The sequence below is a fragment of the Microtus pennsylvanicus genome, chromosome 1 (assembly GCF_037038515.1).
Source record: "Microtus pennsylvanicus isolate mMicPen1 chromosome 1, mMicPen1.hap1, whole genome shotgun sequence".
Taxonomy (NCBI): Eukaryota; Metazoa; Chordata; class Mammalia; order Rodentia; family Cricetidae; genus Microtus; species Microtus pennsylvanicus.
The window spans coordinates 189189132-189260554 of record NC_134579.1 but is presented as its reverse complement, the minus strand read 5'-3'; the positions used below and the strand labels follow the sequence as shown (position 1 = coordinate 189260554).

Below are 71423 nucleotides of genomic sequence, written 5' to 3'. Positions count from 1 at the left end.
CTCTGCCTATGCCACCATGTTGGATGTCAGCTCCTACTTTTTAAAGTTAATATATTCTATCTTTTTTTATAGAAAGTACTTATTAAAGATTTATTTATTTATTTATTTATCTTATATATAGGTATTTTGCATGCATGTGTGCGATACCCTTGGAGGGCATCAGATCCCCTGAGACTGGAGTTGCAAACAGTTCTGAGTCACCATATCGGTGCTGGGAATTGAACCCTGGTCCTGGGTAAGGGTAGCCAGTACCCTAACCTCTGAGCCACTTCTCTAGCCCAACTCTTAATTTTGAATATTTAGTTGGGATATGCTGGGCATTTATTCTTTATTAAAGTGTTTTGTAACTGGGTGTGATGAAGCACAGCTGTAATCTCAGCACTGGGGAGACTAAGGCTGGAAAATCCTGAGTTCATAGCCAGACTGGGCTACATAGTGAATTGGAAGCTAGTTTGGATTATATAGACAGACGCTGTCTTAAAACAACAAACAAACAAACAAAACCCAATAAATAAAGAATAATAAAGACCCAAATAGAACACGCCTTCATTTGGCAGATTTATTCACTATTTTTCAGTTTGAATATTTATTTAATATTATTCAACATTCATCCTTTAAATGTTTTTATTGTCATGTTCTATGTATGAATTTCCTCTTGTGTTTGTTCCCAGTCATCATATATTACAGAAATGAATGAAGTATATTTCTCAGATAGGGTAAAATGATGAGTTGCAGGTAGAAGTGACAAACACAAAGTGTCCTTATTTTCCTGTTTTCAACCGTATTTCCAGGAAGTGGCATCTATGCACCAGATTCCCCAAGGGCCTTTCACTATGACAGGAAAACCGACGAGGGCAAACTCCTTCTCGCGCAGCTGGAGTCCCACCCACGCCACTCTGCCGTGAACTGGACCGCGTATGCCAGCAGTGTAGATGCACCCGCAACGGGAAACCAGGAATTTCAGAGCGTTGCTTTCTTTGATGAGTTTACCTTTGTGGAGCTAAAAGGAATCGCAGGGAATTACACGGTTTGCCAGAATGATCTCTGCTGTCATCTAAGCTACCGGATGACTGAGAAGCGAAGTGATGAAGTCTATGCCCTTGGGGCCTTTGATGGACTGCATACCGTGGAAGGGCAGTATCATCTGCAGGTAAGGCCACTGTCGGGAAAGTTCCTGGATCAAATGCACACAGCTGGATAAAACTGAATGTCAGATTATCAGCAGAAGATTGTTTTTCTTAGGGTACACAAAAAGGAAATATTTTAGTCTGGGTTTCTATTCCTGTGATGAAATACCATGATCAAAAGCAAGTTGAGAAGTGTCTTGGTCACTGCTCTGTCACTGCTGAGAGACTCCATGACCAAGGCAAACCTTAAAAAAGAAAGCATTTAATTGGGTCTTGTGTACAGTTTCAGAGGTTTAGTCCATTATCATCATGGCCAAGAGAATGTTGCACAAAGTCAACCATGGTGCTGGGGAAGTAGCTAAGAGCTCTCTACACCCAGATCTGGAAGCATCAGAAAGAAACACTGGATGTGGTTTGGGATTTTGAAACATCAAAGTCCAACCCCCAGTGACACACTTCCTTCAAAAGGGTCACACCTCCTAATCCTTTCAAATAGTGTCACTCCCTGGTGACCAAGCATTCAAATCCTTGAGCCTATGGGGGCCACTTTTATTCGATTCATCACAAGGAATAAAGGGTTTATTTTGCTTACACTTCCACAATCACTAAAGAAGTCCAGGTAGGAAGCTGAAGAGAGGAGCTGATACAGAGGCAGTGGAGAGCGGCAACGCCAATACTAAAATTATTCAAATTACAGATCAAGGATGATGTAGTACCTAGGATATATGTCCTGCATGTTTAGGCATTCTCTGAGTGCTCATCAATGCCTGCCTTGCTTTATAAAGGATTTAACACCAAGCATGCACTCAGTGCTCAGTATAGAGAGAGTTGTCCCCTGAGATTGTTTCCAGAGTAGTTTACTACTGAGATTCAGGCATCTCCCAGTCCTCAGGAGGAAGGATGTGGGCATCTCTCAGTCAGTCCTCAGCAAGAATGGTGCAGGCATCTCCCAGTCCTCAACAGGAAGGATACAGGCATCTTCCAGCCCTTAACAGGAAAAGGGGCCTATTACGGAATGCTGAGATAGTCTGCATTTTGATTCCTTGGTCTGGCTATCAGCTTATCTCATTTGAAATATTGCAGTGCTCTCCTACTAGGACTATTTGTTAACAGTTTCTGCTCTATCTAATCTATTCTGTATACTATTACAAAATAAATTACAGTGCCTTTTTGGATTATGTGACCTTCTTGCTGAAAATTCCTCACTAAACTACTAATTGAAAAATCAAATGCTTGAATATAGGAAACCCAGAAAGTCTTGTATGTAGTCCCTGTATCCTCTACTTACACATGCTCTGGGATTCTGTATATCAAGATGCTGCTAGCATTTATCCCAAACTTTCAGCATCTATGGAATCTCTACATGCTGATAAAATTTTATTTCTTTATCAATGGTGGCTCCCACCTGTTCATCTTTCATAGCATTTTCCAGCTGTTATCCTTGCCATAAAGGACGCTTGCCACATCTGTAGGACCTTCGTCACTCCTCAGCTAGGTTATTAGCTTCATTTATATGTTTCCAGGACATCCTCTGTTTGGTTTCATCAAAATCATAACAAGTCACATTCATCACATACTTGAGACCTACAGCCCTGGAAAGATGGAACTGTGCCTACTGGGTGACATTTTGCTTACTGTGCAAATGCTCCAGCTATGTTTCTCATTTCCACAACATTTGAGTGCTCAGGGTGTACTAGATGCATAACAGTGTTAGTGATGGAAGACTGAGTGCGAGCCATCCACCGGAGGAGTACAGTGCCTAGGGGAGCAGAAAGCCACGCGAGCATGCAGTTCCTCAGGGATTGACCTGTGATAGAGCGTAGTCTGCGCATTTGGCTGAAAGAGGATCAACTGGCTGGAGTTGATCTAATCTGGAGATCCAGGGACATTTCTAGAGCTGCTGCTTGTGAGAAGAATGGGAGTGTGAAGGTATCCTTCACAGACTTAAATATCTATGTTAGGTCCCTTTGGTGGTGCATTACAGGAAGCACTCAGGACTGACATAGTTTATAACTAAGTATACTAGTTGGTCAGCAATAAACCAAATGACTCTAATGAGGAAGAAACATTTTACTAGCTAAAGATGCAGAGGCAGTTTTCTAGAACAGGGCATGTCAATTGTCTTTCTTCCTTCCTTCCTTCCTTCCTTCCTTCCTTCCTTCCTTCCTTCCTTCCTTCCTTTTTCCTTTCCTTTCCTTCCTTCCTTCCTTCCTTCCTTCCTTCCTTCCTTCCTTCCTTCCTTCCTCCCCCCCCTTTTTTTTGTTTTAGAGTCTGTCCTGGAACTAGCTCTTGTAGATCAGGCTGGCCTCGAACTCACAGAGATCTGCCTGCCTCTGCCTCCCAAGTGCTGGGATTAAAGGCATGCACCACCACCGCCTAGCCCTTTCCCTTCTTTTTATTATTGTTATAAAAATGGGTACCTATTATGTGTCCCTGAGTATGTAGTTCAGATTAGTCATGAATACTTGGTTCTGCCTCAGTCTCTAGAGAACTCAGATTACAGGCCTATGTCACCACATTCAGCCTATCTGTGACTTCAATTTTTAAAGAGTAGAGAGCATCAAACTATTGAGTGAATGAAAACATCTTCACCCAGCTCTAAGGTAAAATTAACAAGTAAACATACAGGGTATAGCATGGCCCTTCGATGCATGACCGCACTGTCGAGTGACCAGATGAAACTAATGACACACCCATCTTGACTCTGACGTCTCCCTTTGTGCTTCTCATCCAGATCTGTACTCTGCTGAAGTGTAAGACCACCAGTTTACACACCTGTGGGAGTTCGGTGGACACGGCCTCTACCACATTTGAAATGTTCTCCCTCAGCGGCACTTTCGGGACCCAGTATGTCTTCCCTGAGGTGTTGCTGAGTGAAGTCAAGCTTGCACCTGGGGAGTTTCAGGTATTGATCTTTGCTTGATGTAGTCAGCTAACTGAGTAGAAGAGTGTAACAGTGAGGGCCGGCTTGTTGGGGTTTCTGTCTCACCCAGTACCCCACAGCCAGCAAGCCCCAAAGAAAATCACACAGAGATATCCATAAGTTATAAAACTGATTGGCCCATTAGCTCAGTCTTCTTATTAGTTCTTGTAGCTTATATTAACCCATTATTCTTATCTATGTTAGCTACATGGCTTGGTACCTTTCAGCTGGGTAGGTTACATCTTGCTTCTCGGTGGTCTGGGCTGGAATGGGAGCGGGAGCTTCCGGCTTCCCAGAATACTCCTGTTCTCTTTTTCCACCTCTACTTCCTGTCTGGTTTTCCCGCCTATACTTCCTGCCTGGTCAATCAGTGTTTTATTAAAATACATGATTGACAGAATACAGATAATTCTCCCGCACCAGAAGAGGAAGCATTTTGACATCAAAATTTACTCCCAAATCTTCCAAGGTAACATTGTCTTTGGGGATCATCATAAAAGACCCTGTGCAGATGGGATTTCTTGCCCAAAGATTAGTATAATCTGCATGTCCTTTTTGTCCTTATATGGAGGAATCTGGGCTTTTCAAGGTCTGCTGAGTAGGAAAACGATTCAGTGATAGTTGAATACTTCATGACCCTTCTCAAAAGAGAAGCTGCTTAGAATCACTGGCTGGCCTAGGGCTTAATGCCCAGTAAGATTACAGGAAAAAAGGAGGGAAGGAAAAAGTGAAGGAGAGAGAATTCTACAGTGGTTGTTGTCTGTAAGAAGGAGAAGCTCCAAAGCCCAGAAAGAATGGCTTGCTCCATAACCTAATATGGCCTCTGAGTCACATTGTTCACTACTGGGCAGGTCTCACTCACATCTCTTCCTTACAGGAGTGATTGTAGGGGTGAGGGCTCACTGTGGGAGCTTAGGGGCTATGGGGAGCCAGTGACAGTAATGGACGCAGTCCAAACCCCACCTTGCCCCACTGCTCCTGACTTTTTGCCATGTCTTCATGGCTCTGGAAGGACCAAATTAGAAGCTCCTACCTCCAATTTGTCATGCTAACTAATTCATGGCATGTTTCCCAGACAAGCACATTGTCAGGCATCAGTTACATGCATTAAATAATAAATGAGCCAGTGTCAATTCTGCACTTTAAATTTTCTTACCCCCTGCAACATTTTAAATCTTGCAAAACCACAATCAGGCCATCATTTTAAGCTGTTTCTTATGAAAAGTACTGTGGGATGAGTGTAGCTTCAATAGACCTTATCTACTTTTCTGTGTTTTAACCAGGTGTCAAGTGATGGGCGTTTGTTTAGCCTGAAGCCAACATCTGGACCTGTGTTGACAGTCACTCTGTTTGGGAGGTTGTATGGGAAGGACTGGGCATCGAATGCTTCCTCAGACCTCATAACACACTCACTGATGCTGCTAATGCTCATTATGATACCTATTATACATTACTTATGCTAGTAGAATTTTTATGTTCTTTATTTTATTTGGAATAATTTAAAACTAGTGGATGAAGGAAAGACCTGTTTGTCCACAGTGGTCTCTGTGGACCATGAATAGAGGGACTTTTCTTCCTTTCTTTCTTTCTTTCTTTCTTTCTTTCTTTCTTTCTTTCTTTCTTTCTTTCTTTCTTTCTTTCTTTCTTTCTTTTCTTTCTTGAGAAGCATATGAACCCTGGATGTATTTCAGGACAATTAATAGAACTTTGAGCCTTGGTCTGCCTTGGAACTGAACTGTTAGACCAAATGAGAGTCACACATGTTTTATTCAGAAGAAATAAAAGTTACAATTAAAAGACATGTCAGAATATAACAGATATTTACAAGAGGTTTGAATATTGTTGCCTCATTATGATATATATTCTACTCAATTAAGCTTAAGATTTCCAATGAGTTTGTTCATTTATTCTGTTAATAGACCAAATACAAATCCTGTCCCTTTAATTATTAGTTTTTGTTTGTTTTCAAAATGCCCTGGCTGTCCTGGGACTCGCTTTGTAGACCAGGCTGGCCTGAAACTCACAGAGAACTATTTGTCTCCGCCTCTTGAGTGCTGGGATTAAAGATGTGTGTCGCTTCTGCTCTGCTGGCCCTTTAATTCTTCAATTGAAGCCCCAATTCCTGTGACCTCAGAATGTGACTGTTTGGGGAAATGGCGAATTTAAAAGAGGTACCATGGAGACATCAGCATGAACTTTAGTCCAATATGACTGACGTCCTCAGAAGAGATTTAGAACAAAACAGCATTGCGGGAGGCTGGTGTGAACACAGAAAAGGATAGCCATCTACAACAAGGAAAGGGACCTCATAAGAAAGTGAACTTGCTAATATATTGAACTTCCAGGCCCTCAGAATCACGAGACAATAAATTTCTCTTTAAGTGCTCCAGTCTTCGACTCTCTGTTACAGCAGTTAAAACAAACAACAACAAAACCAACAAAGTTCTCTCCTTGGCCTCATTTTCAAATCTAAAGATTTGGACAAAATGATAGCTAGGTCCTATCACTGAGACTCTAACAAAAAAATTCCCAAGAAGATGGCTCACACTTTGACAGTACAGCCACCAGATCACTGAGTAGCTGCTAGAACTAGGAAACCAGACAGTCTCATTTTGGAAACTATGTTTAATATAAAACTAAATGTTCTCTTTCAGTAACAGCAAAATAGTTAGATATTATACCACTTAAAGAAACAAAGGCTAACTTTTAAATAAACAAAAGGAAATCTCTGGAGGATAGTCCAGACAGCACTATTATATTATCAGTGTCTTCTAAAACAAAATGTGCCCTTCTGGAAAGGAGAGCAGGAACTCACAGTCCTGATTCAGTATGGTGTTGCTCTGTGTGTGTATGTATGTGTGTATACACATAAGTGAATATATGTGTGTGTGCCTATTCTTGTTTTTGAGTATGGTTGTGTGTGTATGTAGAGGTCATAGGACAACCTTGGGATGTCATTCTTCCACCTTGTTTGAGACAGGTCATTCTGGTAATCACTGTTTGTATGCAAGGCTGGCTAACCACCAAGCTTCTGGAGATTCTCCCATCTCCATCCCCCATCTAACCAGAGGAGAACTGGTGTTGTGGGATTCTTCTTTGCATGCTATGTTTTATTACCATTGGTTATTAAAGAAGCTGTTTCAGCCAATGGCTTAGTGGAGGAAAGCCAGGCAGGAAATCCAAACAGAGGTAATAGAGAAAAGTAGTCGAAGTCAGGGAGACACCAGGGAGACTCTTTGGCTGCTAAAGGAGACAGATGCAAAATCCTTACTACTATGCCACAGTCTCATGCAAATACATAGATTAATAAAAATGGATTAATTTAAGATATAAGAGCTAGCTAAAAAGACGCCTAAGCTATTGGCCAAACAGTGTTGCAATTAATATAGTTTCTGTGTAATTATTCATGCCCAGGTGGCCGGGTAATGGTCAAGTAGTCTCCACCTACAAACTGGTATTACAGGACACATGATGTAATTTCTGGCTCTTCTGTGGGTTCTGGAATTCTGAATATAGGTCATGAGGCTTGCATAGCAGGTGCTATATCCTCTGAGCTAAAAGATACTAATTTCTTGCTTAGTGGTGCTTAATGCAACACCACAGTTGCATCTTGACCTTTTCAAGAGGTTAGTTATATTCTTCAACAACAGTTTTGCAGCTACAGAGTATGGGAGAATGCAGACTAAGGGCTAAGGAGGAAGTACATGATTAAGATTAACCCATGTGTGTGTCCTGGAAGAAGCATCAAAGTGAGTTGTTCATGTCTGTTGGTGTGTCACAGCGAATAAAATCTTAACATGAAGAATGGAAATGTCTCAGGTCTGGAAGGTAAGTTTGCAATCCATGAACAAAACAATGAACACGTGTGTGTGTTTATGTGTGTATGTGTGTGTTCAGTACCCATGTGCATGCTTGTGTGCAGTCAGAGATCAGTGTTAAGTGTCATCCTCAATCATTCTCTACCTTGTAACTTAGATGGTATCCTTTCACAAGGAGCTTGCTGAATCTGTCAGCCTGGCCAGATAGCAAGCCTTGGGGTTTTGCCTGTCTCTGCCTCAGTGGTAGCACTGTAGGCATGCACAGCCATGCCTGGCTTTTTATGTGAGTGTAGTGTCTTAAGCACCAAGCTGTTTACTCACAGAGCTGTCTCCCCAACCGTAGAAGTGCATTCTTTTGATGTTCTGTTTTGAAATTGCTCTTTCTGGTGAAGGGACCACAGAGTTAGCAAACACTTTTATCATCTAGAGCAGCTAGTTAGACATCAGTGTGTTCCATAGGCTTTGACATCATGCTAAGGCAAAGAGGATCCACCTATCACTATAGCAATAAATTATCTGATAAATAGTTGCTGTTTTGGCAAGTGCATTGAAGACATGCCAATTAGATAAACTTTAAACTGAGTTATGAAAATAGCAGTATCACCAATTATGGTGTTGATTTAATGAAATTTGTGGTAAACCAGTTGACTTCTTTCCATCTATGGTAAAGTTTTTATCTTGTTTTACCTAAACAATTAATTGAGGGCTTATTTGCTGATAGGATATGAGTGAAAATGAGCCAAAGTCCTGTGTGCTTAGTACTAGGAAAGTAGGTATTGTAAAGTTTAATTATCAAAACACTGTAGTGAGAAAGTAAAATCTGATAGCCTCGGATTATCCTCCCAAGCATACATGTAACTTAACTAAAGATATAAAAACAGACTTCAGGGATGGCCACTAACATATTACAATACATTTAGTGATTAGGAGAGCTTTAAAAACTATTTTGGAAATGCTTGAAAACTTCAATTACCAATTATATCTCGTCTGCTGTTAGCATCTCATTAATAAGTCTTTTCTACTCAAATAAGTACAGAGACCCATACCTGGACAATGGGAAAAGAGTGAGACACCTTGACACACGCAGTCCTAAAGGAGATATAATCTCTTCATCAAATCCCTCATATCATGGCTCAAGGAACTCTGCTATAGAAGAGGAGGCAGAAAGATTATAAGAGTCAGAGGGGATGGCAGACACCAAAAAACCACAAAGTCTTCAAAACATAGGAGGATCAATATACATGAGCTCTCATAGACTGCGGCAGCATGCAAAGGGCCTAAGTGGGACTATACCAGATGGAGTCATAGAGAGGAAGTAGACACAAGCCCCCATCCCTAACCCAGAAGCTATCTCTAATTGACAGTCACTTGCAAAGGAAAATTTAGTTTTCTCCAAGGAAGTCCAAACCACATTTAAGGGTAGGCCCCATGCCCATCAATAAACGGTCAACCCAATACTAACTCAATGGTACTTTTGGAGGGATTTTGTCTCATAATGCTTTGTCTGGGTATTTTTTTAACCTTACAGTTGTTTTCTCATATATTATAGTTTCTGATTTTGTGTTTCTGCAGGATTTCTGTTTGTGCTCGTGTGGGAGGATGGAGGGACTCCCCTATTCACCTACCCCTCGATGGGTGTGGGGTCAAGTTCTTGTGAATGGAGTAAGGTTTGGTTACTCTTCAGGTGTTTAAAGGACACGTGAGAGAAAGCTATAGAAAGGGTTAAATCATCTTTTATTTGATATTTTTCTTCCAGTTTCTTGGTGGCTAGGAACTGGAAATTGGAAATTGGACAAATCCAGAACGGAATTCCTTTACTGACCCATTGTAATAATTTATCAGATTCTTGGATCTTTGCCTTGTAAATAGTTGGTGAAATTCTTTAAAGTCTTGGAAATGCACCTGCGACTTTGTGCAATGTTCCTGGCTCAGGAACTGGTTGAAGGTCAATAAAGGTCTTCATGTTCTCTGTGTCTTCTGTTTCCCACAATTCCTCCTCCTCCCCTCTGTCCTCTCCTTGACTGTCCCCTCCCCCTTCCTGCTTCTCTGCATCATTACTGTCAGCAGCTGCACAGGCAGTCTGTCCACCTCAGCTTTCAGGATGCAAGAAAGAGATGCAGATGGCACACTGTGGGAAACCCACACCTCTTGATTGGCACCTAAGTTTTTTTTTCTAACTTTTCTCATTCTACAGAGAAAAAAAATGCAAAATGTCTAGCTCCGCTCTTACTGACTCAGTTCATTATGGGCTTTTGGAGTCAAGACACCCAATATAACCAGGCTTCCGAAATCTGTGCAAGGCTGCCCTCTGCAGGTCTCCATGAAACAAATAACTTTACTCGAGTCTAGTAGGAGAAGAAATCCACGTTTTGGCTGAAGGTTCAGGACAGCAATTCCAGAACCCAGGAAATGGAGGCAGGAAAAAGACTTCAGCGTCAACCTTGGCTACATAAGAAACTCAGGGTCAGACTGGGCTGCAGGTGACCCTGTCTCAAAGCAAGGAAAGAGACTAACAATAACAACAAAAATAAATCAACGGGCAAGGTGCATTTTTTTTTTTTTTACTGTTTTGAGACAGAGTGTTACTATGCAGCTGAAGTGAGTTTTGAACTCATCATACATCCTCCTGCCTCAGCCTCTCAAGGGCTGAAGTAACAGGTATACACCACCACACACAGTCTCAAGGTGTCATTTCTTTCAGAAAGGTAACACACTGCCTACAATAAACATGCAAACAGAATCCTTGTTTAGACACATCCTCCTCTTCTTGCTTTTTTTGAGATAAGATTTCTATGTGTAAAAGCACTGGCTGTTCTGGAACTTGTTTTGTAGAACAGGCTTGCCTCAAACTCACAGAAATCCCCCTGCCTCTGCCTCATGAGTGCTTGGATTAAAGGTGTGCACTACTACCACCCAGCTGTTCTTCTTTTTAAAGTTATTTATTTTTATGTTTTGCCTGAATGCCTGGTGTCTGCAGAGGCCAGAAGCCCCTGGAATTGGAGTTACAGGGGATTGCGGGCTGCCATGTGGCTGCAGGGAACCAAATGCTGGTCTTCTGAAGGAGTTCTTAATTGCTGGACCATTTCTCTGACATGCTATTCTATTTATATGAATGAAGAAGTGACAGATAACCCTCTAAAGCTCTACCTTGTAATGTTCATGGAAAGTCTCTGATTCAGTAGCATCATGATGGCTTTAGTCAGACAATCTATTCCCTGGAAGGAGTTTTAGGAGATTGACAAGATCTTGCAGCATTTAGTGGTACATCTCTGGGACTCTAAATTTAATACACACACACATGCACATATACAAACACATGCACACATTCACACAAAGGCACACATACAGACATACATTATTTTCACTTTTGTTTCAGCCTCCAAATTGTTATTGATTTTTCATAACTGTTACTAAGACTTTAACAAATTCCAGGAGTTGTATCACACCCTGTACCTATAAAGATTCCACACATGCTAAGGTGCTTGGATATAAATGCTTTAGACATGCAATTAGATCTAATTGCCCATAATGTAACATTTTTGTTCTAGTTGAGGAAATCATATAAAATATCTAAAAAGCGAATGGATTCAAGGGCTGTTAGATTCCAACCTATGGATGGCTCCACATATTTTTCATGGTCAGGCCCGAATGCAAACCAAATGTCAGGTTCTACACCTAAATATTCTAGTAATCAGAATGGCTATTTGTGTTGAACTACATTATAGTTCAATCTTTAAGGAAATAAACAGCTTATTACAGCTGATCAAGAAGCAGAGAGACTGCAGCATTGCCTTCCATAGGAGATCTTTTACTCATAATGAAGTAAGAACCTATGTTAAGACCCTATGGTGCTGGGAGTAAAAGTCAGTCTGTCCTAGCATCCTTTGTAAGGTAACAGGCTCAAATGAGTAAGAAACCCACTTCCAGGTGTTCATTTAGCTACAGTCAAGGAGCTTTGTGTGAGGAAAGGACCAGTTTAGAAATTTTATATGTAGGAATGGAAATAAGGGGATAGGTAAGTAATTGTGATTATACACACATACACACACACACACACGTATATCTTTAAGAAAAAGATTTCTAAATATGGCTTATAAATTACTTTAAAAAAATAGTAAAATAGCAAACACCAGAGATGATTGAACGAAGTAGGAACATTTTTCTAGTGGAAGTCCTTGCCCCTTGCTTTTTGCTTTCCATCATTATCTGTACTGGATCAGGATATAAAACATTTCCCTTCTAAGCTTTAAAGCCAATGCTTTCAAAGAATTGTTATTGCTATTATTATTATTATCATCATTAATTTGTAATTGATTCATGAGAATTGTACTTTTGTAGTAAAAGATTTTCTAGCTGTAAAATATTTTAGGTTTCAGTACATGCAAACTTAAAAAAGAAATCCACCTGGTCGGTATCTAGCATCTGCTTCTGTAATGAATACGTTTCTAAGGACTAGCTGTTTCCTTTGTATGTGTGTCTAATAGAGGAGCCCTTTGCTTTCAGATCAATCAACAATTAAGGCAGGCAAAATGGTTATGTGATTTCATTTATATTCTGTTAATGCTGATAGCTGTGATTATGGATGGCCCGTCCTTGGGTTTATTTTTAAAGTCATGGTAATATTTACCCTGCAAGCTTCCGGGTGCCGGCTTAGAATTCTAGCACCTTCCTGCTGTATTGATAGCTCACAGGTAGCTTGTTTTAGAAAGATTTATTATCCGCTTATCTGCTTCGTATTTTAATATGCGTGCCGTTCTGCGTGTGCTAGCTATCCATCATCATAAACCGGAAGCGGGCTCTCTCCAGGAGCACATGGACAAGAGGCAGACAAAGGCAACCTGGCCCCAAAGGCAGGATTTCTGCTCTTGGTTCCAGCTTGAGTTCTGTTCTTTTTTCCCCCCAGAGAAGATAGATCTGTGGACACTCAACATCTGGAGCAGACCTTAAAGACCTACCCTCCTGAGGTGTGGAGCAGTCTTTTCTTTGGAGAGAAAGCCAAAGGTAATGAGATCTATCAATTGCTTGGTACTTACTCAGAAACTAGAGTTTAGAATTATCATCTACAATGTTGTATAACTGCTGCTTTAGTAAAAGAAATATGCTTTAAAATTATTTTTTAACAATGTGCTTCACACATGACTTTTCATCTGCAGAAACCTGAGGATTGAAACAGTTTGTTGCGCAGCTCCTGTAAAATCAATACGGTCCAAGTTACAGGCTATGATAGTTTAAATTGGTTAGGATAACATCACAGATTATTTTAGAAGTTTTGAAATTAAAGTATATCTTACTGTCACCTTATACTAAACTACAGAACTAAATTATTAAAAAGTTAATTGAGGTGTTTATAGTATTAATATTATTTTGTGAGGAAATGTTTGCATATTTCCATATTACTTCAAGTGTGCATAATATGTATATAATGTGCAAGTGTGTGAGTGTGTATGTGTGTGTGTGTGTCTGTGTGCACACATGCTCATTATCAGGTCAACTATGTCTTGAATCTTTTCCCCCATTGAAGTATCAGTTAAACCCCATTCACATACCTCACGTATGCTAAGCAGCAGAAACCCATTCACTATAAACTATGGGGAATCGTTTTTATCTTTTTTTTGTTGGTCTGTGTTGATGTGTCAAAGAGCTGGTGGGTTTTGCCACCTGTCCTGCTCGGCGTTAGGGGACTGGTTTGCTTCTGGTGTTGTTCCTTTTCAACCATGATGAAATCAACATTTGGAAAGGCTGCATGCCTGCCCCTTGCTTATTTCCTCCTCTAAAAATAAGAATTTGTCAAAAATACTTTCAGTATAAATAAAGGATACAGGATGAGACACAGGGTTTTAAAGTAAAAAATACTTTAGAATAGAACTATTATTAAATTCATATCTAGTTTTATTTCCAAATTTGCATGGTAGAAAACAAGACATGAGTTTTCAGAAACTTAGCAAAAGTGTGATTTCAATATAAAGGTAAAAGGAAAAATATTTCAAGAAGAGATGTATACACGCAAGATAAACAAATTATTTAAATTTGTTAATAATTATTCACCAAGTCATAGATAACTCATTTAAGATTACTAAACACATTTTATTTGCTATGGTAGTAAAGCATTCATAGAAAGAACTACGGAATAGATAAAGAAGAAAGAGTAACTGATTGTCTAGGGAAATTGATTGCTAAATTTGTTGTTATTTTCTGTTTTTGTTATGTATTTATTTGCTCAGTTTCAGTTTCACCATGCTTGAGAAAACAGTATGGAGAACTCAATGACTATTTTCATGCTTATGTAAATTTATATTAATTATGTCTATAGATAAACATATACTAAATATATGTTTAAAATAAACATAGATAGATCTATATTTAATATTAAGTATAAATATAAAATGCATAAATGAACTTGGCATATGGCTTTTTAAAAAACTGTAATACCTAACACTGAGAAAAAATGTTGCAATGCTTTTGTTTATATTAAAAGATATCATTTCATCTTTCTATGCTTTTAGATAAAAAATCAGCCTATTATATGTAACATTTTATTGGATGTCCATTATATATCTAATAATACATAATTGAAATAAAATCAGCCTATTTCAGTAGTTTTTGTTGTAATAGAAATTACACTGAACATTTACTGAGTCTACAATATGAACATTTTAAACTTTAACATAATGCTAATAAAACCGGGTGTTTGGGTGCATTCCCACAAGCCAAGTTCTTAGGAGGTCAAAGCAGGAGAATGACAAATTCAAGACCAGACTGGGCACAGTGAAACCTGTCACAAACAACATCTCATAGACCAATGTGGTAAAATCAAATTGCAGTTTCTTGAATCCAGTGATGTGTGAATTGCCCCTTCTTTGTGGCATCCCAATTTTAATTTCTTCACTACCATTTGCCCCTCTTCTTTTCTTGGAGATATCAAGATAGTTCAAAAAGGAAGCTCCAGGTTAACTGAAGATTTCCTGGTATTAATTAACTGACTTACTCATTCTGTCATTTACTGAGAAAGAGTATCATGTAGCCCAGGTTGGTTTCAACCTTACCCTGTGTGAGCTAACCTCCAGCCTTTGGCCTTACTCACCAAGCACTTCAATCACAGGCATCACTAGACTAAAAGAAATAGCTAAATTTTAAACTTGTCGGTGCTCAAACTGAATTAGACGTTCACGCGTGCTAGGGAAGTGCTCTAAACCTAAACTCCATCAATAGCTCCAAAGTTAATTCTTTTTCAGTTTAAAAAAAACCTTATGCTATGCAAATATAATTCCTTTTAAATTAAAAAACTGTGTAGTCTTTGTGTGCATTTACTGTGATGCTGGTTTGGAGGTCAGAGGACAGTTTTGCAGCATCTCTTCCCCGTTCTCCTTCCACATTCAAGTGAGTTCTAGGGGTTGAACTCAGGTCAGCATGGCGAGAGCTTTACCTACTGAACCATCACTTCAGTCTTGTGGTTCTTTTAATTATTATTATTATCAGCATTATCATTGTTGTTATTGTTGAAACGGGGTCTTAGGATATAGCCGTGGCTGGCCTGGAGGTTGCTATGCAGACCAGGCTGGCCTGGACTCACAGAGCTCCACTTGCTTCTGCTTCCTGATTAAAGGCATGCCCGACCACATACAGCAATTTTTATTTAAAATCAAATGAGAAAATATTACTCTTACCATTGAACTTATTCTTCATGACTTGACATTTAAATGCTTCTATAAAATTGATTTTTTTATATATGTTTAGTTTCCTAGAGTCTTTTAGAAGGTGGTTGTTTTCTTTTCCCCAGACATACAGACACTGTTATGGCCGAATATGAGTCTGTTAAATTGCCATTTTATTTTCTTTGGTTTTAAAATTATTCCTAGCCCTTTGGCTTCCCAGCGATAAAAGAGCAGATCTGTTAGCCACTGATGTAGGTGGGTCTTCTTTCTATGTGTTGCTTTCATTGGTTAATTAATAAACAGCTTGATATTCTTACTCTCATTTCCTCCATCCCCCACGTTTCCTCTCTGCCTGCTTTCTCCTGTCCCCTCCCTCCCAGGGCCTTACAGATGCTAGGCATGGCCCTGTCACTCAGGTGAGGCCTAAGCTCTAGTGCTAGAAAAGGAGAAGGACACAGGAGGCTGGGCGGTTGAAAAGAGTGCCCGTAGTTGGAGGGCAATAAGACACTTCATTTACAGGCACACAGGCTGCCAGGCAGGATGGAGAAGGTGCAGATAAAACTAAAGACCTCTGATGTGGGGTATCCACCAGAGAAGACTGCTCAGACAAGGGTTTAAGCCAAAGGTTTATTAGTGGGCCATTGACTACACTGGATGTTCAGGATCCCAAAGTAGCCCCAAACCTTTCTTTGAGATTTTTATAAAGCACAAAAACCATGTTCAGGGTGGGCATTCAGTTAACAAGAATAGTTAGCCAGAAGCAGAACTGTAGAAGTCAAGAAGCAAGGTCAGCACATTCAGAGACTTTCCCAGGCTTTGATGGATTAGGTCTTTGTTTTCATTTTGGCAGGTGGTACTGTCTACATGCGGAGTTTTGCATTCTGAATGGTGCTTCTGTCATGAAGTCAGTGGTGCTAGGTCTGAAGGCCTATTAAGATCTGGGGACCTGCTACAAGGCCATATTTAGATAAAACCTACACAAATGCAGCATTCTAGCCGGGCGGTGGTGGCGCACGCCTTTAATCCCAGCACTTGGGAGGCAGAGGCAGGCAGATCTCTGTGAGTTCTAGACCAGCCTGGTCTACAAGAGCTAGTTCCAGGACAGGCTCCAAAACCACAGAGAAACCCTGTCTCGAAAAAAACAAAAACAAAAACAAAAAACAAATGCAGCATTCTCTAAGATGGTTCCACAGCAGATATGTCACTGTTTACTTGTGGGTTCCCTAGTATTTGGTGTCAGTTACTTTTGCAGCACAGCTGCTCCCACCTCGCATCCAGTATTAGTTATTTTGATCCATGCCAGATATTCATATCAGCACAGTGTTCTTTGAGTGGCTGTCCCTAACAGGCACTCAGCAGTCTTCATTGCTGTGGGTTTGTAAACCCGTGCATAAATGATCTCTTGAAGTTGCCTTTTCTATTATTGTTAGTATGCTTGTGAGAGTTTTTCCACTCTATCCGCTAGATCAGTTTGGTATTTAGTTATGGTTTCCTTATTCTCTTTTGTGCTTTACTGGGGAGCTTAAAATGCCACCCATCACTTCTTATGCCATTCACATTTATCATCTCGTTTTTTAAAAATTTTATTTAAAAATAAACCTTCTTTTTTTCATTTTACATGCCAAATCCAGCTCCCACTCCTTCCCCTCCTCCTGTTCCCTCTACTTCCCTCCATCCCACCACCCATTCACTCCTCAGAGAGAGTAAGGCTTCCCATGGGGAGTCAAGAAAGTCTAGCACATTGCTTTGGTATAGGACTAAGACCCCCTGCCTTCTATATCTAGGCTGACCAAAGTACCCCTTCAAAGAGAATGGATTCCCATAAACCAGTACAAGCGTTAGGGATAAATCCTGGTCTCACTGCCAGTGGCCCACAGTCTGCACCAGTCATACAACTGTCACTCACATTCAGAGGGCCTAGTTTGGTCCTATGCTCAAATTCATATGGAGAAACACAAAACCCAGGATAGCCCAAACAATCCTGTATAATAAAGGAACGTCCAGAGGCATCACCACCTTGTCATCAAACTCTATTACAGAGCTACAGTAATGAAAATATCTTGGTATTGACATAAAAACAGAGAGGTTGACTAATGGAATTGAATCAAAGACCTGGATATTAGTCAACACACCTATGAACACTGATTTTTGACATAAAAGCTAAAATTATACATTGGAAAAAAGAAAGCATCTTCAACAAATGGTGCTGGCATAACTGGTTGTCAGCATGGAGAAGAATGCAAATAGATCCTTATCTATCATCATGCACAAAACTCAAGTCCAAATGGATTAAAGACCTCAATATAAATTTGACCCACACTGAACCAGATAGAAGAGAAAGTGGGAAGTAGACTGCAACACAGGGGCACAGGAGACTTCTTCCTCAGTGTAACACCAGTAGCACAGACACTGAGAGCAATCGGGTTTTTAAACTCATTTTTGTTTTGGACTTTTATTTCTCTGCTCCCACAACAGCCTTCTTGATGGCTTGGCTTCTGTCTGTGCTGCCATTCCACATTTTTGATGTCCTAGTGTTTCTGGGTGGTGTATCTTAGGGGCATGGAATTTGGAGCATCTCCGAGACTCTGCTTTCGGCATCTTGTCAGCAGATTTTCTTTCATTATCAGCACTTGAATGCTGTGACTCTTCACACTTGAATTTTAAAATGTGCACCTCTCCTTGAATTACATTTATATTTAAAAGCAGAATTTGTTGAAACTATTGAAACACAATTCTGATTGTTTTGCATAGAGCTAAGTATTAGTCTTTTAAGGACCTACCTCTTTTTTGTTTCATTTTTTGGTCTTTGTTTGTTTGTTTGTTTTTTTCTTTGAGTCGTATCAGTCCTAGCTGTCTTGGAACTAGCTTTGTAGATCAGGCTGGTCTCCGGCTCACAGGGATCTGCCTGCTTCTGCCTCCTGAGTGCTGGGGTTAAAGGTGTGTGCCACCATGCCTGTCACGGACTAAGTTCTTGTCATCTTAATTTTCATGACTTCTTCAAGTAATAAAGGATGTACAAATATTGCGTCTTATGAACCATTAAATCTGAGAGATCATTTTTGATATTCATACAAAGTCATAGTCTTGCATTTAATATTCTCTGGTTTTAAATCATTGTCTTGTTTCTCGCTATGGTGCTTCTCATTAAACGAAAGGCTTCTGTATACCTGAGAAATGTAAGGTTATGTGATCTGGGGAAAGCACATTAATTAGGGACGCAAATTTGTGAGGAAATGTCAAACAGCATCTACTCTATTAGAAAATCCAATTCAAGATTGCTTGAGCTGCTAATGTGAGCCCCTACAAGTCATCCGTCCTAGTTAGGGTTTCCATTGCTGTGATGAAACACCATGGCTAAAAACAACTTGTGGAGAAAGGGGTTTCATTGGCTTATGCTTCTATATTATAGTCCATCACTGAAAAAACAGGAATTCAAACAGGGCAGGAATCTGGAGGCAGGAGTTGATGCAGAGGCCATGGAGGCGTGCTGGTTTGTTCCCCATGGCTTGCTCAGCCTGCTTTCTTATAGAACCCAGGTCCACAAGCCTAGGGATGGCCCCACATACAATGGTCTGGGCCTTCCTTCATTATTCAATAATTAAAAAAATACTTCACAGGCTTGCCTACAGCCCCATCTTATGGAGGCATTTTCTCGACTGAGGTTCCTTCCTTTCAGATGACGTTAGCTTGTGTTACATTCATCTAAAGCAGAGCAACACACATCTTGAAGAAAGAGAGCGAGAGAGGCACAGAGAAGGAGAAGTCAGGAAAATCCAGCTGCAGTGTGGTTCATGCCACAGCTGGCAGCACTCTCCTACGAGATGAGATCCTGCAACACTTCAAAGTTCAACGGTTAAGGAGCAGGTATCCATGAACAAATATTGTGTGTATTTTGTCAGGTGTGTATGACTTTCTAGTTTGTCTTTTGGTCTCTTTTGAACATCAAATATTTGCTGTTTTCAATAAGCTCATTAGAATTAACTGAATGTCAGCACTTCTTGGTTCAAATGGGCACACCACTAGCTGTTCTTGGTCTTCCCCACCCCTCCATTCCTCCCACACACACCTCACCCACGACTCTGACTCAGTGATTTTCTTTTTCCGGGGAAGCTTTCATTTCACCTCATGATAGATTCTTCTTGCTATTTAGTTTCCTACTTTTCATGGATGGGTTGTGTGGTGAAGCATACACACGCTTGTAGAAGCCCACGACTGATGACTGAAACCACTGTCAATTGCTCTTCCATCTTGTTCATTGAGGCAGGATCTCTTAATCAAACACTGAGCTCACTAATATGTCTAGTCTTCCTAGGCAACTTGTTTTGGGGGTTCCCTGTCTGTACCCTACTCACCGGTATTCATGTGAATTCTGGGGATCTGAACTTCAGATTCATTCATGTGCTCTAACCACTAAGAAATCTCCCAGGTGAGCAATCTTCCAGGTATAATTTATAATGGATTTCCCCCCTGATTACTAAACAGCAATGCTCTCCTCAGCTCCATATCATCCATTAAATATACATATGTCCTCTATAGAATTTCTTCATAATCTTCACCTTTAGTGAAGAAACCGGGAACCAATTCATTCTTTCTTAGCTTAGATGCTAATGCTCATGTCAGGACTCTAAAACAAACCAAATGCAAATTCAGTTTGAAAAATATACACCTTTGGAAAAAGCTTTCCTTTTAGCCTCTGATGTCTCAAGTACAAGTAGAGTTGTCTTCCCCAAAATGATTGTAGCTGGATTTTGAAAGTTTTAGTTATACCCTGATAAGTGAAAACTTGCACAAATCTGTCACTGCTTCCTTAGTTTTCACCTAGAAAGCTGGAAAACTTCACTAAATTCACAGAACCTCTGCCTTGACTAGTGATGAAAAAAGTCACCCAGTTTGCATTAAATCACAGAAGTCCGTGTTTGTAACCCTCTCTGCTGCCCTCTCTCTAAGGGCAAGACAGAAGTAATAGCCTAGTCACATGAAAATCAGACTGGGAATTGGAAGAATGAGATGCTCAATGACTCTATAAGAGGGCTTCCTATCAATAGAATGCACACACACATACATTCCTCAGGAACATTTCACCGGAAACATGGTCTTAATACAAAACAGGGGCAAGCATGGTCACAGAACTTGTAAGGGATGGTGACTCAGGAACCTCAGGGAGGATCGACTTGAAGAAGTGACTAAGATACAGGGCAGATACTGGAATTTGGTAATCTAGTAGTAGGTTGGCTAAGAAGACTTTGATAGCATATTAATGGAAAGTGTCTATTGGGGGCATACTCAAATGCTATTTTAAATTTATCCTCTGCCAACTGTAGAGTGTAAGCCTTCCAACTCTGACTTTCTTCAGACAAGGACTATTTGCATTGATTGAAACAAAATAATTATCATTTGATTTCCTCTGGCTTTTAAATGTAGAGGTTTAATGTGCTGATATTTTTTCATTCCAAGTTTTATATTTTAGCACAATGTCCAGCTCTAACTGGATATTAAATATGTTTTGAATTCAAGTATTAAAGTAACCTTGTAAATAAAACTCCCAAAGCAGATATTTTTCAGCAAGAACATGCAAATGTGATATAAAAGGAATGAGTTAGTTGTTGATCAGATAATCATTTTTCTTCTTTTTGCTCCACCCAGGTTACCAGGACAAGTATGTGCCCGTAAAAAAACCAAAAGGAGAAGGACCTCTAACCAGATTATGGATTCTGGAGAAAGATTGCTCAACAGCCTATGGAAAAAGCCATGTCTGTAGTGATGCATCTTTGCCACGATATTAATATTTCCCACACGAACAGCAACTGGTCAAAGGGTGTTCGTGCTTCCCTGTATAGCGTAATGTCACTCATAATTCTGGCCACTCTAGTTGGCAATTTAATGGTAATAATTTCTATATCCCATTTCAAGCAACTTCATACACCCACAAATTGGCTCCTTCATTCCATGGCCACAGTGGACTTTCTGCTGGGCTGCCTGGCGATGCCTTATAGCATGGTGAGAACAGTTGAGCACTGTTGGTATTTTGGAGAAACTTTCTGTAAAGTTCACACCAGCACAGATATTATGCTCAGCACGGCATCCATTTTCCACCTATCCTTTATTTCCATCGACCACTACTATGCTGTGTGCCACCCATTGAGATACAAAGCCAAGATGAATATCTTGACTATTTTTGTGATGATCCTCATTAGTTGGAGCATTCCTGCTGTGTTTGCATTTGGGATGATCTTCCTGGATTTGAACTTCAAAGGAGTTGAAGAACTGTATCACAGACAGGTTTGCTGTCTGGGTGGGTGTTTTGCCTTCTTTAGCAAAGTATCTGGGGTACTGGTCTTCATGATGTCTTTCTATATACCTGGATCTGTAATGTTATTTGTTTACTCTAGAATATATTCCATAGCTAAAGGACAAGCAAAGTCAATTAATGGCACAAATCTGCAAATTGGATCAGAAGAGAAAAACAGAATGCCACAAAACAAAGAAACTAAAGCTGCAAAGACCTTAGGGATTGTGATGGGTGCTTTTCTCATATGTTGGTGTCCTTTCTTTATCTGCATGGTCCTGGACCCTTTTCTGGGCTATGTTATTCCACCCACTTTGAATGATGTACTGAGTTGGTTTGGATACCTGAATTCTGCCTTCAACCCAATGGTTTATGCCTTTTTCTATCCTTGGTTCAGAAGAGCACTAAAGATGATTCTCTTTGGCAAAATTTTCCAAAAAGATTCATCTAGGTTTAAGTTATTTTTATAATGCAATCCATGAAACCATTATATTTTACTGTTTTGTAAAAACAGTTGGTGATTAGATTTATGATAATTGTGAACCAACATTAGGCACATGGGCTTTTAAAATTATTTATTTGAGTATATATATGATGAGTTAAACTTTAATGTTTGTATATAATCTGATATTTGGCACCAAATAGATGTGGTCTCTGACATTATTGTTATGCAGTATTAAAGACTTACATGTCAAAGAATTGTCCCTGACCTTAGATGACCTTCTGTGAATTGACAGGAGTAATTTATTCATTCAGCAACTGAATCACACAGCTGAATTCAGAGTACAAATTAGAAGAAATATATTTATATTATATTACATATATATGTATAGTATATTACAATACAAGTTGCCTCTATTCAGTCTAAAACACTACTTTGAATTCCTTACCTGTTGACAGAGGCTGCTTATTCATTTCCCAGCTGCCCAGAACCAAAATAATCACACAGAAACTACTAATTACAACACTGCTTGGCCAATTATTTTGCATGCATATTTCTAACTAACTCTTACATCTTTAATTAACCCATTTCTATTAATCTATGTATCACCACGAGGCTCGTGGTTTACCAATAAGGTTCTCCAGCGTCTGTCTTCTTCAGTAGCTACACAGCGCCTCTTTGACGCCACCTATATTTTCTCTATATCTCTTTCAGTCTGGCTATATTCTGCCCTGCTATTGGCCAAAACAGCTTCATTCATTAACCAATAAAAGCAGCATGTATACAGAAGACATCCCCCATCACTTTCCCTATGAGCCCAGTTTGTTAAATTTCAAAAGGAAAGCAGATATTTTTGAAGATTTTTCTGTACTTTACAGTGGGGTTTCTGTTGTTTTTCTTATTTATCCTAAGATGTCCCTCAAAGATTATTTCTAGATATTGAATAAATCATTAAAAAAATTGTTATTTTGATTTACATGAAGAGAAAGGTTCTAGAAATGAAGCCCAAGGATCCAGAAATAACTGTCTGGATTTATGTGCAGTCACGTAGATGTGTGATTAGAAGACAAAAAGATAGAATCTAATACTAATAAACTGGGTAAAATTGAAAAAAGATGTATTTTATTGTAACCATCGTTGTTAGTATATAATAAAGTTTATATTTATTTTCATTTGATTTGTTTGTGTTTTCATAATAGATAAGCACACCATCCTTAAATTTGCTTTAACTTCTTTTTAGAGAATTACTGTTCTTTTTATTGTTGTTGAAACAGGGCCCCACTAAGTAGTTTGACTAGCCTAGCACTTGAGATGTAAACCAGGCTAGCCTCAAACTCACAGAGATCTGCCTGCCTTTGCCTCCTAAGAGCTGGGATTTAAGGTGTATGCCACTGCATCCAGCCATTAAGACTTTACATTACACCCGCCACTAACATTTGTATATATATTACATCCAACTATTAAGGTTTTTGTATACACTACATCCCGCTATTAAGGATTTTTATGTACATATTCCTTATTGTGCTCTATTAGTCAGATTTTCTAAAAGAATATTGATGTCAATGAATCATTACTACTCAGGTTTTTATTAAACCTGTATCAACCTTTATTTTTCTTCAAACAAGTTTACGACTCACATAATTCTGCATTTTTACTTAGTATCAAACCCCTTAGCACATCTCTTTCTTTGTAGGCGCTGGTTTAATATTCATAAGAAATAGTCATGCAGGAGGAAAGGACAGCTGTGGGTTTCCACATTCCCAGCTTCATGTAACCTGCATCTTTTGATGGAGAAGGTATTTTTGTGTCTTGGTTGCCCAGTACCCAGCTATAAACCAGTTAGCTTACAGGACCCATTTTCATGGTTTTATTTATTTATTTATTTATTTTGAGACAGGGTTTCTCTGTGGCTTTGGAGCCTGTCCTGGAACTAGCTCTTATAGACCAGGCTGGCCTCGAACTCACAGAGATCCGCCTTCCTCTGTCTCCCAAGTTCTGGGATTAAAGGCATGGCCCGACATTTTCCATTTCAACTGGACAGAATCTTCTCTGACTGCTGTGTGGCTCTGAGGCTCCTAGCCTCTAGCCTCTCCTCTTAACTAAACAGATGAGGGTATGACCTAAGATAAAATTTTCAGAAGATTTTGCTCCAGAATTGGAATCTCTACAAATGTGAGTAGGCAGTGGCACTTGACATGATGATTAGCAAGAGAGAGCCAAAGGATGTGGAGTTCCAGTTTGTGCAAGTGGTAAGGTCATGGTCAGACTTCTCTCCATTTGCCCATTTCCAAAGTGAGTAGCCTTTTATGACCCACGAGTCCCAGAGAAGCTTCCATGAAAAGTTTTTAGTTATATTGATGGGAGGCCTCTCACTTGTAGAAGAATATAATTGTTCCAAGAAAACAGTTACAACAACATGAATAGTTCTTTCTAAGCCAATTTATTATAAGATATACTTTTATTTTCCATATTCCACTAAAATCTTCATATAAATTTTTATTCCAGATCAGGTAGTAATATGTTAGCAAGGACATTGGTTGGAAATGAATGGTTCTGTTTTAGGAGGTAAGTTTTAGGAGCTAGGAGGTTTCATCATGATTTTTAACTATATCTGGAAATCAACTATCTAGTCTTTGCAAAGTCACACATACTTGCTAGAAAGTAGAACAAACTGGGAGAACTAATCCACTGAAGATTTTGACAAGCCAGACTTTCTGTTTAATTGTGCCAACGTCACTAACCAGGAACTTGAATATTGAATATAAAAGATGCATGAAGAATGATTTGTTTTTTTCTAAAGCAGTTGTTTTTATTATTTATTTTAGTTATTTTAAAATTATGTATCTGTGTGTGTGTGTATGTGTGTGTGTTTGTGTGTACCCACAAGTACAGGTACCAGAAGAGGGATTTCGATACCCTGCAGCTAGAATTAAAGGCAAACTTGAGTTGCCCAACATTTTAGGAACCCAATCTGGCCCTCTGCAAGGGCCTCACATTTTCTTAAACATTGAACTCTCTCTCCATCACAAACAGTTGGGTCTACAGCAGTATTTTGAAAATATTTGTGTGTGTATGTCATGGTGTGTGGTGTCTGAGCTCATGGGTGAGAGACACAGATGCACAGGGGGAGGGCAGAGGAGGACATCAGGTGTCCTACCTTATCATTCTCCCCTCGCCCCATTCCCTCAAGACAGGATTTCTCACTGAACCTAGAACTAGACTGGTGACCAGGAAACCATAACAGTCCTGTTCTGTAGCACTGAACAACACCACAGCCATTCTTGCCTTTTAAAGAATCAAAAGCGCACATGCAATTTTCAGAACATTTAACCATAGCTTGCTGGATATGTGCACACTCTTAAAGAACAGGCAAAGACTGCAAAATCCACTCTTGACAGATCCTTGCTATTCTTTGGCCTCATCTCTTCTTTCCTTAAAATTCCTTCCATAAGACTGTAAGTTGCTGGCGAATTTATGATTCTCTCCCATTCTGTATCATTTTATTGAGTCTGACTCTATGGTGGTTCATATCAGCTCTATGTCTGGTTTGTATCCGTCTTTGGGTTTTCCTAAGAGAAGAATATCAATGTCTCATGAAAATGATGCAGTTCTGGTGATATGTAAAAAGGAGAGTGAAGTAGTAATGTCAAGTTAGTTCACTCACAATGACGCACTAACATTGGGAAGTCCTCTCAATAGATGTGTAAGTCAGGTATGCAGCAACTTGGTGTGGGAGGTTCTTCTGTCTATGTGTTGCTTTTATTGATTAAAATGAATAAGAACTGGTTTGACCTATAGCACAGGAGAAGAAAGGCAGAGTTAAAGAGCTGCCACCAGAGTAAGACATGCCGAAACTTTGCTGGTAAGCCACTGCCATGTGGCGATACATGGATTAATAGAAATGAGTTAAATTAATATGTAAGAGTTACCCAATAAGAAACTAGAGCTAATCATCCAAGTAGTGATTTAAATAATACAGTTTCTGCGTGATTATTTCAGTTCTGGGCAGCCAGAACAAACAATTGGTCTCCTTTCAATAGTAACTGGGATGATCCTTTCTACATTTTGCTTATTGGTCAATGGTTTTACAATTAGGTGTGAATAAGTAATGCTTTTTAACACTGGCTACCATAGGAGCCCTTTATAATAGTGTGGGCACTCAGTCTCATGTCAAGAAGATGATCTACCAAATGACTTCCCTTCCTTCCTTGGAGCTGTGACACAGCAAAGACAGCTATTAGTTATCTACTTCTGTAAGGACCTGGACTGGAAATTGGGTGAATTCTTGAGCACATTAACATAAAGCAAAACACAGAAGTGCATGAGGGAAACATCTGTAGACTTTGAAAACAGACAAGTGAGGATTCAAATCCTTTCCTTAATGGTCCTATTTTTCTCCTCTTGTGCCTTTGTTTCAGCAGGTATATTTGTCTGAAAAATCTCTTCCCCATACTCACTTTGTAACTGGGTAACATCTGAACACTTGCCAGGGAAGTCACCTATATATAGATTCTCCAAATGAGTAAGCCTCTTTCTCTGAACTCGGAACACACTTCACACAGTACTTGTCGGTGGACTCCCTGGTTATGCTATGATGCTCTTTGCCCCCGTAGACATCACAGTTTTATTCTTTTTTACATTCTTATGATCTTGGCTGTCAAGACTCAGAAGACATTTCCAGAGGTGTTCTAGGACTTTTATTTTAGAAGAAAGAATTGATCAGTCTCTTAGTCACTGTTCTATTGCTGTGAAGAGACACCATGACCAAGGCAACTCTTATGAAAGAAAGCATTTAATTGGGGGTTCACTGACAGTTTCAGAGGTTTAGTCCATTATCATCATGGTGGGGAGCATGGGAATATGCAGGAAGGCACTGGAGCAGCAGTTGAGAGCTACATCATAATCCAGAGAGAGAGAGAGAGAGAGAGAGAGAGAGAGAGAGAGAGAGAGAGAGAGAGAGAGCTTTTGAAATCTCCAAATCTACCTCTAGTGAAACTTTCAACAAGGCCACAACTCCTAATCCTTATAATCCATTCAAATAGTACCAGTCCCTAATGACTAAGCATTCAATATACAAACATATAGGGGGGATTGTTTTGAAACTACCACAACCAGGAACACATAGCTGCACCGGAAATAAGAGTTTATCAAAAAAAAAAAAAGATACCCTTTGAAAGGTGAAGAGAGAGGGAATAAGAGCAAAGGAAGTTTAGTAGCTCTAAGGCACAGTGGCTCCAAGGTCAGGGCTTTCCCAAGGCCTTGTGGGTGGGTTTCAAGGTTTGTTTGCCTAGCTGGCTTTTCTGAGCATACTTCCTGTTACATGTAGCTTTGCATGTAATTTCATGCATTGTGGATCTCATTAGCACCTTGAGGCTCTACACAGGGATGTGTAGTTTCTACTGTAATGAGCCGTAGGCTATTTTGAGAAACTCAGGAAATCACTGAATCTGCTTCATTGATGGAAGCCAGTTTTTGTCCATCTCAGGAAGAGGTGTCGGGAATGTAGGGTATGGCCCAGCTTTCCTCTTTGCCAACTTGCTTTTCCTTACATTTTGTAAGATTTGCATCTGGCCTTTGGGACCTCACTGACTGTTCTCTTTCCTGCCTCGCTTTGAGAGAAGTCACTAGATGAACATTGTTCAGGTGAACAAGCAAGTAAAGAGTAGCAGGATGCAGGAGGGGACATAACTAATAGAAGTTAGAAACAGAGGGGAGGCCAAGTGTGCCAGGTTACCAACTCCACTGTCTTCAGTGTTTCAGAAATGGGGTAAACTGTGGGACCACCAAAGGGTGTATGTAGCTTTGTTCCTATCAAGGTGGATCCGCGTGAGCTTAATTTTGGTATTAATTTGAATTTTTTATTATCAGAAAAACTTTAAAAGCTAAATTATTAAAACATGTTTTGGGGTTATGGATGCAACTCAGTGGCAGAGCATTCATTATTAACCTGCATGACTCCCTGGGTTTAATACGCAGCACCACAAAAAGCCCCCATGCATTCTGAAGTTTAGCTAGATTTGGCTTGTGTCCTGCTCTCTAGGTCTGTGTTTGAAGCTGTGCCTGTGGCGATAATATTTAGAATAACTGGGTTGACACACTCTGAAACCTACAGTTTTAAACAGTGATGTAAGTCCTTGGGCATGCACACACAGCTCTTCTAGGGACCATACATATCAGGCAAACTTATTAGAGCAGAAGGAATTCTACCTTAGTACTCAGCAGGTAAAAAAGGAGGTTTGTGACTTAAAGGTTAGCCTCAATTACAAAGCCAGTTCTGAGCTATTGTATGGGGTATCTAGTGAGATTTGGGAGTGGGAGGGATGAGGGAAAAGGAGGGAGAAAGTGAAAGCGAAAGTGAAAATGAAAGAGAAGAAATTCTAGAATATTCGGTGTGTGTAGCAAGGTGAAATGTCAGTGGGATAATAACGCCTGCAGCATACTTGGACATGAACTTGGGCGACCTGGATGTGACCCTCTGTGGGGAGGTCCTTCTTACAAAGCTTGCTGTGTAGTTTCTCATGAGCATTTGCTCAAGCCATGGAAATGGATAGAACAGCTTAACAGAATGCAATATCTCTAAATCAGCATGAGAAAAAAATTATTTCTGAAGTTATTTCTTGAAATATCAAAAATTTCTAAGTTCAATGGTCCCTTAGCAGTCTAGCTTAAGATTCCCAGTTCTGCCCAGGCTGAGGATTGTGTTGACTGTGAAAGCCATTTTGTAGTTCAATATAGAATAACACAAAATAATGTAGTGACTTTTCCATACTGTAAAAATTATTCAGTGGAATAAACTTCTGTCTAAGATTATGTTCCCCCTGAGTTTCAGGATTACAATGTTCTTCTCTTTTATGAAAACATTTTAAAAATAAGGAAAAAGCTTTTCAATTTTAATTTTTATTTTCATTATTTTTAATTGTGTGTGTGTCTCTGAGTACAGTTGCCTGCAGAAGCCAGAGGGTCAACTCTCCCTGGAGCTGGAGATAGAGATGGTGGTGAGCTGCTTGATGTGGATGTTGAGCTCAAATTTAGGTCCTCCGGGAGAGCAATATGTATTCTTAACCAATAACCCATCTTCCCATCCCCAGCAGAAAGGGGTTCCTGAAATGATTTTATTACACAGACCTGTTTGTCTTTCAATTAAAAACTTTATGACCTCTCTCAGTCTACTTCTGTAACCCATTAATTACATTGGAATGAAAAATGAGTATGGCATATACCTGGGAGCAATGTGGTTTGCAGGCACCTAAAGTCACAAAGAATGGCAAAAACTCCCAGTGACACCTGGGAAGACTGTTATAAAGACAACAGCTGAACACAATCAAAACAGTTCCTAAAACTTGCTTGTATTATACCAACGCTCTTTTTGAAGGAAAAGTTTGCTGTATTTAGTGCATGCAATTTAGTTAGACATTTTATGAGCAAACAAAGCAAATATTTAGTTGAGAGTTTTCTTATGGCAGTCAATTAAGACTGAGGTGTGCTTGATGCCAACTGAGCGTTTTTCAGACTTTTCAAACTGCCTGCATGGGTGGCCCTAGCTTTGCTCACAAAGCCAGCTCCCTGAGAACCTTTGCATCAGAAAAGGCAGGCGAGGGGCAGTCATGGTTTTGCCATTTTTGCATCAGCTGAAGTTTTCTTTCTCATTTTCACCCTTGAACTTCACTTAATAGTTTGAGAACTCCCCTAAGCATTGAGGTTCTCAAATGAAGTTCTGTGAGGAATGTCTCTCCATCCCCATTAAGGACAACTACTTCCCCAGGGATGTAGAAGATGAAAATGTTTTCTGCTAAGATGACACCCAACTTAACTGTTAATGACACCCTCTGGTCTCTATTTACTCAGAAGTTTGTCAAATGAGAAGGAAGTGCCACTTAGACTTGTCTCTTTGGACTAAACTGCAACTTTAGGCTGTGAACCTGTAGATAAAGAGCACTGGGCATTAGTAAATAGCCAATCAACACATTTAATTGCTCTTATTAGGAATTCTCTAGGCGACTTTAAATAAGCAGGAGGTTTTGCAGATAATGACATCATATGCTTGAAAAGTGAGAATAGCCTCATTTTCAAATTGTAAAAGTTTATTAGTCTGTTGATTCTCCTGAGTAAGGAAAAGCATGTAGATTGTAAATTGGCTATTCGTCCATGGTTCATATGACTAGAAATACTAAAATAAAAACAATAAAACAAAAGTGAAGAAAATACCCCACTAGTACTTTTTTTTATCTCTCTGTGTGTGGTGTCTGTGTGTGGGCACATGTATGTGTAGGTACTCATGTGTGTTTAGGTACTCATGTGTGTGTACATGTCTGGAAGCCAGGTGTTAGTATCAGGTACCTCTCTCTCTCCTCTTTTGGTTTTTTGAGACAGGGTTTTTCTGTAGCCTTGTAGCCTATTCTGGAACTTGCTCTGTAGACCAGGCTGGCCTTGAACTCACTGAGATCCATCCGCCTCTGCCTCCCACGTTTATTAAAGGCATGCACCACTACCCGGCCCCAGTACATTTCTCTATTGTTTTCCAGCTTATTTTTGAGACAAGGTCTCTCACTGAACCCAGAACTGACTTTTTCTATCTATCTATCTATCTATCTATCTATCTATCTATCTATCTATCTATCTATCTATCTATCTATCTATCTATCTATCCATCTATCTATGTCTAGAGTAGTTGCTAGAGGCAACCCTGGGGTTATAGGCATGCATGCCATAACTCTTTCCTATCTGACCATTTCCCCAACTCCACAACTTATGTAATACATTCCAGTTCTTTTTTTTTTTCATGTGTTGAGTGGATACTGCATTGTTTTCAGGTTTCGCACAAAGATTTATTCATCATCTATTCATTCACAAGGCATGTATTCATTGGACATTTATGCCAGCCATTGTGTTAGCTGTGTACTAGAAATATAGAAGCAAGACTACTATGTTTACTACATCTCCAAAACTTTTGTGGAAATAAAGCAGACTGTTCTGGATGTGCAATGAGGCCAGATTAATCAGATGTTTGAACAGTGTACAGGAGCACATGGTTCGTAGTGTATGGCCAACAGTTCAGATTTAACATTCTTGCCCGAATTCTAATTCTTCTCGGAGCAAATTTACCATCATCAATCTGGGTCATAGTTGCAGAGACAAAGTTTTAAAATGTATCCCTATCGTGTTTAAGTAAAGCTCACAGCATCCACATTGTCCTTTCTCTTTGAATGGCTGATCTTAGGAGGTCATTGTGATGCAAATCTTTATTCTCTTCTTTTGTGTGTGTCCAGTATAAGTGTAAATATTTATAAATATAAAATAGATATAAAATAAGCCAGCATTTTTCTTTGTTTTTGCCTATTGGGTTTAGCCTATTGGTAGATCTTTAAGTTTTTGGTATACACAACAATGAAGTCAACCAGGTTGCCCGCTTTGGTACTTTGTTGACCACTTCCACTCTCCTGCAATTGCTCCACCTAGAGATTTGGAGTTGTTACTTCTTCCCCCAGCACACAGTCTATCACAGTAGGGCCATGTGTGGTAGTCCAAGTGTACCCTCCTACAGACTCTGCATAAATTCAACAACTGGCTTGTGTTGTAGCTCTTGGTCACTCTGGTTTGTTCTGCATCATGAAGTCAGAGATTTATCTGGAATACAATGTGGCTGTTTGCTGTTGATCCTCCTCTAGCTGTGCTTTTCTCTCTGTTTTATGCCATAATCTCCACATTCCCTGGCTAACATGAAAGTCCTTCAGTTACCCTGCCCGCTTTCTGTCGGAACCCCCTGCTCTTCTTCATATCCTGTTTCAGACATCCCAGGTTACCTAAATTGTCTAAAAACATGGCTTTTTTGTTTTTCAGGACTCCTGGACTGTGAACAAGCTACTCCTAATCTTTAGCAAGCTTTTCATCAAATTCATTTGCTTATTCTAGAAGCTTTGCCTTAAGCATAACAATTTTTTTAGCTAAGAGCTTAATTCTCATATTTTTCTTTATTTTATTTTTTAATTATTGATTTTATCGAGTTATACATTTTTCTCTGCTCTATTCCCTGACTCTCCCCTCCCCTTAAACCTCCTCCCATGGTCTCCATCCTTCCAATTTACTCAGGAGAACTTGTCTTTTCTACTTCCCATGTACATTAGATTCATGTGTGTCTCTCTTAGGGTCCTCATTGTTGTCTAGGTTCTCTGGGATTGCGACTTATGTATTGTGATTTATTTATATTGTGTGCTTTTTTTTGCTTTATGTTTAAAAACCACTTATGAGTGAGTACATGTGATAATTGTCTTTCTGGGTCTGGGTTACCTCACTCAATATAATGTTTTCTAGCTCTATCCATTTTCCTTCAAAATTCAAGATGATATTATTTTTTTTCGGCTGTGTAGTACTCCATTGTGTAAATGTACCACATTTTCCTTATCCATTCTTTGGTCAAGGGGTATTTAGGTTGTTTCCAGGTTCTGGCTATGATAAATAATGCTGCTATGAACATAGTTGAGCACATGTCCTTGTGGCATGATTGAGCATCCTTTGGATATATACCCACAAGTGGTATTACTGGGTCTTGAGGAAGGTTGTTTCCTAATTTTCTGAGAAATCTCCACACTGACATCCAAAGGGGCTGTACCAGCTTGCATTCCCACCAGCAATACAGAAGTGTTCCCTTTTTTCACAGCCTCTCCAGCATAAGTTGACATCAGTGTTTTTTTTTTTGTTTGTTTTTTAATCTTGGCCATTCTTACAGGTATAAGATGGAATCTCAGAGTTGTTGTGATTTGCATTTCTCTGATGACTAAGGATGTTGAGCATTTCCTTAAACGTCTTTCAGCCATTTTAGATTCTTCTGTTGAGAGTTCTCTGTTTAGGTCTGTACTCCATTTTTTAAATTGGATTGTTTGTTCTTTTGATGACAAATTTCTTGAGTTATTTACATATTTTGGAGATCAGACCTCTGTGTAATGTGATGTTAGTGAAGATCTTATCCCATTCTGTAGGCTGTTGTTTTGTCTTGTTGACCATGTCCTTTGCTTTACAGAAACTTTTCAGTTTCAGGAGGTCCCATTTATTAATTGTTTCTCTCAGTGTCTATGCTACTGGGGTTATATTTAGGAAGTGATCTCCTATGCCAATGCATTAAAGTGTACTTCCCACTTTCTCTTCTATGAGGTTCAGTGTGGCTGGCTTTATGATGAGGTCTTTGATCCATTTGGACTTGTGTATTATGCATGGTGATAGATATGGGTCTATTTTCATTCTTCTATATGTTGATATCCAGTTATGCCAGCACTATTTGTTAAATATGCTTTCTTTTTTTTCATTTGATTTTTTTTTGCTTCTTTGTTAAAACTCAGGTGATTGAAGGTGTGTGGATTAAAATCTGGTCCTCAATTTGGTTCCCTTAGTCCTCCTGTATGTTTTTATGCCAATACCAGGCTGTTTTCAGTACTGTGGCTGAATAAAGCTACAGTAATAGAGTTTGAAGTCAGGGATTGTAATGCCTCCAGAAGTTCTTTTATTGTAGAGGATTGTTTTTGCTATTCTGAGTTTTTTGCTTTTTCATGAAGTTGAGTACTGTTCTTTCAAGGTCTGTGAAGAATTTTGCTGGGAATTTGATGGGAATTCCATTGAACTTGGAGATTGCCATTTTTACTATGTTACATCTACCTATCCAAGAACATGGGAGATCTTTCCTTTTTCTGGTATCTTCTTCAATTTCTTTTTTCAAAGATTTAAAGTTCTTTTTATACAAGTCTTGCCCTTGTTTGGTGAGACTTACTCAGAGATATTTAATGCTGTTTGTGGCTATTTGAAGGATGATGTTTCTCTGATTTCTTTTTCAGCCCATTTATTATCTGTGTAAAGGAGGGCTATAGATTTTTTTTGATCTTGTATTCTGCTACATTACTGAAAGTGTTTATGAGTTGTAGAAGTTCTTTGGCAGAATATTTGTGGTCTTAAACAAAACTCTTTCTTGTACTTGCCAGAAGCTTCTCTGCTCAGATCATTTGTATTCACCTTCCAGGCTAATTTTAGTCCAGACATATGATTGAGCATTATGAGTGACATTGTAATAATTTATCTTTATAGAAGAAGTAGTTGTTTCCTGCTTAAATCTTTTGTTTTTGTTTTTAATTGGAATATTTGCTTTCTTGTTATTCTGTTTCTTATGTATTTTGAACATACTTCACTTATTGGATGGGTAGATTTTTCTCACTTCTGTTGACTATTTTCCACTCTATTGATTGCCTCTCTTGACATATGCATTTTACCTTGGTATAATCTCATTTGTATATTTTTGCTTTTGCATGTGGTCTTGAGGTCATGTTAAAAAATTGCCCGTTTTAAAGACATAAGCCTTCCTCATTGTATTTTCTTATTTGCTTTTATAAATGTTTTTTAATCTTGTTATATAAGCTGCCTCTTCTTTTAGTTTGCTAAGAGGTTTTATTTAGCAATATAAATCTATTTTAATTTTACAATGTTTTATTGAAAAAATCAAATTATTGTTCTTCCTTAATCTGATATTCTGATGTTAAATTATATCCTATTATCAAACTATGACATGATGCTTCCGTCCTTGGGCTAAATCAGCCAACATCTTTTTATTTTTCTACAAATGATTCATAATTTTAGACACCTTTGCATTTACGTTTCTGAGTAAAATTGAACTTTAATTTTCCTATTCTGTTGATTTTTGTCAGGCTTCATATTGAGGAATTTATGTTAGCTTCATAACGTTAATTGGAAAATGAACCATTTTCTGTCTCTGGAATAGTTTGTCATTACATATTCTGTAGAAATTTCTATTTATATCATCTATAAATGACCTGGAGTTTTCATTACATAAAAACATTTGTAAGATAATAAAAATAAAAAAGAAAATAAAAAGATACAAATAATGATTATAAGAAACATAAGAATAAAGCTGTTAAAAGTTGTACAGGAGGGAGATGGCTCAGTTAGTAAAGTGTCTGCAGTGTAAACATGAGTTTGGAACTCTGGATGTACATATGGACATGGTCATGCATGCCTGCAATCCCAGTGTTGGAGGTAGAGGCAGGCTGATTTCCAGTTTGCTGGTCAGTCAGTCTAGTCAACTGGTGAGTCCTGAGTTAGTGGGAGACCCTATTTCAGAAAATAAGGTGGAGAGCAATAGTAGAAGACAGACAGCCAACATCAAATTCTGGCCTCCATGAACATGCACACATACATCTAACTGCACACATGCACATATATACTACATGCACACACACAAACATACACAAAAATGTACAAGTAATGGAGATGAACTTCTAAAACTGAATAAATATACTTTAAAATACATATGAGACACTTTTCTTTTTCTCTTCCTGGGATGGTGCTTAGAGACCCTCAGAATGATCCAGTGTTTGACATATGGCTGTCGACTTCCCTACAATTAATCCGCTAATAAAACTAGGCTTCTTGAACCCCTGGCAACAGGATTGTTTATCTTTACACTAAGAAGGTTGGGAAAACACCTGAATCTGCATGTGGTGTGTGCCCAGGTAGACTTTGAGTGGTTCATGCTATGAGACCTAAAGTCCTTATGAGATTATCTAAGACAAAGAACCATGTCAGCTGGGTCTACAGTAGTTCCAGGTGTTCCAAATATGTCTGTGACAGGGTCAAATCAGCTTTCCTTATTGAGGAGCTGAAAATTGGTGGGAAAGTATTGAAGGCACAAGTTTAGAGTCAAAAATGAAATAAATATGTAGTTTTTAAGGTAATAAAAGTCAAGGCTTGGTTTTTGAAAAAAATATGTATAAGACATATTTGCTACAATATGTACAAGACATATATGTTGCAGAGTTTATGGGAAGAGAATTATGGGAGAAATAAAGAACTCAGCTGTGTTATTGAAGAGGGAGATTTGATGTTATACAGATATCATTGTTATTCACTCAATATCCAACACAGCTTTTGCAGAACTTGGAGAAGGGGTGAATGATTAAAAGACCAGAAATATCTAGGTCATTTTAGGAGGAGGAGGAGAAGGAAGAGGAGGAGGAGGAGGAAGAGGAAGAGGAGGAGGAGGAGAAGGAGGAGGAGGAGGAGGAGGAGGAGGAGGAGAAGGAGAAGAAGGAGAAGAAGGAGAAGAAGGAGAAGAAGGAGAAGGAGAAGGAGAAGAAGAAGAAGAAGAAGAAGAAGAAGAAGAAGAAGAAGAAGAAGAAGAAGAAGAAGAAGAAGAAGAAGAAGAAGAAGTCATCACTCTGCTAAGTGTGATGACAGTGTGAAGGTGTGGTAGCAAGGCAACATGGTATTTGTCCATTATTAAATAGGATGACAAATAAAGTTAGAGAGCCCAGAGACAAATACATGTGAGCTTTGATACACTGCATATCTGCATGTAGGATCTGTGCAGGCAAGACAGGTCTATTCAATAGACAGAAATGGATAAAGATGTTTATAAGAAGAAAAATTGAATTGCTGCCTTACTTTACAGATATTACACTTAATTTCATGTGTACAAAGTAGAATTCTACATACTGGCTGTTAGAATATAAATTAGTATAGCCATTTGGAACACCGTCCTAATTTAGCTTCAGCTCTCTACTTGATACTGTCCAGAGTCATGTGAGGTAGTGTTAGTGAGGGTGGGGCTGGGATTGCCCAGGCCAGGTTGGTCAGTGAGCATGTCTGTAGAGAATTGTCTTGACTATTCATTGGTGTTGGATGGCCCAGCCCACTCTAGATTGAGTATAGGGCCTCCTGCACACTAGGCAGGCATTTTGCCACTGAACTATAGCCTGGCCTCTAATGATACTTTCATAATTCTTTACAGAGCCAGGAAAGATACTGGAAAATCTTGAGTAGTAATATCTTATGCAAATGATTAAAGATAAATTCTTAGGAACCTAACTTCTTTGCCATCATTTCAGTTGATATTTATAAATGTTTCTTTTTTTTATTAATTTATTTTTTTATTAAAGATTTCTGTCTCCTCCCAGCCACCGCCTCCCATTTTTCTCCCCCTCCCCCAGTCAACTTCCCCTCCATCATCAGCCCGAAGAGCAGTTAGGGTTCCCTGCCCTGTGGGGAGTCCAAGGACTTCCTACCTCCTTCCAGGTCTAGTAAGGTGAGCATCCAAACTGCCTAGGCTCCCACAAAGCCAGTACGTGCAGTAGGATCAAAACCCAGTGCCATTTTTCTTGACTTCTCAGCAGTCCTCATTGTCTGCTATGTTCAGTGAGTCCGGTTTTATTCCATGCTTTTTCAGACCCAGTTCAGATGGCCTTGGTGAGTCCCCTCGCCATATAATAATCAAAGCACAAAACATACAGATTAAAGAAAGAATATTAAGAGCTGCAAAGGAAAAAGGTCAAGAAACTTACATTTCTTTAAAAACATAAAAGTTCATTTTATGTTGCAATATAATTGAATTGTTGTGAATTACAAAATGGGTGTTTTTTGCTGCTGTTCTTTCTTCCTTATGAAAAGCTATTAGGAGAGGTCAAATCAAAAATCATTTATGTATTTCATAGGAATCAAACAGGATGAAAATGCGGAGTTTATTTCTAAAATGTCAGTAAGAACTTCCAGGAGACAGATCAGTGAACCCTTTAAAACCATTCAAAGCTCCATTTTCCACATATCTATTCAAGTTTACTACACCCATAGCAGCTGCCAAAACAGCTGAGGTCACTGACAACCAGCATTGTTTCAACTCAAGCAGGTACCTGATGTCCCCCTTCCCCATGCCGTCCCCAGCATTTGAAGTGTATTTCTTTCCAAAGTTATCCAAACAGTGGGAAAGTGGGAAATGAGCTATCGTAAGTGAAAAGAAGATATACAAAACTATGGGTAACTGTGATTAAGTGAGGAGATTTAAACAAAGGGTGTCTGAGAAGATATGAATGCAGTCCTGGGAGTTACTAAAAGAAATGACAATGGAGTCAAGCTTGTCTGGTCTTAAGAGCACTGAGCTGCATCCCCAGACTAAGAGAGGAAAACAATGGATGGGTAAACCTCTGTGAGTATAAAATGTGATATGAGATATGGACTCTGACCATTCTGGTCATCCTAAAGGGAGAGGGGACACTTATCTTTTCTCCTTGGATCACTTGTCCCATCCATACCTAGTTGGAATTGAGAACAGCCAATAACTAAAGTAGTTCAACTTGACTATTGCAGCCTTTGTGTGATAGCTGCCTTTGAATGTTCATAGTGCTGTAGGTGATGAAAACATAGGAAAGCAGAGCCTCCTAAGAGGATGCAGGCACAGGTCGGGGTCACTTAAGCTGCTCAAGTTTCAAAATAACATGATTCTCCCCTGCCTAACACATATCCAATGCCCTCGAGACAGATTGTTAAACTATAAAGAAGCACAATTCATAGTTCCTGTCTTGTAGTTCAACAACAGCACTCGGAGTCAGGAGAGAAGAGACAACATTTCTCCCACAGAGCAGCTACAATGGCATCTTTTGAAGCCCAGCAGGTATGTGGAGAAGGGATGTGAAGGGGAAGATCTGTGTTTTTTCTTCTTTTAGTGCTTGCGAAGAAGTGAAATGTCTGCACTGTAATGCCGTAGCATTGTTCATGCATTTATTTCCCTTTGTGTCATTGTTCCCTTTCTCCTCTGTTTCCACGCAGAGACGAGATGTAAGAGTCTAGATTACTGAAGACGCAGGGCTTGCTGTGGATTTGCACTGAAAGGCAGATCAGCTTGAAACAAGACAATGTGCTGCCTTTTTGCAATCTATCTTGTCTCCCAAGAAGAATATTTAGAACCTTGAAAAAGAGCGGGAGTTCCTTGTAAGGATCAACCGATTTGTTTAGTACAGGTGTTTCCCTAAATGAAGCAGAGGTAGCTCAGGAGTAGAATGTGTGCTCACTGTGAACAAGGCATGGGGTTGAATCCCCACTTTGAATAAAAAAGAGGGAGGAGCATAGGGTAGCGAAAGAAAATCTCATTATTATTATATTAAAACCACTTCGCTTTGAAAGTAAAAAGTTATCTGCGTAGAGTATCTGTCTGTTATTTGTCTATCCCATCTGCATCTCAATCCCTTCATATGTTATGTTTTACTTTAATTACTGGATTAAGAAATATACTATAAACACTGATATCTTTGATGCTAAAAATAAGTATAGTTTGAGAACTGATTGCATACACAATAGAAAAGTGTGGGGAAAGGATTCTAGTGAAATTATTCCAAGGCTCAGGGATTAGCATGGAAGAAGAGGATGCAGAAAGGTTTTAAGAGTCAAAGGCAGTGAATGGCTGCAGTGAAACAGTGTTTTCCAGGTCCTGAGGCACACACTCTATTTCTTCTCTGCAGAGGGACCTGGTGTCCCAGGGTAGGAAGGAAAAGAGGAGTAAAACTACCTTGGATCCACTCCTTGATGGCAGCTGTTCCATTCCCTATAGCTGCTTTAGTTACTGCAATTAAGAGTATTCACTGCTAAGTCTGATGTTTGCAGTTCCAGCGCCAGGACCCTCGCAGTGGAAGGAGAGAACCAGCTCCTGAAATGTGTCCTCTGACCTCCACCCTTTGATTAACTGTTCAGGTGGTGTGATGCTTGTTGTACTTGGAGATTTCCTAAAGAGACGGCTCTCCCAGATAATTAAGGGTACTTTGATAATTTTTCCACTTTAAAAACAACTTTAGTAAAAAAAAATCAAAGAGTAGAGGAAATAATAGAACATGTGAATGAAACTGTATTTACACAATAGCCTAGATTTATGAGGCAACACACACACAGCAAATCAAGACTGATGGTGGATTCCAGGTTCATATGAAGATGAGTGTATGGATTTTTCTAGCAGTTATCTGTTCTTTCTATACACGCAAGGAAGCTCAGTCAGAGTGAAGTGACTAATAAATTTATTACATTATCTCTCCTCCTCTTTTCTGTCTCCTTTCCTCTTCATCCTTTCTCCCCATCTTCTTCAACTTCTTGATTACAGATCCTATTAGAACAAAGTAGGAATGGATGGAAAAACTTGAGTCACCAAAAGTGTAAAGTAAATCATTTTAATCTCTTCTATTAGAATTCTATAAATCATAAAGTTAATGAGAAAGACATGCCCTATATTTCGGTATAATTGTCTTCCTTGAGTCTGCTGTATTTTTTCTTGAATTGGTCTGTGAAAGCAGACCTAAGAATAAAGTGCTTGTCTAGTCTCTGATAAAATTCCCATGTGCTCCCTCTTTTATGTAGGAAGCGCTTGATTGTTCAGAATATGGGAATGGATCGTGCCCAGAAAATGAAAGGTCTCTAGGGGTCCGAGTTGCCATGTATTCATTTATGACAGGAGCCATATTCATCACAGTCTTCGGTAATCTGGCCATGATCGTTTCAATTTCTTACTTCAAGCAGCTTCACACGCCTACTAACTTCCTCATCCTCTCCATGGCGGTCACCGACTTCCTGTTGGGATTTACCATTATGCCGTACAGCATGGTCAGGTCCGTGGAAAACTGCTGGTATTTTGGACTTATGTTTTGCAAGATCCATTATAGTTTTGACCTGATGCTTAGCATAACCTCCATCTTCCATCTTTGTTCCGTGGCCGTCGATAGGTTTTATGCCATCTGTCACCCTTTACATTACTGCTCCAAAATGACCATTCCGGTCGTTAAGCGACTGCTGCTTGTATGCTGGTCACTTCCTGGAGCCTTCGCCTTCGGGGTAGTCTTCTCGGAGGCCTATGCTGATGGTATCGAAGGCTATGACATCTTGGTGGCATGTTCCAGCTCCTGTCCAGTCATGTTCAACAAGCTGTGGGGGACTACTTTGTTTGTGGCAGGCTTTTTTACTCCCAGCTCTATGATGGTGGGGCTTTACGGCAAAATTTTCGCGGTATCCAAAAAACATGCTCGTGCGATTGATAACTTGCCAGAAAACCAAAACAGTCAAATGAGGAAAGACAAAAAGGCCGCCAAAACTTTAGGAATAGTGATGGGCGTTTTCTTACTGTGTTGGTTTCCCTGTTTTTTTACCATCCTGCTAGACCCCTTTCTGAGTTTCTCTACACCTGCAGTTCTATTTGACGCCCTAACGTGGTTTGGGTATTTTAATTCCACTTGTAATCCCTTAATTTACGGTTTCTTCTATCCCTGGTTTCGCAGAGCACTAAAGTACATTTTGCTGGGTAAAATTTTCAGCTCACATTTCCATACTACTAATCTGTTTACTCATAAAGAAACAGAATAGACTTGATCTGTGCTAGTGTACCACAGACTGCGACTCAGAGAATGAGGCTGCTTCAAGAAGCTTAACAAGGGGCAGAAGATCAGCAAGAGAGGTCAAGAAAATGGCCAGGGCACTGCGAGAGGGGAATGAGTAAGAACAAAGTAAAAAAAAAAGTATATATACATGTATACATATATATGCGAATACATATGTGTGAAAATGTATAGTATATAACAAATATTAATAACAAAGGCATAACAAAATGCATGTAGGAACATCAAGACTCTGTATGAGTTTATGGTAACTTTAAAATTAATAATAAAGGGTACAGTAATTATTTCTAATTCTTAGCACAGCAGGGTAACTATTGTTTAAAACATACATAATAAATTTCAGAATACAAAAAGAATGAAATTACCAATACTTGTAAATGATCCATGGCTGAAGTGGTGGAGCTGATTATTACTCTGATTTTAGAATACTGTGTTCACATCCTGAATTACTACAATGTGTTCCACAAGAAGGACAGATCGAGAAAAGAAAACTAAAGAAGAAATGAAGTTGCCCAAAGTGTGTGTGTCTGTGTGTGTATGAGGGGGAGGAGGTGTGGAAGAGATTTTGACTAGCATAAAGGCTCTTAGTTTCTAATATTTAAGGGGAAAAAAGGGAAATTCTCTGTGTACCCAAATTTTGTCTAACCCTTTGTAACGCACTACTAGGGAGAAAAAAGAAAAAAAATAGCAAAGGAAATAGAAAATGAGTAAAAATTCATGAGTAAAAAGACTATGCAAACATTTTTGAAAAAAAGGATTTTATTTTAAGTGTACAAGGTGCTATGTCTACATGTATGTCTGTGTATCATGTGTATGCAGTACCTGTGGAGCCCAGAAGGGGATGAGACATCCTCTGAGACTGGAGTTACAGATGGTTGTGAGATCCATGTGGGTGCTGGGAACCAAACTCAGGTCCTCCGGAAGAGCAGTTACTGTTCTTGACCTCTGAGCCATCTCTAGCCCCACCTCCTTTTTTCTATTCATGAGGATCAGAATGCAGTTGAACTTGAGAAGCACTCTTTCCTGACACCGCCATACATTTTGTGCAGCATCTTCATTTACTGTTGCTTTCTCAATGCCTAAGTGATCAGATTTTTGGAATATGAACAAGAAAAAATTATTGGCAACTAAATAATATCAAAATCTCACATACTGGCAGGAAGTGTCAATTAGCTGAAGGTTAGACTTCTGCTAGATACTCTGGTGACAGTAAATTTGTCTTTTAAATAAAGAACTGGAGGGCTGCCAAGATGACTCAGTACATGAAGGCGCTCCCTTCAAGGCCTGAGTTTAATCCCAGGGACCCACATGGGGAAAGGAGAGAACCAGTGCTTGCATAAAATTGTCTTTTGACCTCCATGCACTAGCCATTGGATGTGCACATACATGTTCACACACACACACACACACACACAAATACATAAATAAAACAAAGAGGAAAGAAAGAGCAGAAAAACCACAACAGAGGCACAGATCCCTTCAAAGTCCTCATCAGTGCATCATCTTGATCATGGCAATGGCCTGTTCTCTACTTAGAGCAGAGCTCTATTCAGTGTCCTCTATTCCTCTTAGGCTTATGAAGAGCTTGTATTGGATTGGATGTGATGATTAATAAATGCAATACCAAATATGTTGTGTTTTGAATCCATCATTGTTTGATCAATATCTATATTTATTGAGTACTAGAGTGGAAAAAGAAAAGGAAAAAAGAAAGAAAAAAATCTCAGTATTTCAAGGGAAGATCTGGTATTCATGACTGGTGTTGACTACCTTTTGTTGACTTCATGTTTGTATGACACATAAAGTGTCAAATTTTACATTTCATTTTTCCTCCTGAGGAGGGGAAACACTTGCCTGCACATCTAGCTGACACAACACATAGTCACTTTCTGTATCATACAAAAAATAGCCCCCTACTAGCCTTCTGTCTAAGTTTAAAATATGAATGTAATGCCAATATTCCTTACAAGTTAATCATCTGTTCTTTAAAGTGAGCACCAGTGATCTTAGTATAAGCTGTAAGCAACATTCTCAATGAAAAACCAATTAGAGGACAATAGATACTAGAATCCCTGACTGAGTTTTTAAAATACTGTCTTACAAAATTTTAATTTCAGACATGTCTGTGTTCACATGGGTTTTAATATATGTGTGTGAAGTCTGTCATATTAAATATTTTTACTTAATTTTTAAATTTTTACCATAGCAACAAAAATTAACATTATAAATAATAGTCAAAGTTTGCTTTGACCTTAGCTCACAGCAGAGTTAAAAGTAACCAGATTAAATATTAGTCCTGCTCAAACGCAGTTGGGAGATGGCCCTGTCACTTTTCTGTAGACCCAAAGCTGCCTCCCTGTTCACACTGTCCTCCTGCTAAGTCGGCTCCTCACAGCCTGAAGAAGTGGAATGGTTACAAAGACTAAAAGCATAAAATAAAAAAGATAGAAAAATTCCAAAAAAGAAACTGTATAAGCCAGGTAGAGAGATGGGAACTAATCTAGCATATTAGAGCCTAAGAGATTTAGTCATTTTGTTTTCATTTTTATTATTCTTTGACAACTTCATATACAAATATATATTTGGTTATTTCATCCCTTATTACTTTTATTCCTTCCCACTCCCCATGAAGCTCTCTTCTTTTCAGCAAGTGTTCCTCTATTTTACAATTTTTTTATTTGTTAATTTGCTCTGTGTGTGTTTGTGTGTGTGTGTGTGTGGTATATGTGTGGTGTGTGTGTGTGTGTGTGTGTGTAGTGTGTGTGTAGTGTGTGGTGTATGTGTGTGGTGTGTGTGTGCGTGTGGTGTGTGGTGTATGTGTGTGGTATATATGTGGTGTGTATGTGCATGGTGTGTACATGGTGTGTGTAATATGTGTATGGTATGTGTGATGTGTGCGTGTGGTGTTTGTGTGGTGTGTGTCATATGTGTATGGTATGTGTGGTGTGTGTGTGTGTGCGGTGTGTATGGTGTGTGCATGTGGTGTGTACCTACCTACTGGGTTTAAACAGTCACTTGTAAATGCATGGCTGTGGGTTTATGTACTGGAGCCTGAATAACTTAATAGTTTCTACAACATTAAAGAATGCTTCCCACCTCTCCCAGGAACCTTCAGCTGTTCTTATCTCCTCAAGGATGAGTGAGTGGGACCTCATGAACACTTCTCCCATCTCTTGATTAGTTTCTAAGATGAAATGATTTGATACATTCTCCTCCTCTCTTTCCCTTTATCCCCTGCACCTCAACCAAGCACTGTAGTCAAACTATACAAATCATTGAAGTAAAAACAAATACGTCCTTTCCATACCAACATCTTCTCACTCAGAGTGGAAACGAAAACCTTTCAGGACTAAGACAATTATTCTCTGGTTTTATCCTAGGTGCCTGGGCTGTCCAGCCTCTGGGTCCTGCCCCTCCAGGCAGTGTCAAAGATGTGCTTCTCTCTGGATGTGGGTTTCCAGCTGGTCCAGTCATTGGCCACTTCCATAATTTCTGTGTCACCTTAACCCAAAGTATCTTCTAGGCAGAGTAAATTGTAGGTCAAAGGTTATGTGCTCGGTTGGGGTCCCATTCTCTCCACTGGATATAGTGCCTGGTCACAGTAGATGACTGGTTAAGGCCCTGCATTTCCTGTTGCCGGGAGTCTTAGGTCTGGTCACTCTCAGAGATGCCTGGGAGTTTCCATTGCACTAGGTTTCTAGCTCATTCCAGAGATGCCCCAAGATTCCAGTTGTCTTTCCCAGTATTCTCTCCCTCTATCCTCCTCCAACCTGATCCCTCCTGTTTCCATGCCCGCCCCCATCCAACTCCCCCTTCCCTGTCTACCTGTGATGTTTATTCTATTTCTCCTTCCCAGTGAGATCCATGTGGCTCCCCTTGAGCCTTCCTTGTTCCTTAGCTTCTTTGTATCTGTGGATTAAAGTACAATTTTCCTTTCTTTATTATAACCCATATCCACTTATAAGTGACTATACACCATGTTGGTCTTTCTGGGTCTGGGTGTCCTTACTCAGGATGTCATTTTCTAGTTCCATCCATTTTCTGGCAAACTTCATGATGTCATTGTTTTTAACAGATGAGTAATAAATAAATACTCCACTGTATAAATGCGCCACATTTTCTTTATCGATTCTTTGGTTGATAGATATCTAGGTTGCTTCCAGTTTCTGGCTATTATGACTAAAGCTGCTGTGAGCATTGTTGAGCAAGTGTCCTTGTGGTATGGTAGATATATCCAGGAGTAATAGAACTGGGTCTTGAGGTAGATTGGTTCCCAGTTTCCCATCATACTGATTTCTAAAATGTAAAGAAAAAAACCCCACTAATGATAGTCATAAAATTATTGCCAGAGAGGCTTCACCCAGCAACTGATGGAAACAGTTGTAGAGATCCACAGTAGAACATTAGAAGAGAAGGGTGAAGGAATATGGGAGCCAGAGAAACCAAGAACAACTTAAGAAAACTCACAGAATTAACTAACGTGGGCTCCTAGGGACTCACAGAAACTCAAGCGCCAACCAGAGATCTTGCAGGACTGACCTAGGCCCTCTGCACCTATGTCACAGTTGTGTAGCTTGGTCTTCTGGTGAGTCTCCTAACAGTGTGAACAGGGCCTGTCTCTGACTCTTGTTACCTGCTTTTGGGAATCTTCCCTCCTACTGGGTTGCCTCATCCAGCCTCATTAGGTGAGGAGGTGCTTAGTCTTACTGCAACTTGATACGACATGGCCCGCTGATATAGATGGGAAGCCTGCCCTTTTCTGAAGAGAAAGGAGGAGGAGTGGATGGGGAGGAGGAGAGAGGAGGCTTGGGGTAGGGATTGGGAGGAGAAACTGTGATTGGGCTGGGAAAAATAAATAAATAATAAAAAGACAATTATTCTTTGCTTGGATATCATCAGTCAATATTTAGTTTAGTTTCATATGTCAATATAATTTTAGTATATCCAAGACATCAGGCCTGAAATTATTGTCCTTCATTTGGAAAAAAGAAACTGACATTCACCGGGACACTGAAATACACAGACTATTATGATATCCTCCCGGGAAGAAAGTTAAATAGTAATTACGTCGGGGATCTGTCGTGAAGACTTCTCCTAGCATCCTGGACCTGCCCTCTTCACTGCAGCCCTCTTGAGAGCAGAGACAAACCTACATAAGCAGGTGTGTTAATTCTCTGCACTGGACTTTCCAGAACTTCTTGCATCACACCTGCCAAGCCACCAGAAGAGACTCAATGAAGTGAAAGGAACACAAGAAACAAAAGGTACCACATCATAAAAAGAATTGGAAACATACTGACCATTTTTCCCTAATACAAATGTTTGGGAATTAGAATGTGTTATACATGGGTTATAACAGAAAAAGGTAGAGTTTCGTTTCCCTAACTTGGAAATAATTATTACAGTATTCCTGTGAAAGGCTTTAATATTTCCATCAAAATTTGTTCAGTAGCGTTTACAAATTTCCATGTGACATATAAAATGCTTTTGCTTACTTCAAAATTATATGAGGCATGACTCAATAATTGCAAGGTATTTTGGTAATGCTAAGACACATTTTCTTCTTTGGCATCTTATCTTCACAAAAATAACATGTACTATTCAAATTACTTCCAGATGTTGTGTATTATTTTAATATCTTCCCCTGCAAGCATCATTTACTAAAGATTTTCTGTCACTCCTTGCTTGTCAAAACTGCTCCCTCGTTCCACACAGAATGCCCACACCTGAAATGTCAGATCTCTATGATCTGAAAGAGTTCTTGTCAATTCAATGAGTGTACAGATAGTATAGAAACATTGTGAAGATGCGTCTTTTGGGGAATGGCCTGATTTTTTTGTCCCAAGTCCATTCCCAGGAAATGAGAACAGGACTGGCCTACAGATTATTTTATTTGGACAGACTGAGGTCATAAATACTTTTGCTGCCCAGATAAAACAGTAACGAATCACATACAGAAAGTGATGAAGGGGGTTCACTGGAAAAGGGACCAGGAGAGCTAGATTATAATACTGGTTCTCCTGTGCAGCTGCAGTGGCTACTTCAAGATCTGAGATATTTCATACGTGTGGAGCAGTTGGGATAGTGCAATGAACCAAACGGAGGCTTGGCATAACAGCTGTAATAGTTTTTGTCTGTAAGTCCAGCATCAGGGAGGCTGAAGAAGGAGGGCTTCTGTGGGTATCAAACCAGCTCTGGTTACAGAGTAAGACCCTGTCCCCAAAGCAAAATAGAACAACATAAAAGAAGGATTTGGGGTAAGTAGTTTTGAAACTTTCAGATGGCCAAAATTTTTGCATTTATCTGAGATTTGCTTGTATTTGAAGGGGAGGCAGAAGGAAAGGGTTTGTTTGCTACGTTTTACACAGTGTTTTCTGTTGTCCAATTATCTTAACATTTTCCAAGACAGATTACTGAATGTCATGAGTCAGAGTGCTTTACTAATTAGATTTCAATGCTGTGTTGGAGCGAGCTAGCTTCTTACTATTTAATTTAACAAGTGATACCTGCCTTAAAGATGGCTTTGTTTTATGTCATCAGGGTTAGCAAGCAAGTGGAAAGCTATCTCTCTCTCTTCCTTTTTTTTTTTTTTTTTTAGAAATCTACTTTAAGACAAAGAGCAGTGCTAGAAGGCAAAGAGTATCTCTCTCATTTCTTTGGTTACATCAATAATTTTGTGAGATTAATTCTGACAGGGGAAGTTTTTTTTGTTGTTTATTTATTTATTGGCTTTTTTTTTTTTAAAGACAGGTTTCTCTGTAGCTTTGAAATCTGTCCTGGAACTAGCTCTTATAGACCAGGCTGGCCTCGAACTTCTTTTTAAAAAATAGTATCTGACCTCTGCCTTTAATTACAGCACTTGGGTGGCAGGAGAAATTTTGAGTTCAACGGCAGCCTGATCTACATAGAGGGCTTCAGGAAAGTCAGGGTTACCCAGAGAAACTCTGACTTGAAAATAAACAAACAAGCAAGCAAACACACACCCACCCACACACACTCACACATACAGGCTTCTTGAAGATAATATTGTTTATTCAAAGTTCTCCTCCTCCTCCTTCTTCTCCTTCTCCTCTTTCTCCTTCTTTTTTGAGACAGAGTTTGTCTGTGTAGCAATTCTGGCTGTCCTGGAACTAGCTTTGTAGACCAGGCTGGTCTTGAATGCATAGATATCTGCCTACCTCCACCTCTTGAGTGCTAGAATTAAAGACATGTGCCACCACAAACCAGACTAGAGCAGACATTTTCAAGACAGTATGGAGAGCAGGTGAGGGACTGAAGGGAGGGGAGCCTACATCAGAATTTCCATGGAAACAGATGTTGAAATATACACTTGATATACCCACAGGGCCATAGACTGACCTGCCTGTCAGTCAAGGCGTGTTTCCTAGACTACCCCTTTCATCCTCTGAAAAAGGTAAGTCTGGTCCTTATGAAAGATGTGTTTCAATAGCTTCCTTGCTTCCTACTCCATGTCTAACACACTCTCCCACACTTAGTTTTAGTAGATAATTTCTGCTCTACTAATTTCCAAATAAAGCAACATTTCTTGTAAATTATAAGAAAAGCTCACTACAATTCTTTCTTACCTTCTGCCCTGCTCTATGGAACAGAAGCTTCTCAATCCAATTGTTTGTAAGCGACTAGCATCTAAAAATAGGCCTACACCTACCAGCTTTTCAAAAAATGCTCAGAAAATACACCCCTGCCCATTGTCAACAAACAAGGCTTTTGTATGAACTCGGAGCTGTTGCTGCTTTTTATTTTTGATGTTATGAGTATAAGCCCCACACAAAGTTATAAAATAAACTCATGGGAGAAATGTTTCCCTCATCTCTACCTTAGCTGTCAGTGTGACACCTGAACATGGTCAACTGACCGCCAGCCCTACAGCCATCTTCACGTGGTGTTTCTTGTTTCAGTCTTCTTCAGTGTTGACAGTAGAGAATGAAACAGAAATTATTAAGCCACAAATTGTAATGAATATACTTTATCTTTCCTAGTACATTTCACGCCATTCATGTTTTATAACAAAGTCTTAATCTATTTTATGAAATTACTCATAAACTTATCCTATCACCCTGTTGCTTTTAACTTAGCATATTTAACAGAAATCAACACACATCTCTTGGGACAAAATTTTTCTTTTAGATTCAGAATGTTTTGGAGTCTGTAAAAACAGAATTTACAGCTGAGAATTTGTTCTTAAAGATACTTACTCATTTGTCTGTGTATTTGTTTGATTCTGAACTGGTTTTTCTCTGGAACTCAGCATGTAGCTCAGTCAGGTTTGAGATTCTGGCAACCTCTCTTCCTCAGACTGTGGAGTGGTGGACTGAGCCACCACTCTGTATTTTGAGACAATTTTTTAATGGGTTCTATAGAACTCAACATTATTTTCTGACCCGTGAAACTAGAAATAAACAGAGAATCATAGTTAGTGCTAGTTCTAGGTACTGAAATTGGAGAATTGGTTAGGGGAACGGCAGTGTATGTATTACTCAGTGACATGCACAAATATTTGCTTTCTGTGTTAGCACTCTGGCTCACAGTTTTTATTTTGAGCATAGTTTACGATACTTTCATTTTTAAGGCTAAGGAAATTAGCTTATGCAGTTGAAGTTCAGTGCTATGTCTCTATGTCTTTTGCTGCAATGAAAGTGTTCAGCAAACTTTCGATAGATTTTAATTGCAGAAAAACACCTTGCATTACTTGTTTGACTTTGGGCACATGAATGTGTCTGCAGACTTGCCAACTTTATCAGCTTGAATAGAGAAATAAAATATCCCAGTGGTAAACTGTTTGACATGATTACTTATAAACAGTTTCCCTTGACAATATGTTATTTCTGGTGCCTAAAATAGCTATAGAATTTTTGCACGTGAAGAATTCAAGCTAATGAACAAATACATAGGGAAAAACTTTGCATTTTGACTTAAGATTTTGCATATTAAGTGTTTTTATGGTGAGAGATATGTAAGGTTATTATAGTTCAAGTTCTGGGGATGAGGTTGCTTATGATAAATGTCAACCAAAAAATTATGGGAAATCTTCCAGTTCGTTACAGGAATAAAAACAGTATTTAGGCAAACATACGATGAGTAAAGGGGAGAATGGATAGACAAAAATAAAAACATTAACACAGGGAAGCACAAACAGTTGAAGCTTTTCATTTTTCTTCTGAGGCAACTAACTCAGAAAATAAACACAGTAGGTATAATTTTGAATTTTTGAATTACTGATATTTAGAGTGAATTAATGCAGAAGACTTCAAACATTGTTTTACTCCTGGCAGGTGAAGTTCTCTGTGATGATTTGAAGAAAATAAGAAATCCCGACATCCTCCTGGACAGGAATTGAAGGATAAAGCACCATGGATCTAGCATACATTCCCGAAGACTTATCCAGCTGTCCAAAGCTTGGGAACAAAACCTGTCCTCCCACCAATCGCTCTTTCCGTGTCCGTGTGATAATGTACTCCTTTATGACAGGAGCCATGATTATCACCATCTTCGGAAACTTGGTCATAATGATTTCCATATCACATTTCAAACAGCTCCACTCTCCCACCAACTTTCTGATCCTCTCCATGGCAACCACGGACTTCCTGCTGGGTTTTGTCATCATGCCTTACAGCATGGTGAGATCAGTGGAGAGCTGCTGGTATTTCGGGGACAGCTTTTGCAAATTCCACGCCGGCTTCGACATGATGCTAAGCCTGACCTCCATATTCCACCTGTGCTCCATTGCCATCGACCGGTTTTATGCGGTATGTTATCCTTTGCACTACACCGCCACCATGACGGTGTCCGTGATCAAGAGACTGCTGGCCTTTTGCTGGGCGGCCCCAGCTCTTTTTTCTTTTGGCTTAGTTCTATCAGAGGCCAATGTTTCCGGTATGCAGAGCTACCAGATTCTTGTCGCTTGCTTCAATTTCTGTGCACTTACATTCAACAGATTTTGGGGGACGATACTATTCACTATTTGCTTCTTCACACCTGGCTCCATCATGGTTGGTATTTATGGTAAAATTTTTATTGTTTCCAAACGACATGCTCGAGCCCTCAACAGTATGCCCGAGAATACAAAAGGAGAAGTAAGAAAACACCTGTCTAAGAAAAAGGATAGGAAAGCAGCTAAGACCCTGGGCATCGTCATGGGGGTATTTCTAGCGTGTTGGTTGCCTTGCTTTCTGGCTGTTTTGATTGACCCGTATTTAGAGTACTCCACACCTGTCATAGTGCTCGATCTTCTGGTATGGCTTGGGTATTTCAACTCTACTTGCAACCCCCTCATCCATGGCTTTTTCTACCCGTGGTTTCGCAAAGCTCTTGAGCATATCATGTCAGGAAAAATATTTCTTTCCAATTCAGAAACTGCAAATCTCTATCATGAAGCACACTAAGAAAAAAAAAAACCCTGAATAAATCTGAATTAAATACAGGAAGTGACACTAATTTGACCCTTACAAATCTAGGTGTGATGGTGTGATGAGAATTAAACCACATGTTTGAATACAGTTAGTGTAACTGTGTTGCGAGGATTAAGAGGTGTGGCTTTGCTGGAGGAGTGTCATTGGGGGGGGGGGGTTGCTGTGAGTTTTCAATAGCCCAGCCATCCCCAGTTAGGTCTCTCTCTGTGTCTAGAGCTTGTGCCCCAAGATGTAAGCTCTCAGCTACTGTTCCAGTGGCTGCCTACTGCCATGCTTGCCCTTTGAAACTGTGAGCCCCCAATAAACAGTTTCTTCTATAAGTTGCCTTGGTCATGGTGTCTCTTCATAGCAGTAGAATAGTAACTAAGGTACCAGGTCACGGCAAACACTGGTCTATCCATAATGTTTCAGCAACTGCAGCTCTGTGAGCTACCTAAGCTCTTTCCCACGATTTTTTTTATTTTAAATTTATTTATTTATTAAAGATTTCTGTCTCTTCCCCGTCACCGCCTCCCATTTCCCTCCCCCTCCCCCAGTCAAGTCCCCCTCCCTCCTCAGCCCAGAAATCTCAAGGTCCAAATCAGGAGCAGAAGGAGAGAGAGCACCAGCAAGGAACTCAGGACCGCAAGGGGTGCACCCACACACTGAGACAATGGGGATGTTCTATTATGAACTCACCAAGGCCAGCTGGCCTGGGTCTGAAAAAGCCTGGGATAAAACCGGACTCGCTGAACATAGCGGACAATGAGGACTACTGAGAACTCCTTCCCACGATTTTAACTGGTTAATCGAGACATTCATTGGTTAATTAAGTCTGCATCCAGAGTGCAGTTAGTTCTGACTGTTAAAAACAACAATAAAAAACCATACAGAAGAAATATGAATTGTCACATAGAATAAAGACAAGACGAAGACTGACTTCAAAATAAAGAATTTAAAGTGCTATCGGTTTTGGATCCTGTCTAATTGTGCTTTAGGAATTCAAGGAAACACTGCTAAGATTCGTGGAAGCTCTTAGTGAACCGCTTTATTTGACTCAATTCTCTTAAAATCCTTAGCTCCCATATAGGTGCTGGTTTCCTCTCTGACCTTCTCCACCCTCCCTTTTAAATATCAATGTAGAGATATATTAAATATGCCTTATCACAAATGTCTAGGTCAGAGGTGGTTTTTTAAAAAATTTTAGAATACTTTTATGTACATAGTAAGACATCTTGAAAGTGAGCTACAAAATAAACTTGTATTTTATATACATTATGCAGATAGCCTGAAAGCAATTTTAGGGAATCTTTTCAGTAAACCTGTACTTAACTTTTTAAAATTGCTTTATTTATTTATGTAGGTATATATGTGTGAGAGGGGGGATAGAGGCACACACACTTAAAACATTTTTAGATTGAAATCAGCTCTCTGGTAAAATAATTTATGCAAAAGTAACAATATGAGCAACTATTGGATAGCAAGAATTCACCTTATAGAGGGCTCCTTCCAAGCTGTGGAAGCAGCTAACAGCCTCATCTCAGAACTCGGAGAAACCAAGGGGTTGGTTTCATGCTTCTGGGTTCCGTAATCCCATCAGCGTCCTGGTTTTACAGTACCTGGCAGGAGAAGTTTCCAACTGCTAACCTTTGTTTGCTCTGTCTTTGCCTTTAGATCCTCTAAGAGACCTTAAACCACGTTCTGAGCTTAACTGCTTTTAAAATATTATTTTCCTTTCTGTTTTCATGGCTGCACACTATTGAAAATATCAAAATTAGTAAAACCAGGCCTGAGAGATGGCTCAGTGTAAGGGCCTGACAATCTGAGCTCGGGTCTGTAGGCTCCCCCCCCCAAAATCCACATGGAGCAGCTCAGGGGTCTTTTGGGAAGTGGGAGACAGAGACAGGAGAATATCCAAAAGCTCAAGGGTCAGCCAGCCCAAAGAGACCCATCTTAAACAAGCAGAAAGGCGGAGGTCAACTGAGATTGCTCTCTGACCTTCACACCGGATACAGTGGCACAAGCCCGGCACACCCACACACTTACATACACACTTGTGTCTCTCTCTCTCTCTCCCTCATACACACTCACAAATACACACTAACCCACATTGTAAAAAATAACTCTACACTACACATTTATCTGTTCTCCACTTGAAAAGTGTGGTAAGGTGAGTCTTGTCATCCCAAGTGAGCACATAAATCATCCCAGGTGAGGACATCAATCAAATCTCAGCATTTCCAGCCATGCTATCATCTCTCTTGTTTGTTTTCAAGAGTAAATTCCTCAGAGAAGGCAATAAAGTTAATTTTTAACAATTTGGTTTAGATATGAACGATTTGAATCTATTTTTTTAAAGAAATGCTTAAGCTGAATTTTAATAATTTTGAGGTCTCAGTGAATAAGGGAAATGATCTGAAACAACATACAGACTTCACGGTCCCCAACAATTATGAAGCTATCCATATTGTGACGGACTTGTCCCATTTCCTGTGTCCTCGTGGGAGCATGCTGAGATCATCAAAGTCAGGATGCCTGTGTGCGAGGCAGACTCTATCACTGAGCTGTGACTAGACCCTCCTCTTCCTCTGTCATTCTGCTTGCCTGTTTTTTTCAAAAGACACATGTTTCCTTATATTGCCCAGGCTGGTAGCTTGTAGCAATCCTCGTGTTTTGCTTCCGTAACACAAGAAATATAGGTGTATTAAAAACACCCAGCAACATGATGTTTACAAAGTAAATTCCTTTGTGGAGAATTGACAGTGATGTATTTTCTGTTGCTGACAAGCTGGAGGCCTGCCCACTCTACCTAGCAAGTTTCAGGCCAGCCAACACTGCACAGCTACACCCCGTTTCAAAGAGCCAATGGAGGCCAGAGAGATGGCATGGTCCAGAGATTAGGAGTGCATACTGCTCAAGCAGAGGAGCTGAGTGTATTTGCCTGCACCCACATCAGTGTGCTCACTATTGCCTGCAACTCCAGTTCCAGGGAAATGCTAAAGTCTCTGACCTCAGGGCACCTCACTCCTGCACACATACCCCTCCCGCCCAGACACATAATTAAAGCACATTTTTGAAAAAGACCCATAATTTAGCATCTAGATTAAAAACAAACAACCAATCTAGCACAAGAGGTAAGGTGAACATTTGCTGGATTATTTTCTCCTTCTCTGTCTCCGCCTGTGTTTCTCTTCTCCTTCTTTCCCGCTTCCCGCTTTCCCCACCTTTGACCTTGTGCAAGACAAATTCTACTTGCCCCTGAGGCCACAGTCACAAACCTAGTGTGTTCTCTGGGGCCCATTCTCGGGTGGCTTCCTGTGATCTCAACTGGCAGCAGAGTGAAGGAGGTGAAAGGGTCACATGCAGACCTTGAGGACACAGGAGGTGCAGCCTCGAGAGGCGCATCTCATGCTTAAATACAGAGCCCAGAGCAGCCGGCCAGGAGCCGCCCCAGGAGTGGGAGCCCGTGTCCTATGTGTCTGCTACAGAGTGGGAAATGAGCCAGGAGGAGCAGACTGAGGGAGGACGGTGCTCCTTTGTTTGGTAAGAGACTGGCACGTTGGTTACTCTTGGTTCAATCGCTGTCACTCTGAATTACCTATTAGAGAACTAAATACTGGTAAAGTAATGGAGATTGCATTATGAGAGGGAAAGAAATTCAGATTGTTTTGGGGTGGCGTTGTGGGGTGTGTGTGTGTGTGTGTGTGTGTGTGTGTGTGTGTGTGTGTGTGATTGGTCTATAGAGGGGAACCACAATTTGAATACTGATCTGTAAAAATAAACCTGGGACATTCCAAAAATCTCACTGTAATTCTAAAGAGCCATGGAGCGAGCCGATCTCTTGTTACCCCACATGCTTCCTTGCCTAAGAAACCAGGCAGGAGTGAGAAGCACTGGGGAAGAGGAAATCAGTGCTTTTGCAAAGAGTCCCCAAAGCAGGATGTTTGAGGTATCTAACAGTTAAAATAGAAAAAAGATGTCCGGTATATCTGATGTGATATGTCTTCTAGTTTTTTTCTGGTATATTTTTATCATTGGACTGTGGAATACTATCTCTCAACTGTGAGATATACATACACATTGATATACTTTAAGCATTGAATAACTGGAGAAAATCATCACATGAAGTCCCCCCCCCTTTTTTCAGTTTGGGGCAATATGTTGCTTTCTTTCTAGTTTTTTTGAGATGTAAGATGTAGTCTTGCTATGTCTTCTAGGCTGGCCTCCAGTTTGTGGTCCTCCTGCCTCATCCTCCAGAATGCTGGGATAAAAGTGTACACACCAGGTCCATCCTACATTGTCAAAATCAGTATTCCACAGTCTGTGTCTGCTTCATTAGTGTGCAGACCTTTCTCTCCAGGGCCAGTGCTGAATGAAGAGGTCGCATTTCTTTCTCCTCTTCAGAATTATAAGCCAGTCTTTCTTCCCACTTCTGAAAATAACCGACAATTTCCCATGCTTTCCTGAGTGATGGTAAGAAATACAGAAATGAATTTACCCCTCTGCTGCTTACGTTTGGGGGAAATGTTATGGTTTAAAAGAAAAGCAAGGCAGTCACTTCCTATTGTGACTATTGTGAGGCTAGGGAGGACTTCAGGTTTTATTGTTTTAATAAATTCTTGTAATTTTTTTAATTTGAAAATTGAATTACATTTTAATTAATTTAATGTAGGGAGGGAAATCTTCAGCACGTCAAGCTTTAAAATTGCACCCAAAAATTCATCTCTGTTCACCTCCCTGACAGTTTGGTTATAACAAAACACTACCCAGCAGTCAGATAGGTGTTTGCAGCTGCTGGCCAGGAGCTCAGGATAGGAATTTAGTGACATTATCTTAACTCTTCTTTCAGGTAAACATTTTTTTTTGCATTCTTTTTTTTATTTATTTATTAAGGATTTCTGCCTCCCCCCCTCATCCGCCTCCCATTTCCCTCCCCCTCCCCCGATCAAGTCACCCTCCCTCATCTGCTCGAAGAGCAATCAGGGTTCCCTGACCTGTGGGAAGCCCAAGGACCGCCCACCTCTATCCAGGTCTCCAAAGGTGAGCATCCAAACTGCCTAGGCTCCCCCAAAGACAGTACGTGCAGTAGGATCAAAAACCCACTGCGATTGTTCCTGAGTTCTCAGTATTCCTCATTGTCCTCTATGTTCAGCTAGTCCGGATTTATCCCATGCTTTTTCAGACCCAGGCCAGCTGGCCTTGGTGAGTTCCCGATTAAATTTATTTATTTATTATATTATGTGTATAGCATTCCTTCCACGTGTGCCTGCAAACCAGAAGGAGGCGCCAGGTCTCATTATAGATGGTTGTAAGCCACCATGTGGTTGCTGGGAATTGAACTGAGGACCTCTGGAAGAGCAGTCAGTGCTCTTAACCTCTGAGCCATCTCTAGCCCCTCAGGTAAACATTTTAAAATACTGGGTGTGTTTTACTTTTTCTTCTATTTTTAGCTAATGTCTATCTGTTTAATTATCTCTCAAGTACAAGCAACTATATTTTGTCTATCTTCTGCCACAATCGAACCTTTAACTATTTCCTTAGTACACACTAACTATGCAACAGCAAGGAGAACAGATACTGGTAGCAGCTATAAGTGATTTGTTCAACGTTTTAAGAAACCCCCTGACTGGGATGCAGCTCACAAAGCTCACTATCTTGGCTTGGACCCCCACCTCCTCTCAAAAATATACTTTACTACCTCGGGGTAAGCTCGCTTTTCTGTGGCTTTGTTATGGCCCGAGGCTCCGAATCAATCCAAGTGGACCCAGAGGTTACTGCAGAACAAGATTTAATGCAGGGCAGCACAAAAGAGGGAGGAAAGCGGAGGGGCCGGATGGATCAGGGCTGCAGAAGACAGACTCAGCAGCTGAACTGCGACCCCCAATGCCAGTTGAAGCAAGATTTTAAGCCTAAAAGAGACCGTAAACATTTGTTGCCCAGTTACGATTACAATTTGCACGAATCGGGATTTAGCCATTAGAGGCTTCGTTGAACGTTCCATTGTTGTCAACCAACCTACAATGCAAGCTTTTCCCTCCCATCAATAAGATTCATCGACTCCTTCCAAATGCCTAACTACTATTTCTGTAGCCAAAGGAGGAAGTGGGTCAGTTATTGAAGAGTTCCCAGCTCTCCTTGGGCTTTGGGCCCTGAGTTTTGTTTCATCTATAGGTAAAATTGGAGTCTGAAGTCAAAACAGCAGCACTCAGGTCAAGGTACTTTTGCCTGCTCCCTTCAGCATTAGCCTGACAAAACTGAAACTTAAAACTTTAATAACCATACGGTGACATATTGGAGATTGTACAATTACATTTGGGAAATGAAATTTTGGTGAATAAGCAGTAGTGGGAAATGCCCAAGGGGTTTTGTGATTCTTGGTTATCTCTAAAGTTAGTCTTTAAAATAAAAACAATTTTTTTGGCTTGTTTTTTTTTTTTTTTTTGAGACAGGATTTCTCTTTGTAACAATCCTGGCTGTCTTAGAACCCTCTCTGTGTAGAGTAGGCTGGCCTTTAACTCACAGATCTCCACCTGCCCCTGTCTCCTGAGTTGTTGGGATTAAAAGTGTGTGTCACAATGGCTTGGGAAAGTTAATTTATTCAATGAAGTAACTGGGTGTTTAATATTTTATTATTTTTTAGTCTCACAGTTTGGGAGCCAAAGCAATATACACTCAAATAATCTGTGCTGTGGGTCTGATTGTGTTGTGTGGAGCTTTATAAATGCTTTCCTGTCTTATAGTTGACTGCTGCTGCTTAATTTCTCCACTTCACTTTAATTGCCATATTAGTTGATACAATTAAAAAAGAAATCAATGCTAACTTTAAGAGTAAAATTTCTATATCCACAGCTAATAAAATGTGCTATAGCAGTAATATGTCAAACAATGCACAGACACTGGAACGGTTGCTGAAGCATCACAGCCAATGATAGAAATCCCGATGTCAAAGCTGCTGTGTTCTTAGTACCACCTTCTTCATGTAATCGTGGTTCAGGATGCATTTGTGTGGTCACTTTCCCAAGGGGTCAGTGAGTTTTAGTCTGTTCTCAGGCCAAAGTCCATTTCTTCAGTCCATTGGTTCTTGATCTCACAAATGCTTGCTATTGGCTCTTGGAAAAAAGTGTCCAGCATGGTCACTGGAAAAACAAACCCATGCCAAAGCCTGGGTGAGTCAGCCCCATTGTTCTCAGCTTATTAAAGTCATAACATGACAGGTTAAACAACATACACCCGTATGTCAAATTTGTTAACAATACGAAACTTGGAACTAATCTCCCTGCGGATCCTCAAACACAACTCTACTTCCTGAATGCAAATGCTAAAAAAAGCGAGAGCCCCTGAGATTTATGGTGTTTGTTATTTTAGTCATTTTTCTTTATTTTTCATATTATTGATGTGCAGTCTTGCAATGTTGGCCACACTTTTCCTCTCAGTTCTGAAGACTCTATTCTTCACATTGCAAAGAGACAGGCTTCTCGCAGGCAGAGGCACGAGCATTTGTGGCCATTCACAGAGAAGAAGGATCTGCAAAAGAAACAGTACCACTGTGGATTATAATCATCATTCAATCTGATCTACAATTCTACAACTCATGATCATTCTTGAGTGGGCTTTAATATAGAAAATAGGTTAATAGAACTGCACAGGAAAAATTCTTGATCAGCATATGGAGTTAGGTCTATTAAATTAATAAGATGGCATATGCTTCCACCTGGGATATATGGGTGTTGGATAAGAGTATCAATTCAAGATTTTTCAGTTGCCTTCCTGCTCAGGGTGTGGCCTCAAACTAATACTGTCGTCCTCTCCTGAGAGCTAGTCAGAATGCAAACTTGCAGCCTCCCACCTCAGAAACATAGTCCACATTGTGGAAAGATCCAAAATGATTCATAACACACATGAGGCTTGGAGAAAACATTCCTGGTTCCTAGGGACTTTCAAGTTAGTTCAGACTTGCAGGCTGGCTAAGATTACATGGACAAAGGCCCTACCAAGGGTTTTATTGTTCTTTTTCTTTTTTCACAGAAAGAAACTCAGCTCTTCAGAAAAGGACTCATACTACCCACAAGACAAAGGCAATGAGTGTGCCTGACCTCTGGAGCCCCCCAGAAGCACAGTTTTGCTTTGCTGAGACCAACAATTCCTGCCCTAGGAAGGCAAGGCCCACATACGTTGTCTGCACCATGTACCTTGTCATGATTGGAGCAATAGTGACGACCATGCTGGGAAACATGGCCGTGATCATTTCTGTTGCCCACTTCAAACAGCTCCACTCCCCAACCAACTTCCTTATTCTCTCTATGGCTACCACGGACTTCCTGTTGAGCTGCGTGGTCATGCCTTTCAGCATGATCAGGTCCATCGAGTCCTGCTGGTATTTTGGAGACCTCTTTTGCAAAGTTCACAGCTGCTGTGACATCATGCTCTGCACCACTTCCATTTTCCACCTCTGCTTCATCTCAGTTGACCGCTACTATGCTGTGTGTGACCCCCTGCACTACGTCACCAAAATCACCATCCCCGTCATAGAGGTCTTTCTACTTGTCAGTTGGTCAATTCCCATCTTTTTTGCCTTTGGTTTGGTATTCTCAGAATTAAATCTGATCGGTGTCGAGGACTTTGTTGCAACCGTTGACTGTACAGGTTTCTGTGTGTTGATATTTAACAAGCTCTGGGGGGTGCTAGCTTCCTTCATAGCCTTCTTCCTGCCTGGGACAGTCATGGTGGGGATCTACATACACATTTTCACAGTTGCCCGGAAGCATGCCAGGCAGATTGGCACAGGTCCTGGAACAAAACAGGCCACCTCAGAAAGCAAAGCGAAGGCCACATCCAAAAAGGAAAGTAAGGCCACCAAGACCTTAAGCATCGTCATGGGAGTGTTTGTGTTGTGCTGGCTGCCATTTTTTGTCTTGACAATCATAGACCCTTTCATTGATTTTACAACCCCGGAAGATTTGTATAATGTTTTCCTCTGGCTAGGGTATTTTAATTCAACTTTCAATCCCATTATCTATGGCATGTTCTACCCTTGGTTTCGCAAGGCCTTGAGGATGATAGTCACAGGAATGATCTTTCGCTTGGATTCTTCTACCTCAAACCTGCATCCCGCACATCCTTAGTCCGACTTTAGCCTGCTTTCTTTTTAGAGAAATGCCCCTGGATGGTCTTTCTTCCCAGGGAAAGAAGAGGGGGCTGGTTAGGTGAGAAAAATTTTCCAGTAGACATTATGACCACCTGAGAAAGCAGTAGATCTAGTGTGATTTTTGCTGTTGTTGCTCTGTGTGTGTGTGTGTGTGTGTGTGTGTGTGTGTGGGCACGCATGCATGCGCACCCGTGCCAAAGCTCACCAGAGTGGTTCATTTCTGGTCTATTACATAAGTCATTCATTTGAACAAACAAGAAGACAAATTTCCAACAAATGCTGGTGACTCCGGAATTACAAAATTTAGGGATTGACTTCTTTGGCTTAGATTTAACGACAGTGTCCTCACTTGAACTTGGAGCATCAGAGAATGAGACACAAACATCCTCAACAATCCCTGACAGCCATGCAGTGCGTCTCTAGTTACCCCACCTTACTGAGACCATTGCTGTTTGTAGAGAGGATTGATAAAGAACTTGAGCATAGCAGGGGCTGGGATTAAGGAGAATGCGACAAGAGCAGGTAAAACGAGGCGGACAGCTATCAAGACTTTCAGGCTTAAGCCTCTTTTCAGCAAGAATTGATGAGGGATTTATCATATCTGATAACACTAAACTGCCAGGAAATGAGAAAAATAAGTAAAAAAAAAGAGTTTTAGGAAAATTTTCCTTTTTTCATTTGATATACATCTTTGCTGTTTAATTATATGTGTATATTCTGTGAGCATATGTACTGATTTTGTATGTGTGTATATGTGCATATGTGCAGCATGTTTTGGGGAACAGGAGTATGTGTGTATGGGGCAGGAGCATCACAGAGAGGGAATATGTGTGTGTTTGGTGGTGGTGTGTGTGTGTGTGTGTGTGTAGTATGTTGTGTGTGTGTACACGGACTGTTAACCAAGTATGAACATTATTTACAAAACCGAACTATTTTCCTCTTCCCATACGTTTAGGACATGTTGTCTTACTGAAAGTCATTTCTCCATGTCCTCTTCATCTTTCCCTTCCTCTTATCTCTCATGTACATCACCAGCGTCTGTCTCTCACCATCTTAGTTTCTTCTGTGTGACTCATGCAGTAATATCAGAGCACTTGGTCAAGTAGAATCTCCTTATCTACTCACTTGGCCAAGCAGCATCACAGTCAGTTGTAGGACGCTGTGACATTGATGTTTCTGGAACTCATGTCTGTAAGTCTTAAGTGAACCCTTTGTGAGTCTGTTCTCATCTTTGCTCTACCCTTTGGCCCAGCATCTCCACTGGCCAACTACTCTTCAGTTAAAACACCTCTAAAGAAACATTTCTATTCCCAACTTGGAATCCCCTGGGAATCTCTTGACCTGCACATACTTTTAAATAGCTGAGCTTTCAGAGACCAGGATTTTATCTGAATAGAGTATCTCCACAGGTACCAACAAGGTTCAGCAAGTTACTCTTATTATCACAGGACAATAGTTGAAGTGAAATTAAGCTTTAAGTGCTTGGCCGTAGTTTTCTGTCGTGTGGTTAGAGTCATTTAACCATTTAGATATCCTTCACTCTGAAAGCCGATGGCAGCACGGAGAGGCAGAATTATTCTTTCTTTTCAAAGAGCCAAAGGCACAGGGAAGTTACTCTTGGCTTTACCTCAATCCGGGTCTTGAAGGTACAAGATGCCCTCTTATAATTAATTGCAGGGACAGCTTGAGACTCCCTTCTATGGTGGGCCTCCTTCTGTCTGGTAACTCAACAAGGTCGTTTGCATTGCTGAGTCCAAGTGACTGAATGCGATGGGAATTCACAAATCATGTAGTCATTCTTTCTATTGATCCTGAAAATAGCACACAGGCTATGACAAGATGAGAGCTGGGGCCTGAGGCTTTCTAACAGAATTTTCTATAAGAAGACCGACTAAGGGGAAATGAAGGAGCTGGTGGAAGCCACTACCAGAGTCAAAATCATTCCTTATGTTAAGGAATTTTATAGTTCACAAAAGTGTCCATGAACATTACTAAACTGTTTTCCAGAACATTATGGTATACTCTTTCTACGACTGTTTAAGCAGAAATGAAATGCCATGCCACATATCATTCAATTCTTCGCTTTAGAAGACCTCTCTGGGATGGGCAGAGTGGCCATTATCTTAGGAAGTTGGTGACTTCTTGGATACATGACTCTGTACCAAAATACATAAAGGTTAATAAACATTTATTTAGCCCTACTCTTTGCCTGCAGCTTCTCTGAGTGTTTGTAGTTCAGAGATGAACGAATCAAGTTCCATTTTCAAGGGACTGCTACATACACTAGTAGGGGAAGAATACCGAATGAAGGCTCATGGATGCTATGAAAAATCCAGACATGGGACACTTTAAGAACACACAGGGACCTGATTGCTCTTCGAGCAGATGAGGGAGGGTGACTTGATCGGGGGAGGGGGAGGGAAATGGGAGGCGGTTGCGGGGAGGAGGCAGAAATCCTTAATAAATAAATAAATTAAAAAAAATAAAATATCACCTGCAGCTATTTGCTGCTGGCATAGAGAAAAAAAAAGAACACACAGGGAGAAAACATAGCCTCATGTGGATACAGTGGAGTCTGTGTGCCTTTTAAGTCAAGGAGACATATCAAGTTAAGCAAACCAGGCAACACCTCCACTAGAGTTGAGATAAATGCTAGGGAAGGTAGCCAGACCACCACAGGAAAACCACTAAGCTCTCTCATGATGCTTTGTTTGAGAAAGCAGGCTGGTGCAGGAACTTCCAAGCACTGAAGTGAGGGCTGCCACGTGAGCTGGTAAAGACAGCAGTGAGCAGTCACCTCTGGATAACAGGTGCTTTGCAGTGCCAGCTGTCAGGAAGACAAGCTGGATGCAGAGCAGAGACAGTACCCATTGGCTCTTCCTTCTCTCCAGCTCAGTAACAACTTACTGCTAAATGCAGAATGATGGTCACCACTTCTTTTGTCCTTTTGAGTCTTGAGAGCATCTTGTATGCAACTCTTTAATTTGGGATCATGTCCAAAAAGAGATTTGGAGGATGTAATTTCTAGCTGAGGTTGCATATCATGGCTTGACATAGGAAATAAAATGAGAAAAGAACAGAGACTGCATCAGAATAGAGTCAGTTCAGTCAGTCAGTGAATACAGGCTGAGCTGCAAGGGTGTGAGAAAAGGACCCGAGAGCCCCACATGTAACCTGCTAGGAAACTACATCCACCTGGTGAATAGAAAAATTTAAATACAAAGATATTTCAACTACTAAGTGCCCACACTTTTCTCCATATCTTATTAAAACATTTAAGTTCTGTGTAACCCGGGCTGGCTTAGGTGTTCAATCTTCCTGCCTCAGCCTCCTGAGTGCTGAAACAACAGGTCTGCATCTCTATTCCAAACTAGCTCTGATTCTAGTAGACTGACATGTGAGTGGAGAGGTAAAAACTAGCTTAGACAATGGAAAGATAATACATGATAATACTCTCTCTTGGGCCTCTGTCCAGGTTGGGGAAGGTCTCCCACAGCACCTGTGCTAGCTGCTCCAGCAGATTATCACATGTGGACTCGGAAATGTTCTTCTAAGAACACACTTGTTTATAAACACAGGAGGGAGGGAAATGAAAGACAGGGTTCTGGGGCAATCCTCTAGTGATCTACATTTGGGAGGATATTTGAGCTCCAGCTCATGGAAACAGCTTTGTCTTATTCTGTATATTGTCTCCCTGCTGCTCTGAGCTATAGGCTACTGAAGGTTCTGCACTGGCGCGATAAAGCTTATTCTTCATCTCCATAATCCCAGAGAGCAATGCAATAAAAAGAGACTTGAATCTCCTGTTATATAACTTGTCTTTTATGTGCTTAATCATGACATACTCTCATGCAAAAGCATGTTGTAAGGAGGCCCTTAGTTTGTTTCCTGGCCCAGCAACTCAGACATGAAATAATCACACAGAAACCATATGATTTAAATCACTGCTTGGCCCATTAGCTCTAGCTTCTTAATGGCTAACTCTTCCATCTAATTTAACCCATCTCCATCAATCTGTGCATCACCACGAGGTCGTGGCCTACCAGCAAAGTTTCAATGTGTCTGTCTCCAGCAGAGGCTCCATGGCTTCTCTCTGACTCTGCCTTTCTTTCTCCCAGCATTCAGTTGAGTTTTCCTTGCCTGGCTAAATTCTGCCCTGCTGTAGGTCCAAAGCAGTTTCTTCACTCATTAATGGTAATCATAGCATAGAGAGGGGAATCCCACATCAAAAGCATAATAAAATTGTGCTTTTACAGCTGTTCAGTTCTTCTCAGTGATGTCCTTTTCCTTTCTTGTTCACCTAAGAAGGGTCTGGGTGTGCAGCAGAAGCTACTTGTGGATAGTGGGAATGGATTTGTTGAAAAGATGGAAAGATGGTTGCTTCAGACTTCCATCCTTTCGTTATTGGCAACTTAATGAATAAGGGAAGAAGGCCTGGGTTATAGAGCAGGACAAGCCAAAGCAACTTGGCTAATTCCTTCTAAATGACACATTCCTTTGCCTTTCTAAGCCTTTCCCTTTTAACCTGTATATAAACCCAGCAACAATCTTGCTGCTTTGTGGGATTAATGGCTATACAAACAAGATAATGCAATAATTAGTTACCATTATCAATCATTTTCCTTTTAAAACTTTATGGATGTTTCCTTTCATGGAGAGATTTTCTTTACAAAAGTAGAATAAGGCTCATGAAATGGCTCAGGGGAAGGTGATTGCAGAACAAGCCTAGCAAACTGTGCACAATCTTCTGAAACCACGTAAAAGTGGAAGAAGAGAACCAACTCCACGGAGTATAATGAAGGAACCAACCAGAGACCCACTGTGAGCTGTCACTCCCTGGGTGTATGCACCCACAGAGATAAGCAAGTTCAGTTTTGTTACACCTAATTTCTTGATATTTGTTTTTTTTTCTATTTAAAACATTAGTCCTATCAGCTCGTGTGCCCATGAACTGGAGAGCATCAGGAGAGTATGTGTATGAGGTACACGGTAGAAAAGAACTGTTCATATCATGACAGCTAGACAGCAGGCAAAGAGGTATAAAAGAAGGAACCAGGGCAAGATCCAGCTGCCAAGGACACACCCCAATGACCTGTTCTTTTCGCCCAAGCCTCATCACCTCCCACCTTTCCTTCCATTGGGTCCATCAAGTACAAATCAATGAAGAGATCAACTTATTTATTATTAAGTCAGAGCCCTCATGATCTAATCATGTAGTAATAAGGGCGGCGGGGCTGCGTCCCCAACACCCCAGCTGCCTGCTCGGCTAGCTTATGCCCTGAAATAATTACACGGACACTGTATTCTTTTAATCACTGCTTGGCCCTTTAGCTTTAGCCCTTACTGGCTAATTCTGATATACCGATCAACCCATCTCTAATAATCTGTGAGCACCGGTCTTACCGGGAAGATTCTAGGTCGGAGCTTCATCACGTGTGTCTGCCCGGGAGCGGGGCATGGTGTCTCTCTGAGGCATCTGCTCCCGAGAGGAGAGCTGTGGAGTCTGAGTTCACTTCCTCTTCCTCCCGGCATTCTGTTCTGTTTACTCCACCTACCTATGTCCTAACCAATAAAATGGGCCAAGGCAGTTCCTTTATTAGCCAATGACCTTCCTCCATCATAATCACTTCTGGAAACACCCTCAGGTGTGTTTTTTTACTACTCTCCTGTTTCTCATCTGCTGGGATTAAATATTTAGAAAATTCAATGAAATACATTATACCACTGACCTGGAGCATAGTAAGTGGTCAACAAACTTAATTTCTCTTGTTATTTTGCATGCTTTCTAAATTTATGCTCTATTAGGTGCTTGTTTAAGTTTCTTCTTTATGTGCCTTTGAGGTGGTTCTTAAGGAATTTATGTTTTATTGTAGCATGCTGGAAAACGTCTTCAGCATGTGGACTCTCTGATGTCTTTCGAATGTCCCCACTTTCTGATGCCCCCTCTTTGTTTTGCCTGACCTTCCCTGTACTGTATGCCTTAATAAATAGTTATTCCTTGATTCCCAAAGACTGCGTGTTCTACTTATATGCTTGTGTACTTTTTCCTCTGTACTTCATTTATAGCATTCTGCAAGGTGCTTAACTGTAGATTCCTGTCTCTTTCCAGGACCCCATCAATGCAGTCTTCATGAGAGGAAGGGCTGGGCTTAAAGTCTCTTCCAGTACCTGGCACCCATCAGCTACATAGGAAACATGGATCCACTATAAAGGAATATCCCCCAGACATGCTAGCACACGAATGATACAATAATAACACTCTGCAGTGTAGTTTTTACCCTACCACACAGGCACCAAGTGAGTTAGGATGGGATACACAACCCAGCTTAGAAGTCCTGCTGCTGCTCTGTAAGAGCTGTGTTGCCTGTAAGGATCTACAGTCCTTGGAAGTGGCACCGTGGGTCCTGAAAAGGGGTTTCAAAGGCACAGAGAAGATGATGGTGAGATGGGGAAAGAGCACAAGCCTTTGGCTAGGATTTATACTATAGCTTCACTTGACTGAGCTCTATGGGAGTACTCTTGGTGGCAGACCTTCATCTTCCCATGGCCAGCATCAACTCCTATATCATTCTGGTTTTCTTTTAAAAATATTTACCATGTTTCATTCTTATATGGATTCATTAAAATCTTTCTTAAGTCCTTCCTAGAATAAGGAGTGGTGGTGGTTAGTGATAACGAATTCTTGGAACTAGCCATAACAATTCAAGGGTTACATCTCAGAGAGATAACCACACAAATATGAACCATGTATACTAAAGATATTTCTATGGAAAACTATGAATAATAGAAAAAGCTTCTAATAACATGAGTGTCTCCAGTAGAGGATGGATTAAATAAATTATAGTGTAATTCTTATAACAATATATTTTGCCATCTGTTGTGGCATATTTGAAGATGTGTTACATTTGTTTATGCCGTGGAACATTTGTTTAGTGATGCAAAGATGTGTTTCATTCTTTTATGCTGGATTTGCTTTGCTCTGTGAAGTTGTGTTTCTGTGCCTGTCTAAAACAACTGATTGAGCTCATAAAAAATCGAATGGCCATTAGCAAGACAGGAGATATGATAGGCTAAAAGGCAGAGAGAATAAATAGGAGGAGAAAGATAGAAAAAGAAAGATCTAGAAGCAAGAAAAGATAGGGCCAGCCACATAGCCACACAGACAGAATAAGAAGGGGAAAAAAAGATATACAGAAATAAAGGTAAAAGCCCAGAAGCAAAAGGTAGATAGGATCATTTAAGTTAAGAAAAGCTGGCTAGAAACAAGCCAAGCTAAGTAAGAATAACTTTGTGGCTAGCCCCAAACATAGGGGTGAAAAGCAGACTCTAAAAACCCAATGTGTTTAAATTGTATCTCTAATTAATTGCCATACTGCAAAGGAAAGGAAGCAATGGAGACTCTGAGCACTGTGAACCGGTCCCTTGGCACTCCTTCACTGTTTGCTTGGATCACCCCACACGGAGGAGCAGGTTCTTCTGAGAATATAAAATCTCCCCTGACCGCTTGCCTATCGCTTTTGCTGATAGAAGAGATCTGTGCATGTCTGTCCCATGTGGGGACTTCTTTTATGGGGTGATTAATTCCTGCCTGAGTAAGTAATTTGAAAACTCTCAGTTTACTTTAAAATTTTTTTTTTCATGCATTTTCTTTTGAGACAGGTCTGATGTATCCCAGACTAGTTTTGAACTTACTGTGGCACTAAGGATGGTCCTGGACTCATGATTCTCCTGCCTCTGCCTCCCATGTTCTGAGACTGTAGGTGTGTGCAACTACATTAGACTTAAATGAAAGAGCAGACCGAGAGCACTGTGGATACTTAGAAAGCCATCTACACAGCGAGCTACATCCCCAGGCCCTCGGTTCAATGTATTAGCACGCGTTTCATACTCTACAGGTTGGTGTTTGGTCAATCAAATATTTTCTCATCTCAGATAGCTTCACCCTATGTGCTATATTTTTTAAAAAACATGCAATGCAAAAAAAAACTGCTTAAGGATATTTTTGTCCTTTTAATTACTTGTCTGCTGAAGTCTTATTTGGAGATGAGTTGGTATAATTAAAAACCTGAACTGACTGAATTATTATCAGCTTACTTAGCTACTGAAGGAGGAAGTTAGACATTTTCTCCCAAGAAACAATTTGTTCACAATAGCTAATTTATCTCTTGGTTCATACTCAGAACTTTAAATCTCACTTGACAAGTGCCTTATTAAAAAAGGAGAATGCTTTTTGATTTTTTTCTCAACACTATGATACATTTTCTTTTGAGGAAGCGTTTAGCCCAGCGTTTAGTCCTCTTTTTTCTTTTAAGGATATCATCTACAGTCATTTAAAAAGAGCCTTGTCTGATGGACCGGCTAGCATAGTTCCCGCATCTCCAGTCCCAGGCCACACTTGATTTTCAGGGTGTCTTTGATTACAAACTCAGGATCAATCAATTCAATCACCCTTTAGTTTTTCCTCTTCTTGATCTCATTCTGCGCATGTTTAAAAAATGATAAGTAAAATAATTTTTTATTATTTTAGTAGAAAAGGTGACCAGATCCAAGAGAAAGACGAAGAACAGAACCTGTCAATGAGAGCTGCCCTGCTCCCAGGTGCTGGAGAGCAGCCTGCAGCATTCTGCTACCAGGTGAATGGGTCTTGTCCTAGGACGGTCCACCCTCTGGCCATCCAGGTAGTCATCTACCTGGCCTGCACAATAGGTGTGCTGATCACAGTCCTGGGGAATTTGTTTGTGGTCTTTGCCGTGTCTTACTTTAAGGTACTCCACACTCCCACCAACTTTCTTCTGCTCTCCCTGGCCCTGGCTGACATGTTGCTGGGCCTGCTGGTGCTTCCCCTGAGCACGGTGCGCTCCGTGGAAAGTTGCTGGTTCTTTGGGGACTTCCTCTGCCGCCTGCATACCTACCTGGACACGCTGTTCTGCCTCACCTCCATCTTCCATCTCTGTTTTATTTCCATTGATCGTCATTGTGCCATCTGTGACCCCCTGCTCTATCCCTCCAAGGTCACAGTCAGGGTAGCCCTCCGGTACATCGTGGCAGGGTGGGGGATACCAGCAGCCTACACCGCCTTCTTTCTCTACACAGATGTGGTAGAGAGAGGGCTCAGCCAGTGGCTGGAAGAGATGCCCTGTGTGGGCAGCTGTCAGCTGCTGTTTAATAAATTCTGGGGCTGGTTAAACTTCCCTGCGTTCTTTGTTCCCTGCCTCGTCATGATCAGTTTGTATGTGAAGATCTTTGTGGTTGCTACTAGGCAGGCTCAACAGATCAGCGCCCTGAGCCAAAGTGTGGCTGGGGCGGTCAAGCGGGAAAGAAAAGCCGCCAAGACGCTGGGCATTGCTGTGGGTGTCTACCTTGTGTGCTGGCTCCCCTTCACCGTTGACACACTCGTTGACAGCCTCCTTAACTTTGTCACCCCGCCCCTGGTCTTTGACATCTTTATCTGGTTTGCTTATTTCAATTCAGCCTGTAACCCCATCATTTACGTCTTCTCCTACCGGTGGTTTAGGAAGGCGCTGAAACTCCTCCTGAGCAGGGAGATTCTCTCACCGCGGTCGCCAACTATTGATTTGTACCATGACTGATTCAAGCAGGAGGGAGGATGGTAGTTTTACCATAGGCTATGGTGTCTCCCTAGTTTCTAGGCAGTTTCCTGGGCTTAAGTGGGGAAGAAAAGTCTGTTACTTAATCAGCAAAGAAGTAAAACACCACTTTTACCCAGCCTTCTCACAGAAGAGTGTAGGAAAAGGGCTGAGTGAAGTCGTCCGAATACGCAGTGGGTAAGAGGAATTCTGGGAAATATCCCACCTCTAAGTCATTGCTTCCTAGAAACTAAGAAGCAGAAGTTGAAGTTACGGAGACCTGAGGTTTCCTTCCCAGTTTCCTCCCTGCGTCTGCTATGGGCACTGGACAAGTGAGAAAACTGACAGCCTTGACTCTTCCCTCTGCCATTGCTTTTTCACTAAAAGAATTGAAGCTTACTCTAAAGTGAGCTGAAAATGAGGGTCTAATCTAACTTTGGGAAACTCTGCCTGAGTCATAATTTCATGCCCTAGTCAACACTTGGAGTACAACGCGTGGAGTGTGTCTTTCTTAAAATGCTCTTTTAGAGTCTCTGTATCCTTAGAACCCTACTATTTAGTGCTTTGGAAGCCATTTTGTCCCTTTCAAATTTTTTCATCTTGTTAAAGGATGTTTTAACAAGAGAAACCTGAAATGTACGATGTGGTCTGCGATAATTAGCCACCCCTGGGCATGAAATGAATATGCTTGCATCCCACACACTAAACTCACTATGCTCCCACAAGTCCCAGCGCGTGCTTTTCAGAGGTAAAGCCAGTACCCAAGGCCCATGCGGAGAGGGAATTGGAACGAATTTCCACTAGCAGTTGTCATTAATAAGAGTACGTCCTGCTTCCGTCTCCG

The 71423-nt window shown here is 40.3% G+C and overlaps 6 protein-coding genes and 1 pseudogene across 7 annotated transcripts in view; all 7 read left to right on the top strand.

Moving 5' to 3' along the window:
• The window catches only part of Vnn1 (vanin 1), a 16022-nt gene extending 9584 nt beyond the window's left edge, over positions 1-6438 (top strand). For both annotated transcript variants that reach the window (XM_075947565.1, XM_075947575.1), the window contains 3 exons: positions 792-1150; positions 3862-4032; positions 5334-6438. In XM_075947565.1, coding sequence (XP_075803680.1) covers positions 792-1150; positions 3862-4032; positions 5334-5513 — 710 coding nt within the window. In that variant the 3' untranslated portion in view covers positions 5514-6438. The remainder of the gene's footprint in view (positions 1-791; positions 1151-3861; positions 4033-5333) is intronic.
• A 14842-nt stretch (positions 6439-21280) lies between these two features.
• Taar1 (trace amine associated receptor 1) lies at positions 21281-22276 on the top strand. Its single transcript, XM_075959276.1, has one exon. The coding sequence runs from the start codon at positions 21281-21283 to the stop codon at positions 22274-22276; it is 996 nt and encodes a 331-aa protein (XP_075815391.1).
• A 13327-nt stretch (positions 22277-35603) lies between these two features.
• LOC142842554 (large ribosomal subunit protein eL34-like) lies at positions 35604-35950 on the top strand (annotated as a pseudogene).
• A 2709-nt stretch (positions 35951-38659) lies between these two features.
• LOC142842553 (trace amine-associated receptor 2) lies at positions 38660-41406 on the top strand. Its single transcript, XM_075959275.1, has 2 exons — positions 38660-38683; positions 40411-41406. Exons 1-2 carry the CDS (start codon positions 38660-38662, stop codon positions 41404-41406), a joined length of 1020 nt encoding a protein of 339 aa, XP_075815390.1.
• A 9403-nt stretch (positions 41407-50809) lies between these two features.
• Positions 50810-51847, top strand: LOC142842552 (trace amine-associated receptor 3). Its single transcript, XM_075959274.1, has one exon. The coding sequence runs from the start codon at positions 50810-50812 to the stop codon at positions 51839-51841; it is 1032 nt and encodes a 343-aa protein (XP_075815389.1). The 3' UTR covers positions 51842-51847.
• Positions 51848-59925: 8078 nt separating this feature from the next.
• Positions 59926-60969, top strand: LOC142842551 (trace amine-associated receptor 4). The gene has a single exon (XM_075959273.1). It carries the CDS (start codon positions 59926-59928, stop codon positions 60967-60969), a length of 1044 nt encoding a protein of 347 aa, XP_075815388.1.
• Positions 60970-69568: 8599 nt separating this feature from the next.
• On the top strand, positions 69569-70582 carry Taar5 (trace amine associated receptor 5). Its single transcript, XM_075959271.1, has one exon. The coding sequence runs from the start codon at positions 69569-69571 to the stop codon at positions 70580-70582; it is 1014 nt and encodes a 337-aa protein (XP_075815386.1).
• Positions 70583-71423: the final 841 nt, after the last annotated feature.

What these genes read in the sequence shown, in the direction of transcription:
- Taar1 (XM_075959276.1), top strand. Translation starts at nt 21,281, where the DNA reads ATGCATCTTTGCCACGATATTAATATTTCCCACACGAACAGCAACTGG.
- LOC142842551 (XM_075959273.1), top strand. Translation starts at nt 59,926, where the DNA reads ATGAGTGTGCCTGACCTCTGGAGCCCCCCAGAAGCACAGTTTTGCTTT.
- Taar5 (XM_075959271.1), top strand. Translation starts at nt 69,569, where the DNA reads ATGAGAGCTGCCCTGCTCCCAGGTGCTGGAGAGCAGCCTGCAGCATTC.
- LOC142842553 (XM_075959275.1), top strand. Translation starts at nt 38,660, where the DNA reads ATGGCATCTTTTGAAGCCCAGCAG. An exon ending in CATCTTTTGAAGCCCAGCAG is followed by an intron (nt 38,684 to 40,410) that starts GTATGTGGAGAA and finishes TCTTTTATGTAG; the next exon opens with GAAGCGCTTGATTGTTCAGA.
- LOC142842552 (XM_075959274.1), top strand. Translation starts at nt 50,810, where the DNA reads ATGGATCTAGCATACATTCCCGAAGACTTATCCAGCTGTCCAAAGCTT.